The sequence below is a fragment of the Delphinapterus leucas genome, chromosome 8 (assembly GCF_059928025.1).
Source record: "Delphinapterus leucas isolate spDelLeu-1000000601 "Yukka" chromosome 8, BTC_Dleu_Yukka2, whole genome shotgun sequence".
Taxonomy (NCBI): domain Eukaryota; kingdom Metazoa; phylum Chordata; class Mammalia; order Artiodactyla; family Monodontidae; genus Delphinapterus; species Delphinapterus leucas.
In genome coordinates this window covers 97,690,632-97,762,720 of record NC_143136.1, presented here as the reverse complement: position 1 = coordinate 97,762,720, position 72,089 = coordinate 97,690,632, and the positions used below count along the sequence as shown (strand labels likewise).

The 72,089-nt window shown below is 39.5% G+C and overlaps 1 pseudogene; it reads right to left on the bottom strand.

The window, feature by feature from the left end:
• Window positions 1-52,560: 52,560 nt before the first annotated feature.
• LOC111183381 (HAUS augmin-like complex subunit 6 pseudogene) lies at window positions 52,561-55,925 on the bottom strand (annotated as a pseudogene).
• Between the last annotated feature and the right edge of the window lie 16,164 nt (window positions 55,926-72,089).

Here is a 72,089-nt window from a genome sequence, read left to right as displayed (position 1 = left end):
CTGCAGAAATACAAAGGATCATGAGAGATTACTACAAGCAACTATATGCCAATAAAATGGACAACATGGAAGAAATGGACAATACTTAGAAAAGCAGAACCTTCTGAGACTGAACCAGGAAGAAATAGAAAATATGAACAGACCAATCACAAGCACTGAAATTGAAACTGTGATTAAAAATCTTCCAACAAACAAAAGCTCAGGACCAGATGGATTCACAGGAGATTTCTATCAAACATTTAGAGAAGAGCTAACACCTATCCTTCTCAAACTCTTTCAAAATATAGCAGAGGGAGGAACACTCCCAAACTCATCCTATGAGGCCACCATCACCCTGATGCCAAAACCAGACAAAGATGTCACAAAGAAAGAAAACTACAGGCCAATATCACTGATGAACATAGATGCAAAAATCCTTAACAAAATACTAGCAAACAGAATCCAACAGCACATTAAAATGATCATACACCGTGATCAGGTGTTTGTTTTTTTTAACATCTTTATTGGAGTATAACTGCTTTACAATGGTGTGTTAGTTTCTGCTTTATAACAAAGTGAATCAGCTATACATATACATATACCCCCATATCTCTTCCTTCTTGTGTCTCCCTCCTACCCTCCCTATCCCACGGCACTAGATGGTCACAAAGCACCGAGTTTCTCTCCCTGTGCTATGCGGCTGCTTCCCACAAACTATCTATTTTTCAGTTGGTAGTGTATATATGTCCATGCCACTCTCTCAATTCGTCCCAGCTTACCCTTCCCCCTCCCCGTGTCCTCAAGTCCATTCTCTATGTCTGCATCTTTATTCCTGTCCTGCCCCTACGTTCTTCAGAATCATTATTTTTTAGATTCCATATATATGTGTTAGCATATGGTATTTGTTTTTCTCTTTCTGACTTACTTCACTCTGTATGACAGACTCTAGGACCATTCACCTCACTACAAATAACTCGATTTCGTTTCTTTTTATGGCTGAGTAATATTCCATTGTATATATGTGCCACATCTTCTCTATCCATTCTTCTGTCGATGGAAACTTAGGTTGCTTCCATGTCCTGGCTATTGTAAATTGAGCTGCAGTGAACATTTTCGTACATGACTCTTTTTGAATTATGGTTTTCTCAGGGTATATGCCCAGTAGTGGGATTGCTGAGTTATGTGGTAGTTCTATTTTTAGCTTTTTAAGGAACCTCCATACTGTTCTCCATAGTGGCTGTATCAATTTACATTCCCACCAACAGTGCAAGAGGGTTCCATTTTCTCTACACCATCCCCAGCATTTACTGTTTGTAGATTTTTTTGATGATGGCCATTCTGACTGGTGTGCGGTGATACCTCATTGTAGTTTTGACTTGCATTTCTCTAATGATTAGTGATGTGGAGAACTCTTTCATGTGTTTGTTGGCAATCTGTACATCTTCTTTGGAGAAATGTCTATTTAGGTCTTCTGCCCATTTTTGGAGTGGGTTGTTTGCTTTTTGTTATTGAGCTTCATGAGCTCCTTGGTTTTGTCATATATGGCCTTTATTATGCTGAGGTAAGTTCCCTCTATGCCTACCTTCTGGAGGTTTTTATCATAAATGGGTGTTGAATTTTGTTGAAAGCTTTTACTGCATCTACTGAGATGATCATATGGTTTTTCTCCTTCCATTTGTTAATATGGTATATCACGTTGATTGATTTGTGTATATTGATGAATCCTTGAATTCCTGTGATAAACCCCACTTAATCATGGTGTATGATCCTTTTAAAGTGCTGTTGGATTCTCTTTGCTAGCATTTTCTTGAGGATTTTTGCATCTATGTTCATCAGCAATATTGGCCTGTAGTTTTCTTTCTTTGTGACATCTTTTTTGTTTTTTTTGCGGTATGCAGGCCTCTCACTGTTGTGGCCTCTCCTGTTGTGGAGCACAGGCTCCGGACGCGCAGGCTCAATGGCCATGGCTCACGGGCCTAGCCGCTCCATGGCATGTGGGATCTTCCCAGACCAGGGCACAAACCCGTGTCCCCTGCATCGGCAGGCGGACTCTCAACCACTGGGCCACCAGGGAAGCCCAGTCTATGTCTTTTGGTTGGAGCATTTAATCCATTTACATTTAAAGTAGTTTTTGATATATATGTTACTATTACCATTTTCTTTATTGTTTTGGGTTTGTTATTTTAGATCTTTTCCTTCTCTTGTGTTTCCTGCCTAGAGAAGTTCCTTTAGCATTTGTTGTAAAGCTGGTTTGGTGGTGCTGAATTTTCTTAGCTTTTGCTTGTCTGTAAAGGTTTTAATTTCTCCATCAAATCTGAATGAGATTCTTGCTGGGTAGAGTAATCTTGGTTGTAGGTTTTTCCCTTTCGTCACTTTAAATATGTCCTGCCACTCCCTTCTGGCTTGCAGAGTTTCTGCTGAAAGATCAGCTGTTAACCTTATGGGGATTCACTTGCATGTTATTTGGTTTTTTTCCCTGCTGCATTTAATATTTTTCCTTTGTATTTAATTTTTGATAGTTTGATTAATATGTGTCTTGGCATGTTTCTTCTTGGATTTATCCTGTATGCGATTAAGTAGTGTATTGTTTCGCCGCCATGTGTTTGTATTTTTTACAGATTTTTTCCTGTAATTGATATTTTTGTAATTGATATTCAGTGGCTTGTGTAGGCTTCCTGGTGGAGGGGACTGGTTCCTCCACCAGTGTTCTGGTGGGTGAGACTCGATCTTGTCTTTCCGGTGGGCAGGACCGTGCCTGGTGGTGTGTTTTGGGGTGTCTGTGAACTTATTATGATTTTAGGCAACCTCTCTGCTAATGGGTGGGTTTGTGTTCCTGTCTTGCTAGTTGTTTGGGATAGGGTGTCCAGCACTGCAGCTTGTTGTTCATTGAGTGGAGCTGGGTCTTAGCGTTGAGATGGAGATCTCTTGGAGAGCTTTTTTGTTTGATATTACATGGAGCGGTGAGGTCTCTGGTGGACCAATGTCCTGAATTCAGCTCTCCCACCTCAGAGGCACAGGCCTGACAAGTGGCCGGAGCACCAAGACCCTGTCAGCCACACGGCTCAGAAGAAAAGTGAGAATAAAACTAAGAAAGAGGGGTTTCCCTGGTGGCACAGTGGTTGGGAGTCCGCCTGCCAATGCAGGGGACACGGGTTCATGCCCCAGTTCAGGAGGATCCCACATGCTGTGGAGCAGCTAGGCCCGTGAGCCATGGCCGCTGAACCTGCGCGTCTGGAGCCTGTGCTCTGCAACAGGAGAGGCCACAACAGTGAGAAGCCTGTGTCCCGCAAAAAAAAACAAAAGAAAGAAAGAAAGAGAAAAATAAAATAAAGTTATTAAAATAAAAAAAAAATTATTAAGAATAAAAAATTAATAAGTCATTGAAAAAAGAAAGAAGGGAGCAACCAAACCAATAAACAAATCCACCAATGGTGACAAGCGCTAAAAACTATCCAAAGATAAACACGACAGAGAGAACCCTAGGACAAATCGTAAAAGCAAAACTATACAGACCAAATCACATAAAGAAGCATACACATACACACTCACAAAAAGAGAAAAAAGAAAAAATATATATATATACTTTTAAAAAAGGAAGAGAGCAACCAAATCAATAAACGAATCTACCAATGATAATAAACTCTAAATATTAAACTAAGATAAGCATAAAACCACAAACAAATTAGGTGCAGAAAGCAAACCCCAAGTCTACAGTTGCTCCAAAAGTCCACTGCCTCAATTTTGGGATGATTCGTTGTCTATTCAGGTATTCCACAGATGCAGGTACATCAAGTTGATTGTGGAGATTTAATCCGCTGCTCCTGAGGCTGCTGGGAGAGATTTCCCTTTCTCTTCTTTGTTCGCACAGCTCCCAGAGCTCAGCTTTGGATTTCGACCCGCCTCTGCGTGTACATCGTCTGAGGGCATCTGTTCTTCGCTGAGACAGGACAGGGTTAAAGGAGCAGCTGATTCGGGGGCTCTGGCTCACTCAGGCCAGGGGAAGGGAGGAGCACAATGTGGAGCGAGCCTGTGGCGGCAGAGGCCAGCGTGACGTTGCACCAGCCTGAGGCACGCAGTGCGTTCTCCCGGGGAAGTTGTCCCTGGATCCCGGGCCCCTGGCAGTGGCGGGCTGCACAGGCTCCCAGGAGGGGCGGTGTGGATAGTGACCTGTGCTTGCACACAGGCTTATTGGTGGCGGCGGCAGCAACCTTAGCGTCTCATGCCTGTCTCTGGTGTCTGCGCTGTTAGCCGGGGCTCGCGCCCGTCTGGAGCTCCTTTAAGCAGCACTCTTAATCCCCTCTCCTCGCACACCAGGAAACAAAGAGGGAAGAAAAAATCTCTTGCCTCTTCAGCAGGTTCAGACTCTTCCGGACTCCCTCCCGGCTAGCCGTGGTGCACTAACCCCTGCAGGCTGTGTTTACGCCGCCAACCGAAGCCCGAGCCTCAGCTCCCAGCCCCCGCCCGCTCCGGCGGGTGAGCAGACAAGCCTCTCGGGCTGGTGAGCGCTGGTCAGCACCGATCCTCTGTGCGAGAATCTCCCCGCTTTGCCCTCCGCATCCCTGTTGCTGCGCTCTCCTCCGCGACTCCGAAGCTCCCCCCCCCCCCCGCTGCCACCCGCAGTCTCCGCCCGCGAAGGGGCTTCCTAGTGTGTGGAAACCTTTCCTCCTTCACAGCTCCCTCCCACTGGTGCAGGTCCCGTTCCTATTCTTTTGTTTCTGTTTATTCTTTTTTCTTTTGCCCTACCCAGGTACGTGGGGAGTTTCTTGCCTTTTGGGAGGTCTGAGGTCTTCTGCCAGTGTTCAGTAGGTGTTCTGTAGGAGTTGTTCCACGTGTAGATGTATTTCTGGTGTATCTGTGGGGAGGAAGGTGATCTCTGCGTCTTGCTCCTCCGCCATATTGAAGGTCTCTCCCGCTCTTTTTCACAGTTGTTGTTTTTAATGTATTCCAAAAGTTGGGCCTCTGTGCGCCTCACATTCATAGATTTTAAATGATAAGTGAACTACGTTTGGAAGAAGCTTGCTTTTATCCAGCCATCGCACACTTCAAATAAGAAAGGAGTTTTAAAAATCTTCACTCCCTCTACTCTGTATACTGACAGAGAATAAAAAATTTAAATGAGAGAAAATCAATTACTGATCTGCATTCTTTTTTCATGGACATTTTTGTGCAATTATACCATGCTAGCATTTACTTGGATTTCAACAGTATGCATCAGACTAATTGATTTTGCTTTACTGAAATAAAATTGTAATGTTACCAGATCTACTTTAACCCTTTACCTTCCAGGAAATATTATTTATGCCAAGAAAAGAGCCAAGCTGCATCACAATATAACTCTCTTTTGAAATGTTCTATACTTTTATGTTTGGAGAAAACATAAGCCTTTACAAGAAAGCCTCTAAGATGTCTCTAGCAAGGAGGGGCTTTGGCAGATTTTTAAGTAGCTACACGACAAATTTAATAAACTTGTCTTGAGGACCACCTGTCTCTTGGAAGCATCCATCTACTGATTTTTTTTTCACTGGTTTGTTCACCAAATATTTATTATCACACCTCCTGTGTATTTTAAGGGAAGAGAGAAGCGGAAAGCAGAGGAGGATGAATGCATTGCAGTTTTCGATTCAAGCCCAGGAGTTCCCCTCTTGCTTCATTTTACATTTCACTGGCTGTAGAGAAAGGAGTTAGACTAAAGAACAATGTGAGGCTTAAAGTATTAATGGGACATTATGATATGCAATTGAGATTCCCCTTTAATTCACTGGAAGAATTCATTAGAGCCCAGAGCAGGAGGCAAATCAATGACATATAAGCAAAGACCTAAAGGAGACTGTGGTGTAATGAAGCCATGAAATAATGCAGTGATAAGAAAAAGCCAGGGAAAAAACTTACAAAAAGCTGCTCTGCACTTAAGATTTGAGACTTCATATATTATATATAAATGCATCTATAATTGTACATATGTATATATGCATACATTATATATTGCCAAAACACTTCAAAGTAATTTACATGTATCACTATACTTCATCTCTAAGTAGATCAACATCTTTCTCCAAAAACTAGTAATTCCCTATCTGTAATAATATTCTCACACCTAACAGAATTAACAACAATTACCTGTCATCAGATATCTTTTTCTCCAACTGTCAAGATATGAGAACTTTTAATGGCAGAGGTCCTATCTATAAGTGATAAAGAAGATATTTCCTTTATAACAAAGTGAATATAAAGCAGAAACTAACACACCATTGTAAAGCAATTATACTCCAATAAAGATGTTTAGAAAACAAACAAGAAGATATTTCCTTAAAGTTTATTTAATAAATTTAGTTGATAAATTTTGGTTGATAAGACTTGGGTATAATGAAAAATGCTCTGGTCTATCCTGTGACATTTTTAACTCAATACTCCATGTCTATATTGTATTTTAAAATAAATTTATAAAAAATAAAAGTGGTCACTGGATTTTCTGGCCAATCATTTAGGTTGTTTTTTCATAAAGTGTTATATTTTTACAAATGTAAAGAGCTATATTTTTATATTTTGTTGATGGAGATAATTGGTATTACCAAGCCTTTATGGGAACAGTACAGTGTGAGTTCCCAAGAGACCTACGATCAACAATCTTGGAAATACTCCCTTTTCCTGGAAGAACATACCTACAAGCCCATAACTGGGCACAAAAACGAAGTTGATAGAAAAAAGGTAGAAAGGCAGAAAGATAGATAAAGAAAAAATAGGAAACATATGTAATGACAAAAGGAGAATATAAAGAAATCAATCTCGCTGCCACTAAAAATTTTGAGGATGTAGGGAAATAATTAAAAATTCAGGAGGCAGTCAATTAAAAAAGAAATATACAAATAATATTTCTGGGTTATTATTTAAAATAATTTAGCAGGACAATCAGGCATAAGGAAAATCTGATAATTTGTAACGTACAACCTACTAAAAAGTTTTATGTTCTTTTCTCTATTCTCCACACAAAACATCGTTGTCAATTACTTTTCAATGTGTTCATGTTTTTTTTGTTTGTTTTTTGTTTCTTTTTGCGGTACCGGGCCTCTCACTGCTGTGTCCTTTCCCGTTGCTGAGCACAGGCTCCAGACGCGCAGGCCCAGCGGCCATGGCTCACGGGCCCAGCCGCTCCGCGGCATGTGGGATCTTCCTGGACCAGGGCACGAGCCCACGTTCCCTGCATCGGCAGGCGGACTCTCAACCACTGCACCACCAGGGAAGCCCCTGTGTTCATGTTTTCTATAGACAATTCAAGATTTGAGACCATCTTAAATATCATTGTACCTCTTACACAACCTAGCAGTACAGTGTCTTTCACATAGCAGAGACTCAATAAATATATGCCTTTCCCATCAATGAGGATAGAAAACCTAATTTCTTTTAATTCTTGATACCAAAGCTTGGCTACTAATAAACTATCCCAGGAGTCCTTGGAAGCGTTAACTTTTCTTTTTAAGAATTTCTGAGTTGTAAAAGCAAATGAGCTCCTTATTCTTTAAGGAATAGAGAACAGATAGTAAATGCATGCTCACAGTAGCCCAAGATTGGACTGGCGTGTCCCCAGCTCTAAACAATGACAAAAAGTACATTAACCACAAGATCAAGATGCCTAATCAATTTGCAAGCACATGGAAGATCTCAGAATGATGGGTAGTAAATAGCATGACTTTGTGACCAACAAATCATGTTAGACCAATTCAGTTGCCTCATCTGACAGAGTGGCAGACCTTGCATGCAGGGAGGAAGGGACAGACATAATATATTTTGACTTCGGGAGGCTTCTGACTCTGTTCCACATGACATGCTCATCAACAAGGTAGGAAAATATGGCTTGCTGTCAGAGATGGATTAAACTGATTGGAGCTGTGGCTAATTGGGATGAGAAGAAAAATCACAGACTGCATGAAAACATAAGTGCAAAGCCACATATGTTGCTGTTTGGGGTCTGGATAAATTCAAAGGCAAATGAGTATAGCAGGCAGAGCAGAATACAGTTAGATGGCTGACCCTTGCCCATAAATACAATAGCTCATGTCTTTTAACAGCATTTCTTCTAATTCTCTGGACATTAGCGAGTGTACGAATAAATGGACACTATGTTACTGTGCTCATAGGAAAGTCATTATTTTAGATTAAAGCTTTGTGTCTTTAAAATATACTTTTAAAATGAAAAAAAAAACTAGATATAATCATTTTCTATTACGCTATTAAGAGTAGGGCTTCCCTGGTGGTGCAGTGGTTGAGAGTCCGCCTGCCGATGCGGGGGACACGGGTTCGTGCCCCGGTCCGGAAGGATCCCACATGCCGCAGAGCAGCTGGGCCCATGAGCCATGGCCGCTGAGCCTGCGCGTCCGGAGCTTGTGCTACGCAATGGGAGATGTCACAACAGTGAGAGGCCCTCGTACCGCAAAAAAAAAAAAAGAGTAAATCTCCATCAAGGATAAATTGGACAGATCTCCCCAAATATGACAAATTGAATGAGAACAGGAAAATAAGATGACTGAGTTTCAAAGGAAGAAATAGGAGAGAAATCTTGGGGGACAGTAAATGGCTAAAGGCAAAGCAATAGGGGCTTCCAATCATCCTGACTATAGTCAGATTTGACCTGAAATTAATTTCTTTTAGTTAGCATATTGGTTAAGATCTGACCCTAAATTCAGTATTTAGGTCAGGTCAATCAATGTTTTGAACTTACCAGATCAACTGGAAGAACTACCACTACCATAGAAATTTGATCAGGAACTGGGGAATCATTTATGACAACATATCAGCCAACAAGTAAGTCCTTACTAAACACCAAGTATGTGGCCACCTCTGCTAGACACAGCCACGGCCCTCAAAGATCTGGGGCACTAAAGGGAAAGATAACATCTATGAAAGATAAAACATACGTATTCTGATCTCTCCTCTCTCCAACATCTATGATTTCTTTCTCTCAACTTGACCCTTTCTTCCTTTAAATGTATTCTACTCCATTTCCTCTAAAAACTTTCACATGATTTTGGCACATGTAATGATTTTAAAAGGTGTGTAAAAATTCTTTGAGATTCCTCCTTTGAAAAGGTGAAGACTAATTCCTCTCCCCTTAACTGTGGGTTATACTTAGCGACTGCTTCTATCAATATGGGGAAAATGCTGGTGTGTTACTTTGGAGAAAAAGTCATAAAAGTCCCCAAAAGGAAAAATATCAATATACTTGACAATTCTAAAATTTAAAACATCTATTTATTAAAACATATCATAAATAAAGTGAAAAATACAAGCCACAGAATGTGAAATGTTCTTAACTGTATTACGATGAAAGGATGTATCCAGATTACACAAAGAACTACAAATTGATAAGAAAAAGTTAGACAAATCAATAAAAACAGTAGGCTGAAGTCTTAACTGGGTATTTTACAAAAGAGAAAGTCCAAATGGTTGATAAAGCTTTAATCTAAATGGGTGATAAAATAAAATCTACTTCAGTAACCAGGGAAATACCAATGAAAACTACAGAGAACTACAAATATATAAGTTATCAAATTGGCTAAAATAAAAATCTGAGAAAGCCTAGTATTTGGTGACAATGTAAGGTATTGTCTGCTAAAACTAAAAACAGGCATACACTGTGATTCAGCAATTCCACTCCTAGGTGGTAAATATACCATAGAAACCATGGATACATAGGCACCAAGACACATGTACGATAACTTTAATAGCAGCATAGATTTTATAGCCAAAACCTAGGAAAATTTATTTCAGTAGAAGAATATGCTATATTTATAAAATATAAAGATGAAAATAAACTAAAATAATGTGCATCAACTTGGATAAATCATGTACACATATGAATGAAAACTACAGGACATTATGATATATTGTTTATTTATATTAAGTTTACAAAATACTAACTAAACAGCACTGTTAACGGATGCATATACTGGTGCTAAAATGATAAAGCAAAGCAAGAAAATGATTATCATAAAAATCAGCATAGCAGTTACCTCTAGCAGGTAGAGACAGTTTAAGATATTTCAGAGTTAACATTTGGGAAGCTTCTGGAATGCTGGCAGTGTTTTATTTCTTGACCTGTGTGGTGGTTCACAGATTTCACTTTATAATTCATCCCATTACATTGTTTATTTATGCTTTATACATTTTTCTTGTGTGTTATGTTTAAAAATAAAAGATTTACAGAACGACAGCAAATTTATACCACAGCCCTATAAACTAGCCTCAATTCGCACAACTCTATGGTAATTGCTCCCTGGGTTTTTCTCAACAATCCCATGACATAGTTGTAAAGACATTCATACTGTGTTTTGTCTGCTTCATTCCGTTCAAATATTCATTGAACAATATTAGTTGACTTCCTACTATGCGACGGGCACTATTCTAGGCATTTAGAATTATAACAGAGAAACAAAATAAAAATAAAAACCCCTGCCCTCACTCATGGAACTTATATTCTACTTTAAGTTTAAAATAAAGAATTATATTAGCAAATAGGATTGTAAGAATAAAGAGAAGCTAACCTCAGAAAAGACTGCATCCAGGTTTTCAAAAAGCATAATAATTCTGAGTCTTGGGCTTCCCTGGTGGCGCAGTGGTTAAGAGTCCACCTGCCGATGCAGGGGACGTGGGTTCGTGGCCCGGTCCGGGAGGATCCCACATGCCGCGGAGCGGCTAGGCCCGTGAGCCATGGCCGCTGAGCCTGCGCATCCGGAGCCTGTGCTCCGCAACCGGAGAGGCCACAACAGTGAGAGGCCCGCGTACCACAAAAAAAAAAAAAAAAAAAAATTCTGAGTCTCATTTTTCTATCTCTCACTTGGCTTAAAGTTGTACTCAGGTTTTATTTCCCTTAGACCCTTCCATAAGTTAGGGGACATAACCTAACCTAATTAGCTTTGCAGTCAAATTCCTACAGTTTACACTCCAAGGGGAAAGAAAGACTATCTCCGAGTATCTATATACAAAAAAATTTCAGGGGCTTCCCTGGTGGCGCAGTGGTTGAGAGTCCGCTTGCTGATGCAGGGGACATGGGTTCGTGCCCCAGTCCGGGAAGATCCTACATGCCGCGGAGCGGCTGGGCCCGTGAGCCATGGCTGCTGAGCCTGCGCGTCCGGAGCCTGTGCTCCGCGGCGGGGGAGGCCACAGCAGTGAGAGGCCCGCGTACCGCAAAAAAAAAAAAAAAAAATTTCAGGGAAGAGCTCTGATTGGCCACTCTAAGATTGTTATTTCATCTGTGAGCCAATCACCGTGACCAAGATAATGGTGTAGTCTGACTGGTCAAGCCTGGACCTTATACCCAATCCTGTGATGGAGGAAATCTGGCATTGTAATTGGTAGCCCTACTGAAATGGCATGGAGTAGGGGAGGGGAATTTCCAAAAGAAACAGTGCTGAAATTAGAATTGAGTAAGTAGCGCTGGGTTGGTGAAGACAGCTGATGTACTCTCCAACAAGTACACATAATACATATCAGCCCGTGATAAGGGCAATCACAGAAAACAAAACAAATAAAGCACTGCCTCTAATTGAAGAATCAAGGAAATCATCACAGATCTGCACCCACCCTTCTTCACCCCACAGAGCCAGATCTCAAATCCACCCCTGAAGGAATCAAGCTGATGATCTTATTCAGAATGAAAGAAACACAGATCTGAGAGGGGCATGAAGGTTACGCTGGATTTCCTAACACACTCTGAACACAACGAGTGTCAGCAGAATCCATAACATTAGTATGATGTTCAGTAAGGTGGCCCCCATAATCTGTCTCAGAGAGCAGGCCCAGGGTTTAATAGTCCTTATCTGTTCTGCCAGGATTAAAGACTGCTGTCCTTAACCAAGCTGAGATAATGTGAGTTTATAAAACATTCAATAAAGAACAATCATGCAACAAGAGAGAAGAAATTGGAGAGCCTGGAAGTGTTCTGAGTGTAAGCTCTGTGTCCCTAACTCAAGATTTCTGAAAGCCCTTCCTTGCTCTTCAAAAATGGTTAAATGAGTGTGTAACAGTGAAGTCCTGTTCTTCCCTCTGATGTGCTGCCCGGAAATGTCAGAGCTTTTTCCTGGAAACTTGGACTATGGTTTTAAGAAACTATTACAAAATATGATTACCTACTTCAGACTCTGCATTTGAACTCTCATTCATTCACCATATTCTAGAATCAATTTTCTAATTACGATAATAAATTTAAAATAGGCCCCTATATTACCCTTGCTTCTACTCACACTCCAATAAAATTCTCTACAATCAATTGCACTTCTGTGACATAACTTTAAAACGTGCACAGCCTGACACGAGCCCCCTCTTCGGGCAGTCCTAAAGGTGACTAATTCCACACCCACCCCGCCACCTGTCATGACTCAGCTGTGTGTGTACACATATCTCTCTCCTCAACCCTACTGCTGGATTAACTTCCCTTTGGAATAAGAGACTGTGTTTCCCTTATCTTTGATTGCTTAAACTCATAACATAATCTTGGACCTATAACATAATGCATTATGCAAAACAGACATTTGATAAATGGTTAACTGATAACTTTCAAACTTTACATTAAAGAATAAGCAATTCTGCCATCACTTATCTCTCCAATAGCCGTATGACTCACAGAAAACACTTACCAACCTAGTGATAACTACATTGTGGGATCAGGTGATCAGAACTGGGTATAAATGAAAGTGAAGCTGGTTAAAAAGAGACAGGTACATAGTAATTAAAGAATATGAAATACAGTATCAGACATCTCTGAGTTCAAAACTTAGCAGCCTCTTTAAGTTCTTTGACTCTCAGTTTCCTATTTATGAGATGAGTATAATACACTTCTATCTGGATTATTGTGGGGATTAAGTGAAATTATGCATGTAAAATTAAACTTTCATGTAAATGTCTTTTTTTTAACATCTTTATTGGAGTATAATTGCTTTACAATGTTGTGCTAGTTTCTGCTGTATAACAAAGTGAATCAGCTATACATATACATACATCCCCATATCACCTCCCTCTTGGGTCTCCCTCCCACCCTCCCTATCCCACCCCTCTAGGTGGTCACAAAGCACCGAGCTGATCTCCCTGTGCTATGCAGCTGCTTCCCACTAGCTATCGATTTTACATTTGGTAGTGTATATATGTCCATGCCACTGTCTCACTTCGTGTCAGCTTACCCCTCCCCTTCTCCGTGTCCTCAAGTCCATTTTCTATGTCTGCGTCTTCATTCCTGTCCTGCCCTTACTGGGGTAGTGTTGTCTAAAGACAAACAGAACCGCTCCAACGGGTGGGTTTTTTCCCCCTCTAAGTTCCTGTCAGAAGAACAATCTGCAAAGGCCTCTCTCTGGGACCCACCAAACTCTGCTCTCAGTATCTCTCCTGCTCCTACCCTCTCCCGAGTCTGAGAAATCTTCTCTCTATGTGGGAAGAGTCTTACTCTTCTCAAAGCCCCTTTCTCCCAAATACTTTGCCTTTACCTCAAGTCCTCTCAGATTTCCTAAAGCCAGGAATATTCCCTTTTTCTTTTTCTGCTTTGCCCTTCCCTCCTGGGGTTGGCAGAACTGAAGGAGGGATGCCAGGACACAAGTAGAATGAAAGCACAGGGAAAACAATGGGAGGAAAATCCATCCAACAAGTGACATTATTATTCAAATGCGGATGAACAAGGCGCATTAGATACTTTAATCCTCTAGCTATTTTCTGGATACTATCCCCATACTCTTTGAAGAAGGGTGTTCCAAATTGGAAAACCTATTTTAGCAAGATCATTGCCAAATAAAAGTCACAACTGTTACACAGGTGAAGAACACGGAGTTTTCCAGAAAGAAGAAAGTTGGGTAGACTATAAGCAGAGTTTGCCCTCCAAGCACTCCTATCTCTCCCCCTATTTTATATTCTTCTTTTTCGTATCCTGGAAACTCCCTTTCTTCTTTCATTCAGGCATTTGTTTTCTCCGTCCTCCACAGAGATCCATACAGGTCTTCCCTCCTGAGAGTACCACATGAAATAGGTTCCACCTGCTACTTGCTTGACCATGAACCCCATTCCCTCGGTAATTTAGCTCATTCTCATACCCAAACCAAAGGTTTCAGTGACTCAATACTCCAAAGGATACTTGAATTTTAAAGGATACTAAAGAAAGGAATCTATAGTAGTCACTAGCAGATAGATAGATAGGCTCTTTGATGGTTCTTAGAGACTCTCAAGTATGGAGCACCTAACAACTACAGAATACAGTTTCTTTTTAAGCACATCATTTACAAAAATGACCAATATTGGGACATAAAGCAAGTCTCAACAAAGTTTACAGGAATGAAATCATACAGATTTACAACCATGTTGTAATTAAATTAGAGATCAATAACAAAAAATAACTGGCAAAAACACTATATACTTTGGAAATTAAATACCTCATATACCAATATGTCAAAGAAGAAATCATAATGAAAAAGAATTTAAATGTGCTTTCACTGAATAGTAACAAAAAAGACAATGCATTGCAAAATTTGCGGGATACAGATAATGCAGAAATTGGAAGGAAATGTACCAGCTTAATGCATGTATTAGAATATAATAATGTGTGAAAATTAACATGCAACCATCTGACTCAGATCCTTCTTCAGAAAAGGACTTGCTGCCTGGCTGTGGGTAATACAGTTAGCAGACAAACTTTATCTGTCAGCTCCTGCAGGGTCTGCCTCAGCTGCAGAGAGCCACCTACCTACCCTAAGGCCATGCCCACATCTAATAACTGGGTGAAGAAGGGGTTTAACAGCCCAACCCAATGTTGAAAACCCAACCCAATGCTATACTCAAAGACTCTACTCTGATGGTCAATATTTGCTCCAGAGCTCCCCATCAAGTTGGCTCAGGCTTATAGAGTCTGCATCACAGTTTGGCTTCACTTTCCGCTTTAATTCTGCTTCTTCCCATCTCACACTACAAACTTCATCTCAGTGTATGAATCAAGAGAATCCAATCTGTGATACCATCACAAAAAAATGAGAAAAAGTACAGCACACTAAACCGATGAAAGTTATAGAAGAAAATAATAAAAATATGACTAGAAATTATTGATGAAAGCAAGCATTCTATAGAGATGATCAACAGTCTTTCTAAAAGATTGATAAAAAATTTAAAAACACCAGTAAAACTTAGAGGAAAAATTAGAGAAAAAGCACAATTGGCCAATACAAAGAATGGAGAAGAAACATCACCCAAGATGCTAGAGACATTAAATGGATAATAAGAGGATATTAAATCACCTTTATGCAAATATTTTTTTAAATTACAACTGTACACAGTTCAAGAAAAAGATAACTTATCCAAACAAAATCAAGAAGGATTTGAAAATTTCAACAGCCCTATAGCCATTAAAGCGAATAAATCAGTAATTTAAAAAATTTCCCACAAAAAATCAAAGCCCAAATAAATAATTCACCATGAAAATCTACCAATTTTTAAAAAATAATTTAAATGTTACATAGTAAATATATAAGAGGAATGAAGAAATATAGAAAACGAGGGAACACTTCTCATTTTATGGGGCCACCATAGACTGGAAATGAAAGCACAAGAACAGTGTAAGTAGGAAGAAGAGTTGCAGATAACTTTTACTAATTAACATTTATGCAAATATCTTAAATAAAATGTTAATAAAGAAAACTCATCAATCTATCAAAAAACCCTCATGTATAATGCAAATTTTTGTTTTTAACACCAGAAAATTAATTTTCTCACCATAGTAACAGATTACCAAATATACAATTATTTCAGTGGTTTATGAAAGAAGGCTCAGTAAAATTTAACACACATTCACTTAAAAAAAGGAAAGATTTTGGAAATCCATTTGGAAAAGAACTTCCTAAATCCAAATAAAAATATATAATTAAAAAAAAAGCTTTAAAAAACTTTAGCAAAACATCAGATTTAAAACCTTTCCCTTTAACACCCGAAATAAAACAAGGATTCCCACTATCACCCTTTAATTTGTCATCATATTGGAGATCTAATCCAATGAGTAAGATAAAAAAAGAAATAAAATGTTTAAGGATTGATGGTTTCCAGACCAAGATAGCGACACAGGAAGCTCCTGAATTGCCTCCTTCCAGGGACATACTGAATATACAGCTAATATGGGGCAATTCCTCCTGAGAGGAATCCAGAAACTCGATGAATGGATCCTACTCATGGATTAGATGATGGAGAAATACCCACAGCAAAATGAGAAGGAAAGACTGACACACTCTCACCATAATTCCTGTCCCCAGCATAGTGCCTGAGTCAGGAGGGGACCCCAAACTCCCAGCTTTTCCCTGAGAAACCAAGGGTTTGCACCACACATCTAGTGCCCCAACTTTTAAAGCTACTACCCAGTGGAGGCTCCCAAATTACCTAGCTCTGAAAGCCAACGGGGCCTGCATTTACAAGTCACACAGGACCACAGCAAACAAAGAAGCAGCTGTTAAAGAGAATGAGAGCACTCCTAGCTGCTCTACCCCAGTTCTCAGCACAGAGGGAACCAGACAAAAATGCCCATCATCCAGTCTTTCCCTGGAAGAGGTTTGACTACATACTTGACCAGCTGCTGCCTGAAGGTCCAGCTTCTAATTAGTACTGTGATAGCCTGGGAGCCCGAAAAACCCAGTGGGCCCTCCCGCCACCTTCTCCTTCCTATTAGCTCCAATAATAAAACCAAGTGGCCAGCATCTCCTTGGGAGAAGCTTGTCTACACATCTAGCACCCCAACTTTTATGGCTGCCACCAGCCCGAAAGGCCCCCAAATCACCTAGTTCTGATAATCAACGAGGTTTAAACATTCACAAGTCCCACAAGAATAGAGCAAAGAAGCAGACTGTACTGATGCAGAAGCACTCCCAACCCCTGTAGTTATATCCTCAGGCTTAGTACAGAGGGAGGGAGCAAAAGTGCCCGGCTCTCACTTTCTCCCTGAAAGGGGTTTGATGGCATACTTTCCCAGCTATTGCCTCAGGGCTCAGCTTCTAATTAGCCTGCATCTAGGTGCTGACTGCAATCCTCCCCTTTGGGACACTGAAGGGTTTTAGCACATCCTCAACTATGCTGGCAAGGATGTGGAGGAAAGGGAACCCTCATATATTGTTGGTGGGAATGTAAGCCGGTATAGCACTACGGAAAACACTATGGAGGTTCCTCAAGAAATGTAAAATAGAGCTACAATATGATCCAGCAATCCTACTTCTGTATATATCCAAAGGAAACTAAATCATTATTATCAAAGAGGTATCTGTACTCCACTATTTACAGCAGTATTATACAGAATAGCCAAGGTATAGAAACACTCTAAATGTCCATTGATGGATGAATAGATTTTAAAATGTGGCATATACAATGGAATATTATTCAGCTTTAAAAAGGAAGGAAGTCTTACCACATTCAATATTATGAATGAATGTGGAGGTCATTATGCTAAGTGAGATAATCCAGACAGAGAAAAACAAATACTGCATGATACTACTTTTATGTGAGTCTAAAAAATAATGAACCTATAGAAACAGAGATTAGAATGATGGTTGCCAGGGGTTGGGAATGGGGTTGAGGAAACCAGGGAGAGGATGATAAGAGGGTACTAACTTTCAGTTATTAGATAAATAAGGTCTGAGGACCTACTGTATAATGTAGTGACTATAGTTGATAATACTGTATTGTATAACCGTAATTTTCTAAAAGTGGAACTTCAGTACTCTCACCAAAAAAAAAAGGTGGGGGTAAATATGTAAGGTGGCAGGTGTTAATTAACTCGATGGTGGGAATCCTTTCACAATGTATATGTATACCAAACCATCACATTGTATACTTTAAATATCTTACAAGTTTTTCAATTATACTTCAATTTTTTAAGTGTATAAGAATTTGAAAAGAAAGATAAAAGCGGTGTCTACACACAAATGATATGATTGCATATGTATAATATCAAAAATAATCTACAGATGAATTATTTAAAACAATATGTGATTATAACAACGTTGCTGAATACAAAATCAGTTTATGAAAACGATATTCAGAATATCAGAACAAACCACCAGAAAATAAAATTTTAAAGATGCCATTAACAATAGTATAAAATCTAAAAAGGCTAAAATATATGTGTAGCACCTTTAATATATATATATATACATTATAGGTATATAATGTATAACATATATATATAAATATTTGGTATCTGTAAACTTTATTAAATATTATATATAAGTATTTGGCATATATATATAAACTTTGCTAAGATGTACTGAATAAATGGAGAGAGATATTATTTTAATGGGTTGAAACACCATTACAAAGTCAATTATATTCAAACTGATTTATAGATTGAATGCAGTGCCGTACAATATCCTAGTCAGATTGCTTTTACAAAGTGTGAAAAGCATATTCTAAAATATATTGACGTGCAAAGGGGCCAAGGATAACCAAGACACTTTTAAAGAAGAAAAATAAGTTAGACGGGCTTCCTCTACTGTATATTAGAATTATTTTTAAATTATAGTAACAATAGATAATGTAATAAAAGGCAGAGAAATAGACTTATTCATAATATATACTTGATATATGACAGAGGTGGTATTGTAAATAAGTGGGAAAATGACAGACATTACAAGGAATAGTTCTTAGACAACTGGATATTCATACAGAAGGAAATTAAATTGGACCCTTTTCTCACTTCATACATAACCATCAGGTTCAGGTAGATTAAAGATTTATATGTAAAAAGCAAAACCATAAAGATTCTTTTAAAGGTAATTCTTCAGAAGTTTTGGTTAAAAATAGTTTCTTAAGACACAAATAATACTATCCATAAACAAAAACACTGATACTTTCAACTGCATTAAAATTAAAAACGTAAGTTCACAAAGATAATAAGAATACAAGTTCAGATTGGTAAAAGGTATTTGTAGCAAAAAATGACTTAAAAAAAAGAATTTCTATAAATTAATAAGAAATAGACCATCCTATTTTTTAATGGGCAAATGGGTTGAATAGTCACTTATATAAAAGAAGTCCAAATAGCCAACATACATGAAAAGCATAGTTTCATGCATACTCAGGAAAATAAAAATTAAAACTATAATGAAATAGTATTACACACGCAGTAACTTGGCAAAGGGTAAAAAGCCTGACACTATCAAGTGTTGGTGAGGATATTGAGAACAGAACACACCAAATGTAGCTGATGGAATGGAAAACATTTGGCATTATTTAGTAAATTAAAAACATGTGACCTATGACCCAGTAAATCCATTCACATGAATATATCCTACAGAAACTCTTCATGTGTGTTCCAGGATACTTGTACAGACATGTTAATAGAAACATTATGTATAATAGCTCTAAACTGGAAACAGGTCAAATGTCAATTTAGAGAAGAATGGATAAGTGAATTGCAGTATATTCAAAAAATAGAACACTATACAGTAGTGAAAATGAACTGCAGTTGCACCCAACATTATGAATGAATCTTATAAACATAATATTGAGTAAAAGAATTAAGACATATATGTGCATGTGTATATATATATATATATATACACACACACACACATATATATACACACGTATATATACACATGATTCTATTATTCTAAAACTGAAAAACAGGAAAAATTAAACTATATTAGTCATTCATAAAGACTATTATGTAATTTTTCTACATTTATGGTCTATATAACAGCTTTAAAAATCAGTGACCATAAAATAAATGTAAGATAAAGAAATAAAAGTAATGGTTGCAACAACTTTTTAGGAAGGGAATCTTTAAAAAGAAGAAATACATCGAATCATTATTACATCATACACCTTAAATTTACACAATGTTATGTGGCAATTATAGCTCAATAAAGCTGGGAAAAAACATAAATAAAACAAATAAATAACATTAAGAAGATAAAAATATTCCTATGCCCACTTCAAAATAATAAAAGCATTTAATTTTTTAAAAAGGAGAAAGAGAGCCAAAGAGTGCAGAAGATGGAGTCAAAGGAACTATTTTAAGATAAATATAGATTTAAATGTTAATTAAAAGGGGACAGTTTTTCAAGAGGAATTAAAGATACAGGAGACTAGGGGAAGAATAATAGCATGTGATCCTTAAGAAAGCAAAAAGTCATGAAATCAGAACAGAAAAGAAGAATGGATGCAGATGAAAGCAATTTTGTAAATGACAGGCGAGCCATCTGATGGCTTCATTTTCTCTGTGAGGTAGAAAGTGAGATTGTGCTTCAAAAGCTAGCCTTCTTGGCAAAAGGAAGCTGACAGTAGTTTTCCTCTCTCCTGCTCTAACTTGCTGGGTTGAAGCTTCTTGCTGCTGCAAAGCCAAGAGCAGCAGCTATGCAGATGATGCCCAGCACAGATGCCAGCATGTCCACCAATGCCAATATTATGGGTATCCTAGCACTGCCAAGAGCTCGGGAGCTGCGGGAGACTGCTGAACTCAAAGCTCACACTGATTTTAGCTTCCCCCAGTTAAAACGATCAGGCTCATCAAATCCAACCCATAAGAACAGAGCCAGAGGGTGTCCAGAGTTTGGGAAACAATCTGTGCATACTTCAGTTCTTTCTTTGGGGTGTATCTGTTTGTAGAAAATGCCAAGAACAGCATTTGTCAAAACATAATGTGTAGTTTCTGATCCAGTAGAACATGAGGGGACCTGTGATTCTACACTGTTAACATGCTCCCAGGTGACCCAGGTGACCTCGATATTGCTTGTCCCCAAACCACACTGTGAGTAGCAAGGTCCTATGAACTTCACAGTAAAAGGCCCAGGAGGCTCAATGTATCTATCCATATAGCATTTCCATATAGAATTATAGGTAAATGCAGCTTAGGTTCAAGCTGGGACACTCTTCATGACTACCTATCCAAGTGAATGATTAGCACATCTGTCAGTCAAAATTAATTGAGCACCCTCAATGTTTCCCACTATGTGGGCTGCAGACAATTAGTGGGTATTGTCTCTGCCTTCGTTGAATTTATTTTTGACTCACTGAGATGCAGAAAGATACTCCATAAGTACCAAGGCTACCAGGGACACTCAGACTAAAAAGAGAGTATTCAACTAGGCACAGTTCTGTGAAACTGTACACGAGGCTTTTTTTCTTTTTCACTTACTGACATGTTATCACATTCCTTGGCATACCTTGAATACATTTCATGGACTAGAAATCACAGCCATTCCGTATATACTGGCTTCTCCTATGGATAGTTAACTAAAGGAAAAGTTGTCCTGTTGAGAAGCCACGGTAATATAATATAGATATGTTGTTTATATCCTTCATTGACATGATGATTCTTTACAACCCTTAGTACATTCGAAAGCCACTTTCACTTACTCAAAAATACTCTTTCTCTTAAGAGGAAAAACAAGGCACTTCCAAACTGAGCAGATGAACAGCTGGTGATAGCAATCTGGGATTTGTTCTACCTCATTTTGGCAAATCAAAAGGTGGTCACAAAGAATCTGGAAAATTTAATGAAAACAGCCTTCCTGATAAAAGTTTTAAATTTCATATCTAGAGAAAGAATCCTACATATATTCCAAGAATCAACAGGTAAACCACACAAAAAAACATATCCTAGCTGAACACAGACTGCCTTTACACAACATGAAAATAAAAGATAGTGTAGAGTTTTAGGTTAAACGTTGCTAACCAAAAATATTCAAATTGCCATTTGTATGGAAAGGCCACAGTTTTTTTTAAATTTTTAGATATATAAGGGTATAAAAAATCTAATAGTCAAGTATCCTTTCTGAGACAATTATTGAAAGATAAACACCCAAGAATGAAGGAGTTCTTTTTTTTATTATTGTTTTAAAAGAATATGTTCATTAAAATGAGTTAATCGCTGTTTACAAGATATAAATAAAACAGAATAATAAAAATACAAATAGTGTAATAGGGAAGAACATTTTATATTCTATTACAAGTTAATCACTAAAGGGATGTTGCCTATAAGCTTAAATTATACATAATGGCCCATCTCTGGGAACCCTGCTTCCCAGCTAATGAACATTAAGCTAAAATATAGGAAACATCCAGACCAGGCCCACCTGTGAATCAATGACTGCAGGCAAGAAGAAATTAACACATCCCCTCCAGAGGCTGATGGGAACCAGGAAGTGTTTGACTTTACTCCTCCCCTTTTAGTATAAAATGAGCCTGAATTCTAACTCAAGATGGTTCTTTGGGGGCATGACCTCACTATCTTCTTGGTTTGCTAGCTTTTCAAATAAAGTCGCTATTCCTTGCCCCAAAAACTCATCTCTTGATTACTGACCTCCTGTGTGGTGAGCAGTACCAGCTTAGACTTGGTAACAATGGTAATCCAGATCTAAAATTCTGAATTATTTAAACAAAAACTAAGAAATATGCGAATGAGAGCGGAAAAGTTTTGAACTTTTTAAATAACTAGCTAACAACTTCATTCATTCAACAAATGCTCTCTGAGCATCTATTATATGCCAGTTATTTTGTTAGATGCTCCTCTTACAAAGAATGATTTAGCTTCAAGCTTTAAAAATTAGAGAAATAGAAGTGGAAGTATGTTTTCTTCTGGCATCCTTTTGTTTATAAATTTGTTTTGCAGATTAAATAGTTTTTGTCCAAAATATGCATTTTTTAAAAAAATTCAAAGTCAGAAGGACTTTTTTTAAGTAATACAGTTATATTACCTTCAAATATATAAGCAACAAACTGATGGGAACAGCTCTTTTAATGCCATAATATGTACTTGTAATTGCTGGCATCAATAATACATACTTTTTTTCTTTTATTGAAGTATAGTTGACTTAGGATATTATAATAGTTTCAGGTTACAACAAAAGGGTTTTTAATCAAAATTAACATCTCATCACCCCAACTCACCCAGATCTCAAAACCTAAGAGCAATAATTTTTAATTATTTCAGTTTTGTTTTTCTCATTTTTAGCCTACCTATTTTCAATGTAAATGCTTATTCTTTTATTGCTTGATTCTTCAATATTTGATATTATTTGTTAAACTCCACTCTGTGAAAGAAAAGAATTTAGCTGATTTATAGGATCTTCAAAAGTCCTGTCCCCCTTTTCCCTTCAGGCTTTAAGTTTTCTTCAATTGTCTTCCATCTGTGATTTGTGCTCACAAATGAGGAAACAGGTAGACTAGCATTCAGCACACACCATGGGTCAACAGAAATAGCTTCATAGTGAGAGGGAAGGATGCAGGTCATTTGACCACTGGAGAAGGATTTCCAGAAAATGGGAAATGCCAGAGTTACTTCAACTCTGAACACCAGGCATGAATGAGGGATGCCAATTTCAACATTCTATGTATTGACCTTCAAGTCCACTGTTGTCAAGCCACGTCTCACTTCTCTTTACCTTCCAGATCTCAAACCCTAGTAACTTTCTTGGAACTCTCCCAGGAAGAAAGACACTTTCCTCTAAGGCAACTCCTACATGTATTTAGTCTGCAACACCCATTGATGATAAAAAAAAAAAAAAAAAGAAATAGAGAACCTCCTCAGCTACAGAGGAATCTACAGAAAACCTGTAACTAACATTGTGCACAATGGTGAAAGACTGAATTACTTCCCCTTAGAACAGGAACAAGGCAGGGATATCTGTTCTCATCACTCTTATTCAACATAGTACTGCAAGTCCTAGCCGGGGCAATAAAGCCAGGAAAGAAATAAAACGCATACAGATTGGAAATGAAGAAGTAAAACGGTGTCTATTTGAAGATGACATTGCTTACCTAGAAAACCCCAATGAATCTTTCCCAAAAATCCTCCTGGAATGAATAAGTAAGTTCAGCAAGGTCACAGGATACAAGATCAACACACAAGAATCAACAGCATTTCTATACAGTAATAATTAACATGTGGAAAACAAAACTTAAAGGAAAATACCATTTACAATCATTCAAAATATAATGATTTAGATGTAAATCTATCAAAACATGTATGACCTGCAGATTAAAAACTATATACTGCTAATGAAAAAAAGTTTTAAATACATAAGTAGAGAATCATGGTTATGGATTAGAAGATTTAACAAAGACATCAATTCTCCCCAAACTGGCATATAGGTTTACTGTAATTCCAATCAAAATATTAACAAGATTTTTACAGATATGGACAAGATTATTTTACAATTTACATGGAATGGTAAAGGAACAAGAATAGCTAAAACAAATATGACAAATAGGAATAAACTGGTAATAATCAGTCTACTTGATTTCAATACTTATACAGTTCTAGTAAACAAGACTACATGGTATTGGTGGAGCAATAGACACATAGATCAATGAAACAGAATAGAGGACTCAGAAAGTGACTCACAGAAATATGCCCAACTGATTCTTGACAAACATACAAAAGTAATTTAATGAAGGATAGCCTTTTCAACAAATGGTGCTGGAACAATTGGACATCGAAGCAAAAAAATAGACCTCACCTTAAGTATCACATCTTAAATAAAAACTAATTCAAGGGCTTCCCTGGTGGTGCAGTGGTTGAGAATCTGCCTGCCAATGCAGGGCACACGGGTTCGAGCCCTGGTCCGGGAAGATCCCACATGCCGCGGAGCAACTAGGCCTGTGAGCCACAACTACTGAGCCTGTGCTTCTGGAGCCTGTGCTCCGCAACAAGAGAGGCCGCGATAGTAAGAGGCCCGCACACCGTGTTGAAGAGTGGCCCTGCTTGCCACAACTACAGAAAGCCCTCACACAGAAACTAAGACCCAACACAGCAAAGATAAATAAATTTATTAATAAACTCCTACCCCCAACATCTTCTTTAAAAAAAAAAAAAAAACTAATTCAAAGTGTATCATAGACCAATATAAAATGCAAAACTAAAAAAAAAAAACTTAAGAAAACATAAGAGAACTTCTCAGGAGCTTCAAGATCTAGAGCTAGTTCTTAGATTTGATACCAAAATCACAATTGATAAAAGGAAGAACTGATAAATTGGGACTTCATCAAAATTTTTTTAAAAGACACTTTTGCTCTGGGAAAGACCCTGTTAAGAGGATAAAAAAAACAAGTTACAGAATGGGAGAAAATATCTGTAAACCACATATCTGATAAAGGACTAGAATATGTAAAATGAACTCTCAAAACTCAACCAAGAAAGCAAACAATCCAATTAGATAATGGGCAAAAGACCAAAAGACATGAAGATACATCTCACCATAGAGGATATACAGATGGAAAATAAGCACATCAGAAGATGTTCAACATCATTAGCCATCCACCAAATGCAAATTAAAACCAGTGAGATCTCACTATAAACCTATCAGAACGGCTAAAATAAAAAATAGTGACAACACTAAATGCTAGTGAGGATATGTAGAAATGAAATCACTCATACATTGTTGGTAAAAATGAAAAATGATACAATCACTATGAAAATGAGTTTGGCAGTTTCTTAAAACAACAACAAAACCAAACAACTACCATACGATCCAGCAATTGCACTCTTGGGTATGTATCCCAGAGACATGAAGACATATGTCCATGCAAAAACCTGTACACAAATATTCATAGCAGCTGTACCTGTAATAGCCAAAACTGGAAACAATTCAAATGTCCTTCAATAGGCGAAAAGTTAACCAGACTGTTACATTCCTACCATGGAATACCTAACTCAGCAGTAAAAATGAATGAACTATTGAAACATGCAACAATCTGGAAGAATCTCTAGAGAATTACGCTGAGTGAAAAAAATCTAATCCCAAAAGTTACACACTAAATAATTCCATTTAAATAACATTCTTAAAACCACAAAATTATAGAAATACAGGTTATTGATTACCAGGAGTCAAGGAGGGAACTGGCGTGAGAAGGAAGTGAATGTAGCCTGTAAAGCAGTAACAGGAGATCCTCGTGGTGACAGAAGCGTTGTGTATTTCAACTGTATCAATGTCCACATCCTGGTTGGGATATTGTACTGTCAGTCTACAAACACCAAAGCTAGCATGAAATCCAGATACATTTGCTTTTAGAGACCAGGCTATTTCTAATTTATTTTGCCTCCTTAGCGATGAAAATATTTGATACGGATTTAAAGTTTGGGTATTTCTTGGCTCAGAAGAGAAAAGTGGTGAAAGCAGCCCAAAAAGAGAAAACAGCATCAATATTACAGGCCTATTTGGGGAATAAGTAGACTAATTTCACTAGAGAAGAGAATTTAGAGAAAGATGGACTTGAAGTACCGTGGGTACAGGTGACATCAGAGTGAGGAGTCCACAGACAGGGCTAATGAGCAAGCCTTCTCCTATTAGGAATGAGGAACTTAAAAAAGTTTTTGAGATGAAAACGACTCATGGTACAGTCGTCCCTCGGTATCCAATGGGGATTGGTTCCAGGACCCCCATCCACCTCCCATACCCAAATCTGCGGATGCTCAAGTCCCTCACATAAAATGGCATAGTACAGTCACCCCCACTCCCCTCCCATATCTGCAGGTTCCACATCCCCGGATTCAACCAACCAATTCAACCTGGGATGCGGAAGCTTCAGATATGGTGGGCCGACTTGAAATGATGCTTCACAAAACATAGCCTGGCATGTCGTTCTTCGGTGTACTTTTGACCTTTAGAAGGCCCTTCTTGGAGAAACAGTGGACAGAGCTAGAATGCTTACCACTTCAGGGTGGCATGAAATACCAGGAATCAGAGGGCTCATCACAAAGTATTTGGAGGCAGAATTAAGGCAACTGTCCTCTCCAGTCAACGCTCCATAACGCTGCCAAAGGAATATTTCTAAAACGAAAATCTGATCCCACTGTTCACCTATGTAAAACCCTGCAATGGTGCCATGTACTATGAAACAAAATCCAAACTCTTTATCAGTGCTTGCAAGGCCTTGGGTAACCCAGCCCCCCTGGGCCCTGTCTCCAGTGCTCCAGAACACAAACTCTTGTCATTTGCTCTCCCTCTGGAAGGACTGTCCCCACCCGCAATGTGCCACTGTAGCAGTGGGGCATGAGAAAAGCCACAAGGCAGAAAGAAGACTGATGGGGAAAGGGAAGGAAAAGTCCCTTTGACTTCTCTTTACCTCCTGTTCTCTGAAGAGGAAACTTTATTCTTGACTTTATTATTTATAACTTTATTCTCCCCCTTTTCTTTAGCAAATACCTTATTTCCCTTTGCCCACCAGTAAATATTCAGTAAATATTCTCCATGTTATGCCCTTTTCTCCCCAGCTCTCCACATTCTGAAAGTTTATGAAACCACCCAGTACTGCCCCTGCTGAGATACTATAAAACAAAAAATGAACAAAACTACCAATCCAATTTCCTGAAAATGCAGGTTCATGGAAAACCATTAACTGACATTTTCTATTCTTTATTCTTTTGCTCAAGATGATTTTGGATCTGCAGTGATGGAGAAGATTTGCCACCCTCTTTTTTTTTTTATTTGCTACTATGGAACACATGGTCATGAAACTTTATATTACAATTTCTTGGCAGTTATTTCAAATTAGATACTTTTCCTACCTAAACGTTTACATGAATATTCAGGCTTCCTCTTGGGGGAGATTTTATGAATTTCTACTCAAGTATTCACCCATAACTTTAGTGATAGTTTGTCAAACCTGCCCTCCACTGGGTTGACTACCAATGTTTACTGATATACAAACCACATAAAATTTTTGTACTATTGGTTTCAGCAAGAAAAATACTACTTCATGAAGCACTGGGTTTTTTTTGTTATTGTTGCTGTTTTTATGAAGCGCTGTTTTGAGGCACATGGAACAATGCCTATTAAACTACACGTCACTAGCATGTGCTGGGGGGATGCTGAGAAACTTGCCTATTTTTGAAAATGTTGGCAATGACAAAATGTTGGCAATAATAGCATCAGTGGCCCTTCTCGGGAATCATGAGTTGTAGGTCACTGGGATCTCAGAACCAAAAATAGCAGGCATTTCCTGCATTTGCTTAAGTTTTCATTTTATGGGCATCATAGTGTTTGCAACAGATTGTGTTTCCTTTTTGTTTTGGTTGCTGGTAAATTTACAACCAAATTTGAGGCTCATCTCCAGCAGTGGAATACTGTCTTATGATATTCATTATGTATTATCAAACTTTCTATTTATCTTATTTTTCTGATTCATTTTCCCTTTGCTGTCATTTCCTCACCTTTTAAAAAAAAATCATCCTCTTGTAGGCATGAAGATAGAAAGATAGAGATAAGGGTTTCTCAGATCACTTTCTAAAATGATTTGGAAGCATAAATAAGTCAATAATGCTTTTCATAACAACATCGATAATACTACAATAATATGCTTTTTCTCATGCTTTGCTTTAGAGTTTGTAAGCAAATCTGGGAAAAACTGCTCAAGACTTAATCCATCCCATTCTCAGGTTGTTCCAGATAAGATATAGCCTCTGCCCTCAAAGCCATTACACCCCAATTTAGAGAGGGAAAAAAAAAGGCTTGCAGTGTTTAAAGACCTAAAGACCTAGAAATCCACCTATAGCTATGTAATAATTTAAACCACATGTCTCATATAGTACAGTGGTAGGATCTGTGGATATCAGAGAAGAAAGTGTCAGTGTGGGAAGCTAGAGCAGCAGGTGGTTTCATGGAGATGAGACAAAATGAACCTTGTAGGGTGGCTGGAATGTGCATTCCAATGATCCCTTTTCTGTTGTCAGTTTTATTTTGTTTTTTTCTTTACAAACTTCTAATCTAAAATACTTCAAGTCTGGGGTGAGTTACAAGTGATAAGAACTTCCGTACCAGGCAGCAGTGCCTCGGGAACCGCCACACAAATCATCAGAGAAAGAAATAGTAAAAGTGACGATGCCTTGACCTACTTCCCTCAGGGAAAAAGCCTTATTTCAGAGTCACCTCTGAATTAAGTGCGGAGATCTGCTTTCTACATAGAAATCTCCTCTTACTGGCTCCCCACTGTTGTTTTTCAGTCCTTGCTGGGTAAGATGAAGAGGGCCTTGGCTAGGGAGAGAATGTTATCCAGAAGGTAATGCAGTGCCAGAGGAAATGACAGAGCCTGTGGGCGTTAAGTCTGTGGGGAAGAGGAATCAAAGAGAGCATCAAGACTGCAAGTCTGAACTGTCACCTGGAGAAGAGCTTGGGTAGCCCGCGACAGAATCAGGAAAGTCAGGAGAAGCAAAGGTCCATGGCCATGTTCCATTGACACTAATAGCAAGTGACACCAGATCTGGAAAAACAAAAGGGCGTGGCTTCTAAGGTGAGCCCTTTGCTCACTCCCTCCTCCAGTGACAGTAGCTCTCAGCGCACTTGACAGCAGACTCAGCCAGGAACTCCCCAATAATGCAATCCATCACTAGTACACTGAGACTACCCCACCTGGAGATTCCCTGCCCTGGTGAGCAGAGAAGTCTGACCCCGTGGGGCAGCAATGAGTCAGCAAAGGAGACAGCTTGCCTGGAGCTGCTGCCACCTTCCCCTCTCGGCCATGCATTCATTCTGACAGCAGTCAGTGGCCCTGAATTAGAAGGCCTCCGAAAGCACAGTGGCAGTGACTGCAGACACAGAACATCTGGGAGGAGAATCTGGGCTCCAGGCAGAAGCAAGCCTTTAGCAAACTCAAGGACTCCCAGTGTTAACAAAGGTCAGCAGCTACCAAAAAGCAAAACAAAACTATGGAAATAACCATGGCCAGGCCATTAAACATGTTCTTTAGATTAATGCTGCCAAACCAAATCAGAAAGACATCCCATGGCTCTACAGGGAGGTGACATGCTGGGAGGAAATCAAACTAAAAAGTAGAACAGCCTGGCAAAGGAGCAACCTCTGCTCAGTCCAGGGCTCTATATACCCTTGTGACTGTAGGAGGGCGGCAGTTGTCATCCTGGCAGAGATTTCTCTTCCACCCAAGGCTCTTGTTGACCCAGGGAGAGGCTCAGCCAGTAGTTCGGGGCAACCAGGGTTAAATTCCCTTATACCAGAAACTGGGCCAATTCCTAAACACAATTTTTAGAGATAATGTGGGGTTAGAACTAGCTCTGAGTACCAGATGCAAACCACAGCCTGCCTGAAAGATACAGGCACCCAGGGCCGAGTTATCATTCAATAGTCTTTCAAACCAATATTCTTAAAAATTTATTCAACGTTTATTTAGTAAAGGAGGAAAAAGTGGTTTTCTATTATACAAACTGTATTGCCAACTTAAATTCAGAATATAAATTAGATTCTAGCCAGGAAATTTTTCAGAACATGAGAAACAGGAAAAAAAAAAAACCTTTATTTCATTCTACCTTAAAATATTTGGCAAAACCTTTCCTGCTTCTCTGTAGTTCTTGTTATATGTTCATTAATAAATCCTCAAATAATGAAACTACTGATGGTTTAAAATTATAACATAAAGCAAATCACCTAGTCCTACTAAATGACAAAATGAGGTTTCAGAATTTCAATTACCTTTGGCTGACTACAGAAGACTGTCAGTTGGGAGACTACAGATTATTGGCACTGTCTGAACTTGAGAATTTGAACAAAAGCACTTGAAGACTGAAGACAGTTGATGGTGTGTGATTAAACCAAATATTCCTGGAGAGTCAGGGCTGCAGTAAGGACCATGCAAACCAAGATACTTACAAGTAAATTAATTTGGAAGCAGAAAAGGGGAGCTTGAGAGAAAGTTGTTCTACAGAGAAAAACTAAGAAAATGAAGCAAATATATGGAAAAAGTCTGAGATGGGAGTTCCCAGGAGTCCATGAAAGATGGAAGGAGCAGTCTCAATTACTGACTTGCCACTTCCTCAACCTCTGTATAGCCTCTTCTGTTCTTAAAACAATCACCTCCTTCATCTTGGACCAGTTTGAGTAGGCTTCGGTCACTTATAACCAGTTAACAGTGTCAAGATCAGTTTAGGGTGAGTATGTATGTGTGCATGTGTGTCTGGTGGGATCTTGCAGGAGGGAGCTAGACAGTCAGTTCAAGGAAAAGGGTTGTCAGGTGGGTCTCCTAAGCCTATGGAACAGATCAGTCGAAGTGTTAAGCAACACAGACACAACATGTATTGAATAGCTGCTAAGCATCGTATGCTGGTTAGCACTCAGAGAAGTATGCCCCTTCAGGTCAATGATGCCAAGCCCTGGCATTGTACCTAATGATAATCAGTAATTATCAGAAAAGGAAGAGTTTGTTCCATGTGGTTCTCAGGCTGACAGGAAGACCCTAGAGAGTAGGGTTGAAGACCCTAGAGAGTAGAGTACGTCCTGACCAAAGTGGAAGTCCCGCTGGATGGTGTGTCAGGCTGAACATAATTTATGAGGTTCCAGAACCCTACCCTCAGGAGGTGAATGGGGAAGGCAGCTCAGCTTTGGTGGTTGCTCAGTCTTTCTCGACTGGCTGTTACATTCAGGTAGTAAGGGAAAGATGGAGAAATTACTCAAAAACTATTAAGCCCCAAGCTACTGTCCAGTATCAAAACCCTCTAAATGTCAGATCTAAATGCCATTTCTTCTGAAGCACTAATTACACTGTTCTCCAGGGCATTAATGTCAATGTCTATACGGAAATAGACAAATATAGTCATTGGCAAATACGTATGTAGATTAAATGCATTCAGTGTGCTCAAGAGAAAAGGTGTTCTCAGTGGGGTGGAAATGAAGGCATATCAAAGTCGTAACCACCAGTCTTCGGAGGATTCAGAGATTCTTCCTGCCAGAGGGAAGACGGCTATGCATTCCCTTCTGAGTTCAGCAGGCCTTATAGTTGTATTAACTCAAAGGAAAAAAATATATAACCTCACTTAGGCTCTAGACATGGGATCACTGATATTTTGTCACGTCCAGCCTCTTACCCAAAACACAAATAAAACTTTGGTACCTGTTCAATGTGTGAAAAATACTTGCAGCATGTTATCAAATCCTGTGAGAGACCAAAGCTTCAGATTAATCAATAATCCAAGCTGACTTCTGTTTTAGTGAATGAGGCCCAAGAGCTAGAAATCTTTCCGAAATTCAAGAGAGTGATTCCACTGACCAAAGCATAGGGTGTTTGCACTGAATCGGGCCCTGTTAAGAAAACAGCATTGTTGATGAAAAACAGGTGGTTTTTGTGTGCTGTTTCACTGTGTTCCTCTTGATTCAACTATATATAACTCTAGAAGCAGGAAAAGGGGCAGGGAATGAGATTTCTAACCTTTGCACGTAAAAGTTATACCTTCAGGAACATAAAACCTCATTTTCAATACAGCACTTTGTAAACAAAATAGCCCCTCAACCTCAACCTTTAACAAGCCATCTGCCTTTAATATTTGGAAACCAAAATTACTTTCTATCTTAATCGATGAAAAGCAAGCTTTAACTTATAAATGGATTTTTTCCAGAACTCTTTATAAACCACTGAAAATGGATGTTTATAATGGAAGTCCACTTGGTTTTCCATAAAGCTAATTCTGGCTGGATAATTCCCTTCAGGCAGCAGCAAGCATCGTTCTCCTCAGCTTTTGTATAATTACTACCAAGATACAAATATACTCCTATCTATTTCAGGGGGAGCAGAGTGAGAAAAAGAGAAGGGGAGATGATACGAGTGTCGAATGAATTCTCTAATACATTTCCCCACTAGAGGGAAAGATATAAATTAAATGTGCAATAAAAATTTAATAGCGAACAGCGATTGTACTATAGGAACCCTGATAGAAATAAGCATAATGGCACAATAAATTTTCCTGTGTGAGGAATGATTATTTGGAGCTTTAAGCTTTGACAATTCGTGTAAATCCTAACCATTTGTTAGCAATTAATAATATTAAATTGCTTCACATCTCCTTAATAAACTCAGCCATCTTTCAAATCACTGTTGAAGAAATGCATAATCTAGTGCACATTACTGCAAAATTTTCTAAAATTTCTAAGAGGCATTTAATAGCACTGTTCCAAGGAGAAATAAAAGCTATTAATCTTTATTGCTGATATAAATACATCAACAAATATTTGTTAAACCCACTTTGTGCTTAGCAGAGACAGCTAGTTGCCCATCAAAATCCCTTTTTGCCTTCTAGAGTACAGACTTGTGTCTGGAAAGTGGCTGCTCAGGAAAGGGCTATATCCCCCAGTCACCTATGCCTCTGATATGGCCATATGCCTCAAATCTCCAATAACACTGACTGGAAATTATGTCTGTATTTGTGAGCCATGTTTTAAGAATGGGAAGTGGCTCAGCTAAGCTCTTTGAGCTTCTGCAAACTTGAAGGTGGCAGCAAAGTTCTGGGGAGGGAGGAAATAGATAGTGAAAGTTACTAGCCCTGAATTCACATGTTTATAAACAAGAACACCCAGCTCGCTTAAATGAATAAGATATAAGTTACATTGCATTTAAGCCATTGTATGTCTGTGGATCTATTTGTTACAGCATTTTGGTCCAGCCTGACTAATACAACAATGTCTTGTAGACTTTGTGAGACCCAGAAAGAAGTGAAAAACACTGCACTGCTTTCAAAAAGTAACTTCACTCTGGTTAAAGAGACAAAGAATACATGCAAAAGAAAAAAAGTAAAATAACACCAAGCACGTAACAGTATAGTATTTTAAGAGATGCCAGAGTACAAGAGTAAGTTAAATAACGGTCATTAGCACTAAATGGTAGGAGTTCAAAGGAAAAGACAGAAATATTTATTTAAAATACATTCCTGCAGAAGTGGTGAGTTCTGCTGGTGAGAGCTACAGTTCAAGATACACGCTGATAATAATAAAATCCTTAATAATGGGGTTTGCTCTTCTGGGAAATTCTTTACCTGGACAAATAAACTTAAAGTTCCAAATATCCACAACCCTTTTCTGATGTGCTGTGGTCCTCATTTTCACTAGTTCTAGCATCTCTGGCTGTAAGCTTATTCTTTATTTCGATGCCTACCTTTGACATGAATAGTCCACTTATACTTTTATTTTGTGTAGTTTCCTTAAAACAACACCTTGTGATCAATCTTATCCCATACTGTAAAAGGATTTCTATCATTATTCAGGGAGTAAATTTATAAATTCTAGCTGAAAGAGATTCAGTTCAAGTTCCAGCCCAAATTAGAAGAGTTCCAGAAATAAGCAAGATGCAGTCATATTATTTTCTTGACAACTACTTATTGAGTGTTAGTATTTGTTAGACATTGGGGTGTGATGAAGAGGAAAGGAATGTGGCCCATTTTCTTTTGGCCCTCATTTCTAATGAGGCTCTGCATAAAGGATGATGACATCATATCGTATACAGAAAGAACTGGATAGATTTAGCCTGTAAGCCTGGAGATGGCTCAATGATAAAAAGATAACTGACCTCAAATATTTAAAGGTTTTTCCTATGGAATAGGGATTAGACTTATTCCTCATGGTTTCTGTCCACTGATGTATACCAAGCAATTACAACTGTGCCTGCCACCTAGTAGGAACACAAAAGGTATATTTTGAATGAATGAATGTCAGTCTAAGCCTGGGAACTTGATTCAGTTCCAAACCCTTCTCATTTGCCGCCTGAGGAATGGTGGTGAACTCTGTCACCTACTTGCTATGAGCCTTTGAAAAACATCAGTTAACTTCTTTGAGAACAGGGACTAGGGTGAAAGCTACAGGCAGCTCAATATATTTGGGCTCTAGATAAGGAAGCAATTTCCAAAGATGAGAGTGTTCAAACACAAATGGTCTTACTTTCCAAAGGGAATTCGTTCCTAGAGATTTTCATGCATGGTAGAAGGGATAACTGAGATTTTCTATGGGAAATTCAACTTTCAGATGTTAGAAGTTCTTGGTCAAGGGCTTAAGATATTATTAGCTCTTCAGTGGGAACTTGGGGGTACTTAGGAACAAGCAGAATGATGACCCTAGGACAGCTTGGAGAATAGATTGGGAAAGAGCCACACAGGGAACCAGGACTCCTTCAAGAGTCCATAAACTGTGACTAGAGTACTAGACGAGGTTAATGAACTTAACTCAAAGGGAGGGACCCCATTAGAAGCTTTGTCCTGTGGAGTGGGCCACTCAGGGAAGCCATGTGCTTGGGACACACAGATACCAAGGACTCATCCCTGAGCCCCGGGTACAAGGCCTGTTTGCCCAAAAAAGCCCAGTGTGCTTGTTTGGGAGGGGAAAGCCAAGGCCCTTGGCAGTCCTGTTTGAACCACTTGGCCCTGACTGAGCCTGGAAGTTTGACTTACTTCTATGCCCTGTTAGGCAGGGGTAGGAAGGAGCTAAGGGTCTTCTCACCTGCTTCTTCACTCTGTGACTTGGAGAAGGCTACTCTGACCTCCAGGCTCATCGGTAAAATGAGGATAATAACATAGAGCTGGCAAGGTGGTTGTGAGAACTAAATAGAATTGGTTCTGAGCACATAGCTTGTTTCCTGATTTATGAGAAACTTGAAAATATTTTTCATTTTCACCTTCCTGTTAGGAAGCTTTAATTCATCTTCTGAGGAAATCAAATGATATTTTCAGGTTCATAGGACTAGAATGTGTCACATTATAGAATAGCTCACATCAGAGTGCACTCCTTAAACTACAATAAAGGAGTGCACTCAATAAACTACACTCAATAAACTACAATAAAGGCAAAGCAACCTTCAGGGTCACAGTCATCCAGTTTGGCAGTTTGTTTTGTAAACCCATCTATTTTTTGCCCCTGCCTGCTGGTGTTACCCCACATTAAGATGTGATGCCTTCTTGAAGTCCACGGACATTTGGAGGGTCTTCTCTAAACTGCACCTGAACACCTAAAGTCAATGTAGCATCCTAGAAAGGCAAACACATATTTTTACATATATTTCCAATATGACAGAAAACCTGAGGCTACCATGTGTTCCTTCCTTCATCCAGGAAATCTTTCATTAAACAAGTACATTTCCCCTCTGACTAGGAATCACCAGGCTCGCACTGAATAAAAATATGTTGGCATTACAATAATCAAAGCAGAACCAACTCTGCCCTTCAGTCTTCAAGGTCCTTTCAAACCAAACAAAATATGGCCTCAGACACATCTCTCCCTAACAGTGCAGTCCTGTGGGAATGGGAGCAAATGGTCCTAATGCATTTTCAATTTACAAACCAACTTTTCCTATATTTAGATCAGTCAATTTATATCTGAGTCCAAAAATTCAAGAGGATGTGACATCTCTCCTCCCTAGCATAATTTGGTTTTTCAAAGAATCTTGTTCTCAAAAATTCTTACCCATCTCTCAGAAATAGGTTCTTTACTTGGTATATTTCCAACTACATAATTGTTTCTTTATTTTCATACTTGCAAACAGCCTGATCCACTTTGTCAGTACATGGCTTTGCTTTTTAAAGGGTCTATCTAGGATACATGCAACAAAATCAAGCAATCACACTGTTGCCCAATATTGGAAAAATGGTCATTAATGCTTCTAATAATCTTTTCAGGGCACTTAAAATCAAAATCATACATTATAATCCCTCCAAGACTATTAGATCTGAATTTGTTTTAGGTTTTCTATTTGGTTTGATTTGATTTGATAATAATCCCCTGATATCTGGGTAAGTCATCTGTCCTGATGACTGAATTAGATTTTTTTATTAGTTGTAGGTAGACAGTCACATAAGGACAGGGCAGAGTCAGGGCCAGGAAATATCAAAAGGTTTGGAAAATGTCCTAGAATAAGCACAGAGCATCAGAGGGAGATATGGTACTTAAAAACAAGGTTGAGGAAAAGAAGATGATCCGCATTTTTTAAAAAATATATTTTATTTCTCCACATGGGTGGTCAGAAGTGGCCCAAGTACTAAGCACCAGAGACAGAGTTTTGAAAAGTATGTAACATGATATTTCAGAATTAGAGTTTTGGAGTGCGGTTCATGGTGAGTGGTTAGTTCAGGCAATTTTCACCTGGAAATCTGTCATTTCTGAAGCCCTACCAAAATTTTCATTCCCTAAGAAATAACTGATTTGCCTGGAAATCTAACATATAGGAATTGAAAAAGGCAGATTTTTTTGCATGAAATCTTGTCTAAGTCAATTCCATGAGCACCCGTAATTTTTTTTTCTAATTGCAACCGCACCTCAAAACTTCTCATGCTCTGCTGAAATCCTGGTTGAAAGGGAATTTGAGGATATCAGGGCATGTGGGAGCCCTACCTTGCTGAGCAACTGAGCATGATTAACCAAGGAAGCAGGGAAGAGAGACACTAGGTAGAACAAGGAAGTCCTATGAGCTACACCTCTGTGGACAGGCATTGGCAGAGGGGCATGCCATTCTTCGACTTGGCAGATGGTGAAAGGGAGACTCAGGGATTTGAGGAAGGAAGAGAGTTGGAGCGTAACTGGGGCAAGATTTAAAACCCAGTCAAGTCACATGCTTAGTTGCTTCACCCACATCACAGTAGCTTTATGTTTTGTGACTCAGTTTTGCCTGATACAAAGCATTATGAAGGTGACCAAACCCATTCAGGCCAAACTGAAGGGGGTAGGGCTTTCTAGAAAGTCTTAAAAGCCTAAACAATAGATGCCCATCAAATAGACTAACAAAACAAATGCTGATAAAGAAAGTGGGCATTAAGAAGACAGAGGACAAGGAAATGGAGATTAAACACATTTGCAGATTGAAGAACTGGCTTTAGAAAAGACGTCTGCAGGACACCAGCAGGCATCTTAAGACCTCACCTTAGATTTACAGACTTGCAGAAATAGGCAGAGGTGACATGTCCAAATGACCATCATTATTACTATTAATTTTTCTTGTTACTCCCTTCCTTTTATTCCTGGTATGGCCTGAGAAATATGGGTGCATGGTTGTCACAACAGGACTGTGGGACATGATTGATGAGAAGACACCAACAGGCACAGTTAAAGATGCAAATAGTCTTTATAAACTAGCATAAGTAAACTGATGGAGATAGTTGACAGAGAACAACACAGCATGCTCCCAGATGAGAGGACAAGAGCCCCAGGGTTGCAAGTCTCCTGTAAGGTGCGGGTTCTGAACCACACGTGGTGTGAACATTTCACCAAGTACAAGGAGCTCACAACTACCGCTCACATGGTGTTGGTGGAGTGAGGGGGGAGGGGATTCTTTATACTCTCCTGTTCAGTCCCCATATTCATCTTCCCATTTTCTTCATCTGGAGATTCTTGTTCAGTCTGCCTATTCGCCGCATGCAAGGAATAGCTACAAACCCACCCTGGTGTGCATTTGACTGGGCAAATCCAAGACCTTCTTCAAATGCATAGCATCTCTTAAGAGGTCCAAGGATCAGGCTTGTTTCAGGTCCATTTCTGTAGAGGACGTGATGTACTTGTTCATTCTAAATAGCTAAAGTTGGGGTTTCCAAACCTGGCTAGTCTGCAAATGGTGACTTCTGGGAAATGTTCTGTTTGAAGATATCCTTAGAAGTTTCATCCAATTTCACTTTGATTGCTTTCAGGCCTTGGCTGATTTTTAATGTCCCCAGCTGATCTAAGCAAGCTGGCAAGTGGAAGCCTAATTATAGCATCTACTTTTGACCACTATAAAGGATGCAGCAGCAGCCAGAGCTGCTAAGCTCAGCCAGAGCAGAGCTAATAAGAGAGCCCTAGACCATGGCCCCCAGGATGCTCAGGTTGTGAGGACCCTTATTTAACACCTAAAAGAAACTCTGCAGAGTGATAATGGCAAAAACATATATAATAAAAACAGTACACTGAATTCAGCAGAGCTTTAAATTAATTTACTGGGCTAAAAAGCATTCATGTGCATATTGATAAATACTGCATATGTGAGACATGTCATTTATCTAATCTACAGTAATGCTTAGTGTATATATTCATATTTGGGGTCTGTGACTAAAGTTTTAAAATCATACTACTTGATTAAGAGTCCAACGACCCAAGTTCTAGTTCTGGCACCGATGCTACTAGCAAAGAAGCAAGTTTAGCAGCTTCACAGCTCTGGAGTGACTCCCCTTTCTACATCTATAAATAAAATAAGGCAGTTGGACATTTGTCCAAGTTTTTTCCTGAAGTTTCTCACCAGCATCACCTGGTGAAACTTATTGAAACGTGAACTTTTTTGGACTTATCCCAGACTTGGATTGGGAATCTCTAGGGAAGGAACCCAGAATACTTCACTTGTAGAAAGTTACCCCAGTGACAAAGAAATACACTAACATTTAGAACCATTTGTTCCAGTAGTTTCTGAGGCCCTCTGTTTTTGACATCACATGGAGACAAGGACAAAGCGACCATCTCTATCTACCTCGACTAGCTCTAAGAAAAAGGTAAATTTTTTAAAAATTTATTTATTTTTGGCTGTGTTGGGTCTTCGTTGCTGTGTGTGGGCTTCTCTTGTTGCAGAGCATAGGCTCTATGCATGCGGGCTTCTGTAGTTGTGGCTTGCAGGCTCAGTAGTTGTGGCGCACGGGCTTCGTTACTCCACGGCATATAGGATCTTCCAGACCAGGGCTCAAACCCGTGTCCCCTGCGTTGGCAGGAGGATTCTTAACCACTGAGCCACCAGGAAAGCCCCAAAAAGGTAAACTTTTTAAAAAATTTTTATTGGGGAACAGTTGCTTTACAACGTTGTGTTAGTTTCTGCTGTACAGCAAAGTGAATCAGCCATATGTATACATATATCCCCTCTTTTTTGGATTTCCTTCCCATTTAGGTCACCACAAACCATTGAATAGGGTTCCCTGTGCTACCCAGTAGGTTCTCATTAGTTATCTAATTAGTTTTATATATAATAGTGTATATAAGGAGGGGGGTGGGATGAATTGGGAGATTGTGTAAAAATTGTGTAAAAGGTAAATTTTTAAAAGGTAAATTCAATTTGGTCTGAATGGGTTAAATCACCTTCATAGTGCTTTACATTGGGCAACTGAGTCATAAAACATAGATAAAACGAGATCAGTGAAGAAGCTCAACATTTTGAGTCAAGAAGACACAGACTTAAATCCTGCCTTAGTTATGTTCTAACCCTCTTCCTTCCTCAAATCCCTGAGCTTCCATTTCTCTGTGTGTCAAGAGTGTATGGTGATAATAATGCCAACATGGAAGCAACCTAAGTGTCCATCAACAGATGAATGGATAAAGAAGATGTGGTACATATATACAATGGAATACTACTCAGCCATAAAAAGAGTGAAATAATGCCATTTGCAGCAACATGGATGGACCTAGAGATTATTATATTAAGTGAAGTCAGACTGAGAAAGACAAATATCCTTAACACTTATATGTGGAATCTAAAAACTGATGTAAATGAACTTATTTACAGAACAGAAGTAGACTCACAGACAAAGAAAAGAAACTTATCATTACCAAAGGGGAAAGGGGGGAAGGGATAAATTAGGATTTTGGAATTAACATATACACACTACTATATATGAAACAGATAAACAGCAAAGACCTATTGTATAGCACAGGGAGCTATGTTCAGTATTTTGTAATAGCCTATAATGGAAAAGAATCTGAAAAAGAAGATGTGTGTGTATGTGTGTATGTGTGTATAACTGAATCACTTTGCTGTACACCTGAAATTAACACAACACTGTAAATTAACTATACCTCAGTTTTAAAAAATAGTTTTAAAAAAGTGTATAATGATGACAATGCCTATATCGAGAGTATGATTGCAAAAGTTTCTATAAAAAAGAGTTTAGGAGGGGCAACCTGGTAGGAAGTGCAGGGTCGGAAGTGAGATAGGGGATTGGTCTTGAAAACTCATTAGCTTCTCAAGGTCTATTCGATGTGGCTTTGGTAGAAGTGGGAGTGGGGAGGAACTGATGAAGATCTACTAGCACTACTCATATGATTATTATGAGGATTAATAAGGAAATAAAGATTTTACACAGCAGAGTATCTGACACAGAAGAAAAATCAATGAATAACTGTTCTCATTACTGAGTCGGGTTCAGTGAAATTACTGGAATTTTATTCTTTTTGACTGTCAAAAATGGCAATTCCATATGGCTGCAATGTGATATAATTTAATACTGAAATCCCAATATGACATAATAAGTCCATGTCTACCAAGTTATTCAGATCCTTTTTAAGTAAGAAAAAGTGAGAGAGGTATTACTGACAATACAGTGATTTTTTCTTTTCATACTGATTTTTTTATTTTAATGAAAATTCAGAAGGCTTTACCTCAGGTCACACTATAGTCATTTTTCTGAATAATGGTAAAAGTGAGGAAGCAGGTGGAAGTTTTGATAGAAAACACCCAGGAAGTAGTCAGACGAGGGGTTTTGATGTCTTGTTCTATCATTATAACAGGCTGTCCGTCTTGTAGAGCATACCCTGTTTCAGTGACTTTAATTATGACCTGAAACTCTCCTGATCAGGTGTTAATGTGGCTCACAGACTCCATTTGGTGCTTAAAAAAGGCACAGAATCTCTGCCTGTTGGTAACGGATTGCTCCACACTTCCTTCCCTCAGAGGCCACCTTATAAACAAGATCTAGTCATATGGGGTGTAAAAATAATTAATGGGGGCTTCCCTGGTGGCACGGTGGTTAAGAATCTGCCTGCCAATGCAGGGGACACGGGTTCGAGCCCTGGTCCAGGAAGATCCCACATGCCGTGGAGCAACTAAGCCCATGAGCCACAACTACTGAAGCCCACATGCCACAACTACTGAAGCCCACGTGTCACAACTACTGAAGCCTGCACACCAGGAGCCCATGCTCTGCAACAATAGAAGCCACTGCAGTGAGAAGTCCGTGCACCACAACAAAGAGTAGCCCCCACTCGCCGCAACTAGAGAAAGCCAGTGCGCAGCAACGAAGACCCAACGCAGCCAAAAATAAATAAATAAATTCGTAACAAATAAATAAATGGACCTGACTGAGCTATTAATACTACGTTACTAACCAGACGAGATATCAATCTAATTTAACTTGCTAATTTCACATTCATGTTTTATCTAACAGCTAAGTGATGAATGAATCATCTTGACTTTCATATGTTTATACTTTATGTTTTTAAATTTCATGGGTGTGTATGCCTTGATTTCTTTTTTAATTTTCCTGTAAGTTCTCATAGAATACTTTGAGAACTTTCTAAATGGAAGAACATATAGGTAAGATTTCCCGAGCTATAACCACTCACTTCAAATATCTCACCCAGCAAACATAACATTTGCCACTTCCTGAGTCCAAATACTCAGGATATTACATAAGAATATAAGAACCAAGGCAGAGAAATACACGCCTAAATATTTCATCAGAATCCCAGAATCACGAAGAATCCAGGTTTGGCTAAATGCAACCATGATCATCACTCTTGGTCAATAATAAGCCATTAACTCAAGCATTGTAGCTCTCAGGTGACAGAGGAAAGCAGAGGAAAAAAGTATTATTTTAAAATTAGATTTGGTAAGGATTTTCTTGTGTATTTCATGTTTACTTTGTTGCTGTTTTTTGTTTAGTTGAAAGAGGGTGAAAGAAGAGAGAATTTTTCTATCTGAACTTTTCTCCACCTCCATCCCTGACTTGATCTCTGGGTCACCCTGGGGAACCCCTATGACACTATTTCTTTGTCTATCAGTGTGTGATGTAAGTGAAAAAAGAATGTTGAGAACTAAGAACAATGGACGTGGGACAGTGATTGCAGCTCTTAAATTTCCTTTGATTTGATTCAGCTTGACATAAGAAACAAACAAATAAATAACCAAACCAAACAAACAAAAAAACCCATGTCATTTCCAGTTCTGGTTCAGCTTCTGACATGAGACTGGGAAACTGACAGAGCAAAAACCCTGAAAGGGGTGGGAGAAGCATACTCTAGCCAAGCTAACACTGCCCAGAAAACATAAAGACAATGAAGTGAAAATCTTGGCACCTTTGGAGATTGAAAGGGAAATGCATTGAGGATGGTCTTATAGAGAACATGGGGCTTGGGTTCATCACAGCCACTAATCTAATTTGTATCTCTACAGATCTGCCAGTTCTGGGCCTTTCATATAAATGAAGCCATACAATATACTGTCTGTTTTGACTGGCTTCTTTCACAGTAGGATTCAGGATGCTGGAGAAGCAGTAGGTAAACTACAACCAGGGGGCCAAATCTGGCCACATACATTTGAGATTTTGGGGTTTTCTTTTAGCTCAACTGAGATCTAACTGACAAAACTGTAAAATATTTAAATATTTAAAGTGTGCAACATCATGATTTGATATACATATGCATTGTGAAAAGATGTCCACCATGAGTTAATTAACATGTCCATCACCGAACATATTTATACTCTTTTAAAAAAAAACACTTAAATTCGACTCTCTTATCAAATTTCAGTTATACAACACAATATTATTGACTATAGTCACCATGCTATATATTAGATTCTCAGACTTTATTCATCTTATAACTGAAAGCTTATACCCATTTACCAGTCTCTTCCTATTTTTCCCACCTCTCAGCGCCTGGAAACCACCATCTTCTCTCCGCTTCTCTGTGTTTGACTTCTTTTTGATTTTGGGGTTTTTCTTAGATTCCACATATAGGTGATACCATGCAGAATTTGTCTTTCTCTTTCCAATAGTTCATTGGTAGTATATAGAGATGCAACTGATTTTTATATAATGATTCTATAACCTGCAGCTTTACTGAAATTGTTTATTACTTCTAATACATTTTTATTGGAGTCTTCAGGGCTTCTAAATATATATAATATCATGTCATTTCTAAACAGAGATAATTTTACTTCTTCCTTTCTGATTTAGATGCATTTACTTCTTTTCCTTGCCTAATTGCTCTGGCTAGGACTTCCAGTACTATGTTGAATGAAAGTGGTGAGAATGAACATCTTTGTCTTGTTTCTGATCTTAGAGGAAAAGATTTCTCCTTTTCACTATTGAGTATGATATTAGCTATACGTTTGTTAAATATGGCCTTTATTATGTTGAGGCACATTCCTTTTATACTTAGTTTGTTTAGAGGTTTTATCACTAAAAGATGTCGACTTTTGTCAAATGCTTTTTCTGCATCTATTGAGATGATCACATGATTTTTACCCTTCATTTTGTTAATGTGGTATATCTCATATTGATCTGTGGATGCTGAACAATCCTTACGTCATATCCCTGGAATAAATCCCATTTGATCATAGTGTACTGTAACAGTCCTTTAATGTACTTTTAAATTTGTTTTGCTAATATTGTGTTGAGGACTTTCGCATCTATGTTTAGCATCTATGTCTGCTAATATTTTGTTGAGGACTTTTGCATCCGGGATACTGGCCTGTAGTATTCTTTTCTTGTGGTGTCCTTGCCTGATTTTGGTATCAGGGTAATGCTGGTCTCATAAAATGAATCTGGAAGTATTCCCTCCTCTTCTGTTTTTTTGGAAGACTTTCAGAAAAATTAGTATTAATTCTTTAAACGTTTGGTAGAATTCAGCATTAAATCCATCTTGTTCTGAAATTTTCTTTGTTGGGTAGTTTTTGATTATTGATTCAACCTCCCTAAAAGTAACTGGTTTGTTCAGGTTTTCTATTTCTTCATGCTTTGGTCTTGGTAGATTGTATGTTTCTAGGACTTTATCCATTTACTCTAGGCTATCTAATTTGTTGGTTTATAACTGTTCCTGGTAGTTTCTTATGATTCTTAATATTTCAGTGTTAGCAGTTCTAATGTCTCCTCATTCATTTCTGATTTTATTTATTTGAGTCCTTTCTCTTTTTTTCTTAGTCTAGCTAAAGGTTTGTCACTTTTGCTTACCTTTAAAAAAAAAACAGCTCTTAGTTTTATTGTCTTTTTAGTTTCTACTTCATCTTTTTCTGATCTGATCTTTAGCTATTTTTTTCTCCTGCTAAATTTGGGTTTAGTTTGTTCCTTTCTAGTTTCTTGAGGTGTAAAATTAGGTTGTTCAATTCAGGCTTGTTTTTCTTGGAAACTATGTATTCAGGCTCCTTTCAGGGAAAGAGTGGAAAATAGGCACTTTTGCCTTCTCTCTTTGCACTGAGCCCTGGGGGATAGCCACAAGGGCTGTTCAGGTCCCCATTAAGAACTACTTCTTTATATGCTATAGTCTTGTGGGTCTTGTGGATGCTGGCTCCACTGGCTTTCAGAGCAAGGGGTCCATCCCTCAGATGTCAGCCTTAAAGGTTATCAGCACTATATGTGTGGCCCAAACACTTCACTCTTCAGGGAGAAGCTGGGATTTAGCAGTTCCCTCTTGATTGTATGGTGTTGTGCTGGGGTGGGATTGTTCTCAGCCTTTCTTACCTGTCTTGATGTGGATATTTTCTTACTCTCCACATGTACAGGAGACATTCATCTCATTTCTGGATTTCCTTCAGAAGGAACTGCTTCATGGGTAGCTGTACATTCAATGCATCCATGAAAGGAGGGAAGTTCAGGAGCCTCCTGTATCACCTTCTTGGTCCTTCCCTCCACACCCATTTGTTTGCATGTTATCTATGGTTGCTTTCATTCAACAACAGCAGAATTGAATTGAATTAAGTAGTTGCAACAGAGAACATATGGCTCACAAAACTGAAAATATTTACTATCTGACCCTTTACAGAAAAAATTTGCTGATCTCTGGACTGTAGTAATTCAAAAGGAAGGGAAGAATATCACAACAAAAGCAGGAAATTATGAATAAGCATAATACATTAGCGGGCAGAAAGGACATCAATCTGCTCTAAGCAGGATACCCTGAAAGTAGTGAGTGCGGGAACGAAAGTATCAGGTTGGAAAGTCCACATTATAAGTATAAATAGTCTTGATTACCAGATCAAAGTGTTTTCACTTCTTTCTGTATGTAGAAAAACAAGCCATTTGAAGGGTCTTTCCTTAGTATTATGAGGTTGTTATTTTAATTTAGCAGTTATATAAGATAAACTAAATAGGAAATCCCCAGAAAAACTTACCTTCAGGATGCATCATACAGAAGACTGGAAATGGACCAACTCAGGTAAAAACTAGGATTCCCTGATACTCCATTCCCTTATACTCTAGTTCAAAGATTGCCTCTTCTCCATAAGAGTGAACCATTTATCGATATTTTTTTCCAAAGTGAACCACTCAGATTTTCTTACTCCAAGCATTTTTCCTCTCCTTCCTTGTTTTTTCTACTTTCCCCCCTTAACTTACTGCGTATATAGCTCTGCCAGCTTGGATCAATTCTTAAAGCCTCAGAAGAGACATCTCTTGCTGAAGCTGGATTTGCTGCTCAGCGGCAGCCTGAAAGTTAATAATGGGACCCTATCACCAAATAATAACCGTTACTTTCCTCCTAATGTCCCTGAAGCATTATTAAAATGTAGCACTATAGCCCCTTATAGGCAATTTACCTCTGTAAAAGGTCATCTGCAAGTACAGTACTTAAAAATATGCCACAAGGAGCTGTGAGATTACGTGCTAAACCATTCACCACCCAGCACAAGTCTTACATCAAATGGTCACATTTTAAATGTATCCGCTCTCTCTTACACATGGCAATGGAATGTTCTCTGGTACATGTTCATTCACAGCAGAACACATCCCATCTCCCTCAGTTTTCTAAATGTTTTGAGCATTCCTTGGGCTTAGGGATGCTAACAAATCAAACGCTTAGGCAAGTGAGCTTTACCTTGAATGAGTCTTACCACACTTTTCCGTGACCTGAAAGATACCAAGGGTCTTCATGCTTCCCATAGACTATCCATAACCCCCTACTTCAACCACATTTTAGCATTCTTTTCTCAACAGTATCTTATGCTCTAGACTTTACTCAATTTCTGCTTCTCCCAAAAGACTGACACATCGAGGAAGTTCCAGTTTACACTCTCCGTTGGTCAGCTTTAACAAAATATTATAGACTAGATGGTTTAAGAGCAGAAATTGATTTCTCACAGCTCTGGAGGCTGGGAAGTCCAAGGTCAAGGACACAATCAAGCAAAAAATATAAAGGAACTAACACAGGGAGAAGAAAGTTGTTGAGATAAGAAGATTAAAATGATTTTTTTAAACACCAGTGGACTAATAATAGAAAATATTCCATCCATGAAGCAAGAACAGGATATTCTAAGAAAGAAAATTCAGAGAACAAATTAAAACAACTCATAAATTAAAAGCACGCTATGAATCAAGAGTTTCAGAAAAAAGATAAAATATATGCTTGAAGAAATCTCCAGGAAGTAGAGCATAAACAAAAGAGATAAAAATGAGAAAGTAAAGATAAGAAAGCTGAAGGTCCAACCCAGAAAAACAAATTGAAATTAAAAGAGTTCTTGGAAGAGAAAAGAGAGGAAAAGGACAGGAAGAATCATGAATAAACTAGTTTAAGAAAACTTCTAAAAAACTGAAGGATAGTTTCCAGGTTGAAAAGTCCTACAAGAATCCAGCAAAATGCCTAATAATACAGAAGGCATAATACTGTAAAAATGCACCTCACTGGTGTGTTGGAGCACCAGTTGATGGTGTATTAAATTAAGAATATTCAGATTACGACCTGCTGAATGGGGAGGCACAACGCACCCACCCACCCATGGGCCAGCAGGTAGCTCCCCCTCAGCATCCCAGCTCCCACCTCGGAAAAGTGAAAACTCAGGGGTTGTTTTGATTAAAGACCCAGAACATTCACACAAAGGACATAAAGTCAAAGATTTATTACTTACAGATCCCACAAAGAGGAGAGGGGGGATGCAATGAGCTGGGGAAAGGGCAATCCTCCATCCCGGGTCACAAGCAAGTAGGAGATGGCAGGGTACCAAGCCCCTATTATTTATATGGTGGTTGGGACAGAGGTCACTAATTTTTCATCGGCTCAACTGTAAGTGGTTATTTTAAAAGATGCCCTGGGAAAAGCAATGGCAGAGCTTGTGATAGGAATCCTAAGCTCAGGTCCTTCCTAAATGTCTAGACTCTGGGCATGAGCAGGATAGCCATACATACATGTAAAACACCTAGGCAGCAACTCAAAAGAGCTGTTTTCTCATTACCATTTGGAGATAGTAGAAGATATTTAACTACCCCAGTTAGAAGAAAAAGAGTCTTCAGATTTCTGAAAAGCAACACTGAAACCTGTATCAATGCCTTCACAGTTCTGAAGAAAAACAATTTCCAACATAGAATTCAATACCCAGGCGGACTACCAATCAAGAATAAGAATACCCTGAAAATATTTTCAAATCAATCAGTTCTCAAGCTATTAACCTCCCACAAATTTCTTTCATAGAAAGCTATGAGGAGATTTTTTTTCCCCCAAAATGAAGAAGTAAACTAGGACAGAATACCTTATGGGACATAAGAAACAAGAGATAACAATACAAGAGAGAAGCAGAGAACCACCAGGATGATGGTGAAGAGGGTTCCCAGTATAACTACTATGCACCAAATGCAGAGTGTAATGAGTCCAGATTGAAGCAAGTTCCAAAAGTTGTGGCCAGGAACAGTGCAGCCCCATATTTACAGCCAGCTTTTCCTCCAGAGTGAAGTGTTAAGCATACTAAAATTAAGAGAACAATCACTTTTATTGGTGGCATCCATCACGGTGACAGTGTATGGCTAAGACTAAATGACAAGACAATAAAGAAATATGTTCCTATCAGAATGCTTACATCAAAGCCTGTTTTCTCTGTTTTAATCAATGTCCTGCCAAGAGCTATCTCCATCCTATAAACTACAATGCAGAATAAAGCACAAATCTGCTTAAACAAAAGGAATTCTCCTATGTACACAGTAGCTTATATATACATGGAATATTTCTGAAGGATTCTTTTTTTTTTTTGATACTGAATGTTTATTCAAGACTAGTATGCAGAACATTTACAAACAGTCCCATGGAGGACTCACAAATATCTTAAATTCAGGATGTGGATTTAACATTCACAGTGCATAAGGCGAAAGGTATATCAACTATGTATCTGCAACTTCATGTGAAAGAGAATTTTACTTTAGCAAATACTTCCTTTACATAGAGGAAAATGTCCTTAAACATATCTACTTTAATTTTAGTATACTCAGAGTAGGGAAAAAACAGTGTTTCCTTTTATACAGGTCTCAAGAATTAAATAAAATTGACTCCATAGATCATGGTTAAGAAACACATGGTAAAGAATGGTTTCAAAATACTTATATTTTTGTTTTCAATTAAACTCCCCCAAATTGATTTTCTTTAACAACAAAGAGTCTTTATTCCACTTGATAACATTTTTCATGTTAAGCGATATTATATGCTTGTCCTCTTTAAACATTTAAAACAATTAGGACATAGAGGCATTATCTAAAGTTTCAAACTGATAGAGAAGTCAGTTTACACATCTTCGTCTTATGAATAGTGAATAAAACAAGGTACATTCTGCTGTGAATGTAATGAGAAAAAGTACTCTTAGCAATAAAGTAGCCCTCCCTCTTTACCATTACTTTAATTCCATCACACAGAAGGCAAAGAAAACAATTCCAATACTTCAATATCTGCTAAGGATGATCTATGGCCCTTGGAGTATATGTATGCGTGGACACACCCCACATGCACATCTATGTAAGTATGTCTGTCTGTATGTATTTAATCAATACAACTGGAGGAATTACATCCAACCATGAAAAAATACAATAAAAGCAATAAATGAAAAATACTAAGTGAATAAAAGTTAACATAAGCCATAGGAGATTTCAGAGAAGGGACAGGCCCGTGGATAAGAGATTAAGACTTCAAGGTGAAAGTGACATTTGTTCTGAACCCTAAAGGACAACTATAACTGTGAAAAGCTGGGAGATGAAGGTAGGATATTCCAGCTTCAGAACTGTGAATTAAGATTTTTAAAGATGCATGCTCACCAAAGCATTTCCGGAAGAAAAAAATGGAAGAGCATAAGCGGAAGGGGGAAAAGAGGAATCTATGGAGGAGACCTTATATGCCTTAACTTTGAACTCTATTCTGGAATTACCAATGAACCATTAATGGAATTTTAAACCAAGAAGTGATATGATCAAAGCAGTCCCTTAAGGTCAAAAGGCAGGTATGCAGGCAATACTGGATAAGGAAGAGGCTGAAGGTAGTAAGTCATAATCAGAATGGTTTAGGAGAAAGTGACAGATTTAATATACTTTTGTTTATACTACTGGCATACAAAGGACAGGGAGGAATGCCAAAAACTCTCAGCCTATCACAGGTATGACTCACTTAACAACAATGTGGTTTTTGTAAATCCATTAATACCCAGAGATATTTTGATCTTTTGATTCTCAGTAATTCAGGGCCCACACTTATTGGTGAACTTCAGCTTCCTTACCAGAGGGCTAAGATCTCTAAAGCAGTATGTATGTAATAGTGTACCTAGCTTCTTTAAGATACCCCAGGGCTAAATGTGAATCTGTATCCCCTAGCAGTGGCTCTCAAGCTTTTTACTGAGCCTAAGAATTACCAGGGAAGCTATGTAAAATGCAGATTTCTAATCCTCATTTTAGACCTACAGAATATATGTTTTTTTAAGAGGTATCCCAGGTAATTCCTCAAGTCCACCTTAGACAAGTCATTTAAGCTCCCTAGCTTTGCTACCATTATCTGTAAAATAGGTACAATATCACTGTCTTACAGAGGTATGAGAATTAAATGATATAATATGTATTATTAAGTATCCAGGAATAGCCCTGGCACTTTGTAGATGCTAATATGATAGCTCTACCTTCTCCTTTACATGTTAATTTTGGATTTACTGATACTGGGTTTCTTAAGACCAGAGGATAGTTTCCCAGTAGACTTACAGAGTCCCTATTTGTTCTATTAACTAATAAAAGAATATGGCACCTTAGGAGAAGCTTTTCTCTTCCTCTTTCTTTTCTGCTGCAAATAAGGTAGTTATATGTGCTTTTCTTCTGTCTTTTCTTACAAAAAAAGACTGGCCTTCAAACTTGGATCAAACAAGCAACACAGAGAAAGTAAGCCAAAATGAGTGAAGAAAGAACTGTTAGGCCCATCCACTTCCAGAACTCCTCCCTTCAACTTTTCTCCTCTTCTTGCCAGTTTCCTGGCAAATTGAACAAGGTTGTGATGGTTAAGAGTTGGGGCTAGACACAGGGGTGCTGTAGGTGCTATCACCCTTCCAGCATGTGCTTAACCTCCTGGTTTGCAGAGGGCAATGGCATGTATTCACTTGGATGCTAAAGACAAGCCCTTTTCTTGGCCAGGGGGTCTGACTACATGAGGCAGGACACTGTACAAGAGGCCTCACATCTGACTCTCATTTAGAGTCCAGAAGGCCCACTCCTTCAGCCATATCCTACACCCTGGCCTTTTAGTTACTTCTAGGAGGTCTTGTTGGTATATTAAGAAAGGAAAATAGGGTCAAATCCTAGCTTCACCACTGACTTAGCTGTGTAACACTGAACAAGTTATTTAAGCCCAAATTCAATTTTCTCAAGTTAATTTGAAGCTGTTCTGTAGGCAGTGGGGAACTGATGGTTTTTGAGGAGGAAAGTAACAAACAAAATTAGCTCCCTTAACCTGCTGTATAGCACAGGGAGCTCAGCTCAGAGCTCCATGATGGCCCAGTTGGGTGGGATGGCGGGGGGGTGGGGGGGAGGAGGGAGAGAGGTCCAAGAGGGAGGGGATGTGTGTATGCGCATGGCTGATTCACTTCACCGTGCAGCAGAAACCAACACAACATTGCAAAGCAACTATACTCCAATAAAAAATTTAACCAAAAAAAATAGCTCTCTTCTCCCAAAACAGTGTCCCTCCAAAAAAAACTAAACACAGACTAATTTTTTAATTTACATTTTTTCTGTTAAAATAAAAAACTAGAGTTAAATTCTCAAAGTCTAAATTAGACTAAATATAAAACTGCTATACAACGCACTGAAAGGATTTATAGTTAGCATCCCTCAAAAGTATCTAGTCATCTTCCACCTTTTTCCTTTTTCCTAAATTCATTCTGCTCCAGTCTTCACTATCATCACATGCACTTTATTCCATCAAACATCATTTTTCAGGAACAACCTACCTGAATAATCATTAAGCCTCTTTAGAGCTTTCCCAAACTTAAACTTTGTCGTTTTGATTATATACCCCAAAGCATTACTTTCCTCACTTTTTTTGCTTAGTACCAGAATGTTCTAAAAAGAAACAATGAAAGTTGTTTATTTCCCTAAAAAGAAAGATCAGTATATCCAATGGCTATTAAGTTAACCACTTAATAAAACACATCAAAAACTACTCATCCTTATGTTAATTAACTGAAACTAGAACATAATGAATTAGTTAACCTAATACTTTGCCATTTATTTCATGCTTACAAGATTACGCACAACCTAAGTGTCCATCACCGGATGAATGGATAAAGAAGATGCGGCACATATATACAATGGAATATTACTCAGCCATAAAAAGAAACGAAATTGAGCTATTTGTAATGAGGTGGATAGACCTAGAGTCTGTCATACAGAGTGAAGTAAGTCAGAAAGAGAAAGACAAATACCGTATGCTAACACATATATATGGAATTTAAGAAAAACAAATGTCATGAAGAACCTAGGGGTAAGACAGGAATAAAGACACAGATCTACTAGAGAATGGACTTGAGGATATGGGGAGGGGGAAGGGTAAGCTGTGACAAAGCGAGAGAGTGGCACGGACATATATACACTACCAAACGTAAAACAGATAGCTAGTGGGAAGCAGCCGCATAGCACAGGGAGATCAGCTCAGTGCTCTGTGACCACCTATAAGGGAGGGATAGGGAGGGTGGGAGGGAGGGAGACGCAAGAGGGAAGAGATATGGGAACATATGTATATGTATAACTGATTCACTTTGTTATAAAGCAGAAACTAACAACAACAACAAAAAAAAAATCAAAATGGCTTCTCGTAACTTGTTTGCTTTCGAAATACTTCACATTTCAACCCCATATCCATACAAAGAGAGAAAATCCAAACATACTCTCCTTACCTAAAATCAGCAGAGAAGGCTAAAAAGCATTATTTAGGACTTTTTTAGACCTTGAAAAACAGTTACACTCCCAATGTGTATCTAAATTACAAATCAGTTTTTATCCTGTGACACTGCTTCAACTTAAGTTCATCATAGTTAAATTGACTGGGCTACTGCTTCATCTTTCAAGTCAGATGGAGATTCTTTTGCATCAAGGCTCTTATTCAAGATTTCTTCTTCAGCAAAATTGACTGTTAAATTAGGTAGAAGTTCTCCAAGACTACATGGTATTGTGGTTCTCAATCTTTGTTCCACTGGAGAAAACCTAATTAGTGGTGAAAGAGACCGTTTTCTTTCACCAAGGGACATGCGTGAAGATGGTTTTGTATAGTCAGCGTGCAAATCATGAGTGCCCAAACAGTTAAGCATATCATCAGTTTGCATGTATTGGGAAGTAAGGCTCAGTTCAGGTTTGTCTTTCAAGTGTTTCAGGATTAGAGAGGCAAATTTCTTCCCTTTGCTTGGACAGACATTTCTTCAGAGCTTCATATCCACTGCAAGTAGCCTGTGAATTAAAGTCTGATTCTGGAGTAGTTTGTCTTCCTTCCACAACACCTTCTGGGAAAATGCCACTGTGCATAGGACTATTTGCTTCCAGTTTAAAATTGGCCTCTGTACTACTGGAGCTATTAAGACTTAAGTGACCAACTTCTTCTGGAAGAATTTCATGTAATATGCCAAAATCACTATCTTTAAAACTAGAACTAATTCCACTTGATACCTGAAAAGAGTTCCATAACATACTTTTATGCATGGAAAGATCTCTGTAAAAAGCTTTCGAGTGGTCTGATATTTTAATATACTATTCTTCACTGCTACCTATCACATCTCTCCTACTGCCTACAGCAGGGGAGAATGTCTCTATTTGGCTAGTTTCTAAAAGCTTGTTCTGTAAAGCTGTACATTCCAAATCTTGCTTACAAATTATGTCCTTATTTAACAAATCTGACAGATTTTGTGTTGTTGGTTCACCTATGTAACTGGTCACCACAGGTTTCTGAAGCACACACTTAAGGCAATCTGAAACAACTTTCTCTTCAGGCAAATGAGAATGGCTAGAATCGGACACAGTGGTTACTGAGAAAAAACTGGCCCTGTTAAACTCTTTTTGATTATGCACCACAGGTAAGGATTCTGGCAACACTTCTCTATGTTCAGTATCCATCTGAATTGGTTCTGTACTTCTGTTTTCTTCTATTTTAACAGCTTTTCTCCATAAGCTCCTAATATCACTTATCAAGTTTTCTGGAGTTCAGGGAACTTGATTCCTTGTTAAGAACAGGTTAGAAACTAGAGAGTCAATTAGTTCCTCTAACATTACTTCTTTTCCTTTAGAAGGTTGTGGTGAATCAGATAAAACTGCCCTTGCAACCTCTTCTACCAGATGACCTTGCTATTTTTGGAATGGATCACTTTTTTAGCTGGCAGAGACCCTCCAAATGCACTACTCTTTGCAATATTTGATGATGAAGAGTCTCCCACTTCAAATTCTGGTGTTTTCTTAGAAACTGTTTCATTTTTCTCTCTAGAAGATGTCAGCTTCCTGTCCTTTTCAAGTAGTGTAACACTGTTTCTATCTGATGGTGAAATGAGCTGTAACAGGAAAGAAGCAGGGCTCTTGGCTAGATCACATTTAGTTTCCAGTATATCACTTGCCCTTCTTGCAACCATTTTCCTGGATATGTTGCTTAGGTGTATCTGGAAGTGAAGCAGGGTATTGCAGAAGAATACTCTTTGTGTATGCTTCTTCTGAGGCAGGATCAAACGAAAGGGGAGACATAGGTGGTAAAAGATCCACAGCTGGAGTCCAACCTTTAATTAGACTGAAAGGAGACAGGCCGAGAAATTCTTTCCAAATTTTATGCCATTCTTCTTGTTTTTCAACAATACAATGTCTTATAGTTGTGAGATCTTCTTTTATTTTATACCTCATATGTTTCAGATCTGACAGTCTTTCTCTCTGAAATTTGGTCTCTTTTTCAAGGAAGTGAAGGTCTATTGTCAGTCTTGCTTGGTCAGCCTGACAATGTTCACATTTCATTACTTTCAAGGCTTCATTTAATAACTGAATAACTGTTAAGAGATTCAATTTTCCAGCCTCATAAACATTTCTTATGTGCAACTGACACATTTGTTTCTCAATTTTGTCAGGTAAGAGCCTTGGAATATTGATAGCAACATTAGTTCCATCTAAAGTATATTGGTTAACAAGACTAAGGAATGAACTAACAACTTCTCTCTCTTTTTCCAAAAACATGAATGTTTCATTCACTGAAGCCCACAAAGACCGAACCTTTTGAATTTTCTCTTGTATATTACTTTGGTCATCATAGGGTTCCATTTTTTTAATTTGGTTTTGCTGTCCTATACATTCTGATCTCAAATTTCGTGCTTGTTTAACTGACAATTGTGCATTTTCCTGGCATTTTGAGGTAACACAATCTTCTCTCTGCAAAATTTGTAAAAATCTGTTACGTGCTACATGGCATCTGGCAATGCACTTGTGCAAATCTTGTGGCTTTACATTAAATGTCTCTGTAAAATGTACAGAATTTTTAGAATGGGTTTTTATATTTTTTATTGCAACAGATTTTGCAAAGTGATACATCAAATGAATAAACTTAGGACCACCAGGAGAAAGAAACAGTGAACCCACAACTGGAGAAAAGCTACTTCCACACTCAGCAGAAATCTTTTTTAACCATTCACAGCAATGTTTTCGGAATTCAGTATCACTTTTTTGGTCAAATGGAGGCCAACAAAGTTTGAACACTTCTTTACTAAGAGACTGGTCAAGCGTTTGAAACAAAAAATAAGAAACTATTTGAAAGGCCTCACAGTTCAACTTGTCAAACATGTTCACTCCGAGGTGCGTGTGCGACACCATCTTTCCACAGGCTACGGTCACCGAGCCCAGCTCGAAGCCGAGTGCCTGCAGATACATCCAGAGATGCTCCTTCTCCAAAGTGGTGACCCAGGCCGAACTCATCTTCGTGGTAGGCAGGGCCCGGCAAAGGAAGAAAGTGCAGGGTCCAGCGACCAAAAGGGCCCCTCAGGCTTTTTCCCTACGGGCAGCCTGACGTGACTGCGACCCCTCCATTGCCACTGCCTGATCCTCTCTCGCCTGGAACCATTTCGCCTCAAATGGCCTCAAATGCCTCAAGTGGCCTGAGACTCTAAAGTCTCAGGGAAATAGAGCCTCTAAGGGTAGTACGGAACAGCAGCCAAAGGGAAGTCCTGAAGGATCCTTTATAAGCTGGTAGCAGTATTAGCCCCCAGGAAAAGGAACTGGAGGGCTAGAGGGGAAAAGCTGATTAAAGACTTACTTTTTACAATTTACCCTTTTGATCTTTTTAAAGATTATAATATGTTCCTGTATTATACAATGACTAAATGATTAAAATAAAGTATATTTCCTACTAATTATTATAAATACATACACTTTTGATTCAGTGATTTTATTTGTGGGAATTTACCCAACAAAGAAACCTAAATATGTACAAGATGACATGGGTAGGTGATTGTTCATTAAAACATTGCTTGTAATACCAAAACCTGGCAACAATACCCATAACCATTAATAGGGCAACAGTGAAATAAATGAAAATATTATATGAATATAAGTAATCTCGATAAATATCAATGAATTAAATGAATTTAACCCTAATTTCCAACAAACATATGACCAGAAGCTCAATGACAGTATAATTGGGGAAATATAAAGCAAAATATCAATGAAAGAGACTTCAATATCCATTAGATTAACAAAGTATGACAATATCATGTGTTGGTTATGATGTAGGGAAACCGAAACTCTCAAGCAGTGATTTGCCAATCTTTTGTCAGAACCTAAATATCCCCACGTTTTCAACCCATGGGGTCTACTAGTCTTCAACATGGGCTGTCCAAAAGGCCCACTCATCCTCCCCTATACCCCCCCAAAAACATCTAACGTTCACTCTTTCAAGAAACCTCCCTGTGCTTCCCTGGTGGCGCAGTGGTTGAGAGTCCACCTGCCGATGCAGGGGACACGGGTTCGTGCCCCGGTCCGGGAAGATCCCACATGCCGCGGAGCAGCTAGTCCCGTGAGCCATGGCCACTGAGCCTGCGCTCCGCAACGGGAGAGGCCACGGCAGGGAGAGGCCCGCGTACCGCAAAAAAAAAAAAAAGAAAACTCCCTGGTGGGTACAAGGTGCCTTCCTCACTGTTTGCAGCCGACGTCCACATTTACAGCCCAGAATCCTGATCCCTGTTGCCCTGTCTGCTTTCTTGATCCTCTGGTGTGGGATCTTTTAGTTTCTCTCATCTTTTTCATTAGTGGAATCTACAGCATTATATCCACCAAAGTTTTTATCTGTCCACCTTCAAACACTTGTTGTCCTATGCCTTTGATTCTGCACTTCATGCTTATTGCTTACTGTTATCATTGCTATAGCAGCATGATAGTAGAGTGGGCAGACAACATGTTTTTTTGGGAGATGGAGTGAGAAAGAGAAAAAAAGCAAAGAGCTAACATTTATTGAGCATTAACTAAATGCCCACAACTCTATAAAATTTATTTTTTATTATTAAAAAAAATCTTTGAAAGGAAGGCAATATTATTTTCCCCATTTTACTCATGAGGAAGCCGGTCTCGTTTTTGCTTTTTCTTAAAATTGTGTGTGTGTGTTTGTTTTTTACTTGTGTGTGTGGAGACCAAGGAGGGTTCTGAGCAAAGACAACACTTCTCAGCATTACCAGTGAAGCACTTTTGCGGTTAGATATGATCTCCGTAACCTGACCCCCATCCCTACCCCTCTCACCTCCATGACCTTTCCTCTTACTGCCCTTCCCATCCTAGAGTCATCCAGCAGTCCTGGCCATCTTGGTTTCCTCACACACTCCAGACATGCAGACATTCTCAGGACCTTTGCCCTTGCTGCTTCCTCTGCTTGGAATACCTTTCCCCCCAGTGACTCACTCCCTCACCTCTTGCAGGTCTTTGCTCAAACCTCTCCTCAATAATAACTACTGAACTTAAAACTGTAACTCCCTGTCACAGTCCTCCCTACCGCTCTTGCCTTTTTGTTTTTCTTCATTGCACTTCACTTACCAACATCTGATCAGCTAAATATTTTATTTATTTGTGCACTCTCTGTCTTCCCCACCAGAACGTAAATTCCATAGGACAGGCAGGGACTTTTATCTGATTGGTCACTTCCTATGTCTAGACCATTTCCTGGCACATAGCAAATGTTCAATTAACATCTACCAAATGAAATGAAATAAATGAATAAAGTTTAGGAAATTTTGAGTTAGGCAAAGTTATTCCGATTTCTTAGCTGCAGGAGAAAGTGCCTCTAGTATTCTCATGAGCATTTTCAAGCACCAAGAATAGAATGCATGCATAATTTCCCAAACTTATGTGGACATATAGACCTCTTTTCATGGAGCAGGTCGTAGGGACTTGTGCTTAAATGGAGATAGGTTTGTAAGAGCAGGTTTTGATGAGAAGGGGAAGGGGGAGGACACTAGAATGCAATGTGTCTGAAGTGAAGTGGGAGAAAGCAATTCATTCATTCACTTGTTTGTTCAGAAAATATCTATCAAGTGCACCTGATGGGGCTTGAGCCCTTCCAGGCTAAGGGGACAAGGCAGAGATCAAAAGCCGCTGGGGTCCCAGCTTTCACAGAGCTCATGTTCTCTTCTGACCTCTCTGACTTTGCTGACTGCTTTTAATCCTATAAAACACAGGGGAAAATGTTCCAAGCCTATGTTACTCTCCTTCTAAGACTTTTCTTTCTGAAACAAATACAAATGCCATATGATATCACTTAAACGTGGAATCTAAAATATGACACAAATGAACCTATCTGCGAAACAGAAACAGAATCACGGACATAGAGAACAGACTTGTGCTTGCCAAGGGGGAGGGGGTTGGGGGGAGGGATGGACTGGGAGGTTGGGGTTAGCAGATATAAGCTTTTATATACAGAATGCATAGACAACAAGGTCCTACTGTGTAGCACAGAGAACCATATTCAGTATCCTGTGATAAACCACAATGCAAAAGAATATTAAAAAAGAATGTATATATATGTATAACAGAATCACTTTGCTGTACAGCAGATACTAACACAACATTGTAGATCAACTATGCTCAATAAAAAAAGTTTAAAAAGACTTTTCTTTCTGATTAGAATATATAGAAGTATAATTAATCCCTGGGTGAAGATGCCACACGCATATTTGTGAAGCAACACAAGCTATGGATTTCCTAGCTCCTCTGATTTTATCCCTTCAGGGTCTGCACCATAATCAATAGCCCACCATCTAGAAGGTATGACTGAGGAATCCCAGAGAACCACCATCAACAGAATTGTACTCTTTCATCCTATCTTCCTTCGCAGCAAGGGAGATGATCATAAAGCAGAAGAAAAGGGGCTGGCTAGAATACTAATTGGCAAGAGATTGCTTTATCATCTCCAGTAGCCAATAAATATAAATAAAGAAAGAATTTTATCCTTAAGGTCTTGTCTTCCTGATAGAACAGGGCAACAGCTTATTGTTCAGTGAGTTATTGTACCTAAAATTTCACTCTGAAAATTACTTGTCATGGCAACAGGCAAGCGTCATCCCTGAAGCCAGCTGCCTGAAGCAGATAGATTGTTTCAATTATCTAATTTGCACAGTGAATGAACCCTGCTTATAGGAAATCCATAGGTGGTTGGCAGTGGCAAATGGCAGCTGTGACATGTTGGGAGGCGGTAGATTTATATTCTTTCTCAAAATACAGAGCAGGATTGTAATTTTCTGTAAACATTCACAGAAGTAAAAGGAGGAAGAGCAGGAAGAAGGGAAGAACTCATTATAACTTCCCCTTTTGTCTTGGCTCCTGGGATGTACCTTTTCTTTCCAAATTGCCCTTTCTCTGTGTGTGTGTCTAGTTCAGACAATGCTACATGTAGGCATGGACGCTTTTGCGGTCTATTATCTAACTGGCCCGCCCTCTTCCCACTGTGCCTTTTACAGTGCTTTGGAGGTGTTAGATATATGGCCAGAAAATGTCCCTAAGAACTCCTTGGCTTCAAGGGAAAGTGCTGTTAAACAAAGGAAATTTCCCACCCAGATAGTTGTCCTGGGTTTTGATTAAACCAGGAAGGAGGTTGCCTTGTGATGAGTGCATTCTCACCCTCCGACTCAGCCCTCAGGAGTGTGTTACTCACTAATATGGTCCTTCTTTGCTCCTTCCCACCCTTCCTATCCTAAACAGGGCTGATATAGCTCTACATTTACCTCCCTTTCTCATTTCCCCTATTCTCACCAACCTCTACATATTCTGTTTGTGGCTTTTTTAGGGAAGACAGTTTAAACCAAGATGACTACCAAGAAACTTGGCTTTCCCAAAGCAATGAATCTTCACGGTGGAATTTTAGGCACCAAGAGAATTTTTATGTTGCACTGATATTGGATTTTTTTAATTTCTTTGTTTCTTTTTGTAGCCAGTGAGGGTAAGGCACAAAGCCTTCAGTCACACTGTGTGCAGTCAACCTTTCCAATCAAACCCGGTTCTTAGGAGGACTCTCAGACCTGAAGAAACCTGCCACCCATTCATCCTATACTTTCACTTAGATTCTCAATACTTTCAGAGATTGATTACATTTTAAAACTTCCCATTCCCTGCACTGATTTCTCCCTCCGAATAATCACATTTCCTTTTTCCATGGAAATTTTTTTTTTGGCTGCCTTGGGTCTTCGTTGCTGCATGAGGGCTTCCTCTAGCTGTGGCGAGCCGGGGCTACTCTTCGTTGCAGTGCACGGGCTTCTCGTTGCAGTGGCTTCTCTTGTTGCAGAGCACAGGCTCTGGGCACGCAGGCTTCAGTAGTTGCAGCACACGAGCTCAGTAGCTGCGGCAGGCGGGCCCTAGAGCGCAGGCTCAGTAGTTGCAGCACGTGGGCTTAGTTGCTCCACAGCATGTGGGATCTTCTCAGACCAGGGATTGAACCCGTGTCCCTTGCATTGGCAGGTGGATTCCTAACCACTGCACCACCAGGGAAGTCCCTCCACGCAAATTTTTTAAAAAAGAAGAATTTAGTTTCATTGTAATATTTTTGGGGGTGGTGCTGACATTGACTGAGTTGGTTTGTTTTCAAAGGAATGCTTGCTAAATCCCCAAAATGAACAGGGACTTGGGCATTCAGTTACGCATCAGTTCAATATACTTGCTGGGCAAAGCTCAGTTTACAAGGCTAAATTCAGAAATTATTTTCTTTTTAATTCACTGGAAGAACACATAGGAAAAAGGTTTTCCAAAGTCCATAGGCTGGTGTACACTATACGCATCTCCAGAAAATCCAGAGCCATATTTTCACCCTAAAGGCTCTGGTGACAGATAAGAGAAGCTGTAATCATCAGTGTTTTAAGTTCTGGCCTTGTGAGAATTTCTGATCTGTCTCCTCTTTTCAATCTTTGTTCAAGGAACATCTGTCTTCAGTTCAATAGTTTAAACTCTAATGACCAAATCAGTAAATGTTTATTTTGTAAATTGGCAAAGGGAAAGACAGAAGCAGCCTCAACCTTTCAGTAGTATTTTGTTTATTGTGACAGAAAATGCCATCAGATAAATTAGAGCCAGGAAGCTTTCTTCTAACAGGCACATAACATTTATTAATGAGAGGTTGAGGATTGTTTTGTTTAAAAAAATGAAAAGGGTATTGAAGTAGCATACTTGAATGTTCTGTATCATTGCCCTTTACCTCATGATGAGTTAAGATAATGATGAATCTTTGCAACAAAATCGGTATATTTGGTGTCGGTATTAAACATACTGCGGTATTTGCAAGATACTTCAGGAATAAATGGAGTTAGGCTCTTGTAGAGGGTCAGAATCAAGTGAAAAGTGTGGAGAGTCAAGGGTAAGACAATTTAAATTTTCACAAAATTTGGAATGAGAACTCTATGAAAAAAGGATTTCTTTGACTCCTCGCAGGAGCAGGTGTAAGAGGGATGTTAGATGCACGCATAATTGGCATACGCATCACACTTCTATCTATACTTTTATTCCCAAAGTGTATCAGTTACATTCTTAAGTTTTATGACTAGGGAATCCCAAAAGCCTGACTCCCTATAAATTGCACCAACCATTATATTTTCAATGCAGATTAATTTATAAATATTTCTACTTGGACTTCCTCTTCATATAAGCCCAGACAAGAAGTTCAGTGAGGCCTGGGCTGACTTTCATGGTGCTATACAGGTACTAGTCTTCCTCAGAGGGGTCTATCAAGATGCTACAGCTTGGGCTTCCCTGGTGACACAGTGGTTGAGAATCCACCTGTCAATGCAGGGTACACGGGTTAGAGCCCTGGTCTGGGAAGATCTCACATGCCGTGGAGCAACTAGGCCCGTGTGCCACAACTGCTGAGCCTGCGCTCTAGAGCCCACGAGCCACAACTACTGAGCCTGCACTCTAGAGCCCACGAGCCACAACTACTGAGCCCACATGCCCTAGAACCCGTGCACCACCACACGAGAGGCCACCGCAATGAGAGAAGCCCCAGCACCACAACGAAGAGAAGCTCCCGCTCGCCGCAACTAAAGACCACGTGCAGCAGCAAAGACCAAACGCAGCCAAAAATAAATAAATAAATAAATAAATTTTTTAAAAGAAAAAAAGATGCTACAGCTTTAAAATATATAAGGATTTTGAAGGGTTCCATTTAAACAGGCTTTGAGCAAGGGCTCAAAACACTGCCAGAAGCGTTGGAACAACCAGGAATCAGATTCTGAGCAAGGGGTATGAGGTCACGTTCCAAGGATTTGGCTTGGATCTGCAGTTGGAGAAAGTGTTAAACACGCTGCTGAAAGAACTGAAGACCTCGGCTTCTACGAATAAAGAAACCAATCTCTCACGCTTCATGAAGAAGTTCCTGGATGAACAGACCAGGAACATAAGCTATCTGGAATACCAGCTTAACTATCAGAAGGACTTAGAAAAGGCGGCCAAGAGTGAAGGACGGCCTGAAAAGGCTGCTGAAGCATCTGACATATCAGGTAAAGAGAGAACATCTGAAGGCAACACAGCAAGTCTTCCCACCCCGCAGGTCCCAAAGTCAGCTACTTAAGAATCTTGATCTTCTCCATTTGACAGAAGTGTGCTTTCCTTTTCACCTCACAAATAAATCTGTTTTGCATTAGAAAAAACAGGGCTGGTACAGGCAGCGTGCCTATCAAGGCCAACATGGTGAAGCCAGTCAATTACAAGGACCAGACAAGGCTGTGCCCACTGATGTGAGGCCTGAAACCAGGCATCCTATACAGTGGTTTAGAAATGAGAGTAAGTCAACTTGGACAGACGGCACAAAAAGCCAGCTTTTTATTCATTCTCTAAATATTTAGAGTACCTCTTATGTGTCAGGTACTCTGTTAGGTGCTAAGGATATACTGGTGGACAAAACAGACTTGGTTCCTACTTAACTGAGTTTATAAATCAGTGGGAAGGAAGGCATATATTTTTTAAATTATGACATATATAAAATACACACTAACAAACAGCCTTAGTCTTAAGTGCTATGAAAGGAAAATACAAGAAAAACTTCTTTTTTTCATTGATATATAGTCGACACACAATATTATGGGAGTTTCAGGTGTACTAAATAGTGATCTGACATTTACATACATTATGAAATGACCAGCACGATAAGCCTAGTAAACATCTGTCTCCAAAGTTATTACTGCATTATTGACCATATGCCTCCTGCTGTATATTACATCCCCATGACTTATTTATTCTATTACTGAAGGTTTGTATCTTTTGATCCCTTCCACCTAGTTCACCCACCCCCATCCCCTGCCCTTCTGGCAACCACCTGTTTGTTCTATGAGTCTGTTTTCTTGGTTTTTGTTTGTTTTTTTCTTAGATTCCACATATATGTGGGATCTATAGCATTTGTCTTTCTCTCTCTGACTTATTTCATTTAGCTAATACCCTCCCGATCCACCCATGTTGTTGCAAATGGCAAGATTTCATTGTTTGTGGCTGAATAATATTCCATTGTATATATACACCACATCTACTTAATCCATTACTCTATCAATGGACACTTAGGCTGCTTCCATATCTTGGCTACTGTAACTAATGCTGCAATGAATATTGAGGTGCATATACCTTTTGGAATTAGTGCTGTTGTTTTTTTTCAGGCAAATACTCATAAGTGAAATTGCTGGACCACATGGTAGTTCTTTTCTGAATTTTCCGAGAAACCTTCATACTATGGGTGTGCTGGTAGGCACCACTGGTCCCTGGCCTGGTTGGCTGCCTGGCCCTGCCTCATGTGATGGCTGCAGGCCTGCTGTAAGGCAGGGTTAGGGGTTAGGCTTCCCACATGGTTGGCTGTATGTCCTGGGGAGGTTTGGTGGCTGCCGCCTGTCTACTGGCAGATAGGCCCAGATCCCCCCACAGCTGGGTGCATGGCGCCGGGGGCACATCGCTGGCGCTGACCCACTGGTGAGAAGGTAAGCTCCTGGCACTAACAGGCTAGAGGGTGGATTCCAAAATGGGGCTTGCCATCGTGGTAGAACGAGCTTCCGAAAATGGCTGCTGCTAATATCTCCATCCCCAGCTGCCACTTGCCTCTACAGGAGGCTTGCTAAGTTGAAAAAGTGGGTCTGATCTAGGCTTTTTTTTTATTGTTGTTGTTGTTGTTGTTTTGCGGTACGCGGGCCTCTCACTGCTGTGGCCTCTCCTGTTGCGCAGCACAAGCTCCGGACGCGCAGCCCCAGCGGCCATGGCTCATGGACCCAGCTGCTCCGCGGCATGTGGGATCTTCCCAGACCGGGGCACGAACGCGCGTCCCCTGCATCGGCAGGCGGACTCTCAACCACTGCGCCACCAGGGAAGCCCTGATCTAGGCTCCTTTGACACTACTGCCTCTTTGCTGGGATTTGGAGCACATGAGATTTTCACACACCCTTTAAGAGCGGAGTGTCTGTTCCCTCAACCCTGCTGGTTTTCGAAGCTAGACGTCCTGGGGCCTCGTCTTCCTTGTCAGGACCCAGGGGCTGGGGAGCCTGATGTGGGGCTTGGACCCCTCGCTTCTTGGGGAGGGCCTCTGTGGCTGTGATTAGCGTCCCATTTGTGGGTCACCTCCCCCAGGTGTGTGGGCCCTGACTGTACTGCGTCTTTGCCCCTCCGACTTATCTTCTTGTGCTTCCTTCTCATATCCTTAGTTGTGCAAATTATTTTCTACTAGTCTTCAGCTTATTCTCATAGGTAGTTGCTCTGTAAGTAGTTGTAATGTTGACATGCCTATGGGAGGGGAAGGGTTTGGGGCCTTCCTACTCAGCCACCTTGGCACCTTCCCTATGAGTGTCTAGCTTTATTTTAGAATCAGGGAAGACCTTCTGAGGAACCAACTTTAACATGAGACTTGATGGATTAGTAGAGGCGAGACAAAGAGAGGGAGGAAGAGAGGGCGGCGGTAAGAAGGGGTGGGCAGGGCTGTGAAGGGGTAAGGGGCTTGATGGAGGTTCAGCACAGCCAGGGCACAGTAAGGAGGGGAGAGCAATGAACATGAGACCAGGGACCTGCTGGACATGTTGGCTAGGGTAGGATTTTGGAATTATGTTAAATGGAATTGAAAACCAACGAAAGGTTTCAACCAGGGGAGTAAATTGTTTAGGTTGGCTTTTGTTTAAGAAACTCACCTTGGCTTCCTAAATTGGAGCAGGTTGAGAGTGGAAGCAAAAAGAATAGTTAGGAGGTTTCTGCAATGGTCAGACGAGAGCTGGCAGTGGCATGGACTGGGGAAGGGCAGTGGGGACAGAGAGAAATTAGAGGGAGTTCTTTTTTCACCTGCCCTCTGCTGTGGCAGATAGATGAAGCCCACCCAACTCCCACTTTCGGTCCCCACTTGTGTGCCTATTCCAACTGCTTTCGCCCAGTTCCACCTAATATGGGTCCATCAATATCAGAGAAAAGAACTCAAGACCACCCCAGCAGTTACCTGGATTGGTTAGTAATCCTCAGAAAGGAAAGGTTTTCATAACCAAGATTCACTTGAAAACTCTATTATGTTAGGTTAAAAGACTGCTTCTGGTGAGCAAAGCAAAAGCATCTCATGCTGCTAATTATTTCACATTCATTTTGGCAGAAGATGTCTGAAACGCTAGCACCAAACACATTGGAACTGACCTAACCACAGGAAAAGCAACATTGCTTAGTTGAAAATCTGCAAGAAACTCAAGATTTATTATTAATGTCACCATGGGCACTGAAGGCTTTGATGTGGATACTGGAGATACCTGCCTGCTTTCAACCAGGAACAACAATCTCACAGTCTGTTTTCCCCTGCCCAAGAGCATTTAATTCAAGGGGAAAGAAGCTTTTTCAGCAGTCTGCCCTCCAGACCAGTTTTGAGTACAGAAATCAAATCATTTCAAAGGGGATGTGGGATTTGCTCTCAGCACAATTCGGAAAACCACAAGGTTTAGTAGAAACAGGGCCTGAAAAGGAAATGAGGGCTTCTAAACAGGATGGCCAGGCACAACCTGTGCCATTTAACTATGAAACCCACGTTTACTGTCCAACTCTGAAGTTCCCAATTCTTTAACTTCCCTTACCTCCAGGTGCCCCAAAAGGCAGAAAACATTTAGGACCTTGACTCCTGTCCCCAGTTCTTGGCCAGATACAGAATTATGTATAATTACATCACCTTACGTATCTCAGTGAGAGCCTCCCAAAGGCTCATTGGTAAAAAGCAGGGTAGGGGTGGGAAGGAAGGTAGGCAGAGCCGTGTAGTCCCAATTTTGTAGATGAGACTACAGAGCCCACAACTGGGACAACAGGGACACAGCCCCCTTCTCTTCCTGCCAGCATTTCATGCCAAAAACTTCATTTAGTAAGCTCCCATGTCATTTGCTAAGTCTTCCTTCTGCCACAGGGAATATTTATTCCTATAAAATAGAGATAAGAGGCGCTCCCTTTATCAATTGCCTGCATTGGCGGCATAACATTCATTCATTCATTATTGAATCAGCAAATATTTAAATGCCAGCCACTGGGCTCCTTAGACAAGTCACTTAAACTCTCAGAGCACCAGAGGTCGCATATTTATAACGGGGTTCATAACCTGATGGCGAGGTAATTTTGACAATTAAATGAGATACTTTTTTTTTTTTTTTTTTTTTGCGGTACGCGGGCCTCTCACTGCTGTGGCCTCTCCCGTTGCGGAGCACAGGCTCCGGGCGTGCAGGCTCAGCGGCCATGGCTCACGGGCCTAGCCGCTCTGCGGCATGTGGGATCTTCCCGGACCTGGGCACGAACCCGCGTCCCCTGCATTGTCAGGCGGACTCTCAACCACTGCGCCACCAGGGAAGCCCTAAATGAGATACTTTTAAAACACCAAGCAGTGTCTGGCAATGAGCAGCTGCTCCATTTCTGTTTTTTCCTTTCTTCTGCATGGCACCTGCTCCAGTCGCTCTTCTGATGGGCTCTTTCTTGCTGCTGAACTTATGCCCACCTCAGAAAAACACTCAACTACACAGCCCTTGAAGTTGCCAGAGGAGGGTTTTGTTTGTTTTTTGTTTTATCTTGGTCTGTGTTGGGTCTTCGTTTCTGCACGAAGCCTTCCTCTCGTTGCGGCGAGCGGGGGCCACTCTTCATCGCGGTCCGCAGGCCTCTCACTATTGCGGCCTCTCTTGTTGCGGAGCACAGGCTCCATATGCGCAGGCTCAGTAGTTGTGGCTCACGGGCCCAGTTGCTCCGCGGCATGTGGGATCTTCCCGGACCAGGGCTCAAACCCGTGTCCCCTGCATCGGCAGGCGGACTCTCAACCACTGCACCACCAGGGAAGCCCCCTTGAGGAGGTTTTATAGTGAATATTCTAGAGCCAACTCTGTGCTCATAGCAAAATAAATAGGAAGCCCTTGCAGTTCTGAGTAGTCAAGGTCATGGAACTGGATTGGTTTAGTAACACATCTCCATGATGGGATGCATTTATTTCCCTTCTCTCTGCTGATGCCATGATGATTTCTAACATACGGACATTGGGAGGTCAGGTTAATCTTGTTCTCACCCTGTGGGCCCCACTATTAGGCATTTTCTGTGCTCTTAGAGGGAAGAGCTCCTTTGGCTGATCTCTGGATTTCCTATTAAGGCTGCAGCAGAGGCTCTGAAAAGTCTCAGGAGCATCTTCTTATTTGAAAAGGTACCGCAAAATATCAAGCAAGGCAGACCACACAGCAATTGAGCAAAATAAAATATTCATTAGAGGACATTACTGAGAAGGAAACAGCATAATTAATTTCATGAAAACTCCACTGTAACAGAGGAACAAAACTGATCATGCAATAGTCTTACAGCTCTGGAGCCTCAAAGCCAACATAAAATAACTGAGGAAAAAAATGAAAATAAAACAAATCTCTGGCATACATGGAGAGAATGCATGACTGGAAGGTGATTGAAAAATAATAAACAACAAGGTTCAAGTAATGCAAACGCTGGCTGGAGTTCTCTCATTTACTTATGAAGACAAAACTTACATTTTGCTAATGTTAATAGTCATAACATGTTTGAATATATTTGAGGAGAACATTAGTGAAGTAGGAAGACAGGAAACATAAGAGCAAAAGGCTGGAAAAATAAGAATGGGGTAGTTTTGCTAGCTTCAGCTGCAAAATTTTGCAGACTCCATAGCCTTCATTTTCCCAAACAGAGTACATAGTAAGTCCATTCTAAAAAAATTCTGTCTTGCTGCAGGGATCATTAAGAAAAATCACATCCTATAAGGGCCTGCATTCCAAGGGGCGATGCCTGGAAAGGAGTGGCTCAAACTAAAGGAGTAGCCACCATTTACAGAGCACCTATTCTCCACTAAGCTCTACTCCAGGTACTTGATATATACCTCCTCCTTTGAGCCACCTGTGTGAATGAATTGGAGAAGCAGCAATGTAAGCAGGCAGGAGAAAATGCCAAATGCCAAAGTATCAGGAAACTCGGGCTCTAATCCTACCCCTGTGAAAAACTGCTGCCTGGCTTTAGGCAAGCCATGCAATCCATCTGTGCCTCAGTTACCCCCATCTACTAAATTGGGGTAATCATCCTTTCTGTGCCCACCTCAGCTGATTTGTAAGAAGATCAGACAGGATAGTAAAGAGTGCAAAGCAAATGTAACACAAATGCCAAGAGTTTTCTTTACTGTTTTGTTTTATTTTGCTTTCGGAACCCTTTGAATTGAGTATACTGATCAAAGAAGTAAAAGAATAATCTAAACCTACCATGTGATGCCTCAGCCTACTGCTACAGGTTTTTGCAGGGGCTGGGAGATTACATTTCTCCTGCTTTGATGATGGATGTGACCTTGCAGAGCTCCTTATTATTCATGCCTTGCTCTAATTATGATATTCCTGAAATGAAGGGGAAGTTAAGCAAGTGGCTTTGTTATTCCACCCCCCCCACCCCCAAGGAATCCTGGAGTCTCTCCAGATGTTTAAAGCGATGGGACTTGTGGGATAAACCTCTCATTTATTTCTCAAACTCCAGCAATATCCAAGTACTCTCACATCTTTAGATTTCTGAAATTGATAGTAGCACACTACCTTATTTCTGCATTTTTCCTCTTCAATAACACCCATGTCCACTTTCCCTTCTCATTTCAAGCATTCCGTAGAAGTAAATCCATGTGACTCCCCACACGTATTAGTCAATGAGAGGTGGAAGAGAAGGCCTTAAATAATCTGACATCACTGTTTGGGTAATTCAGAGTGGATGACAACAATGACATTGTTTCCACCTTTTCATAGAATCTGAGCATTTTGCATTCTGACATCCTGCATGTGTAGATAGAGGAAATTTGGTCCCAGGAGGCTCAAAACTTGGACCTGGAAAGTGTATCATTTGTCTCTGCTTTATTTTCTTTACACAGCCAGAAGTCCTCAGGACTTCTCTGGCGGTCCAGTGGTTAAGACTATGCACTTCCACTGCAGAGGGCGCAGGTTCGATCCCTGGTCGGAGAACTAAGATCCAGCATGCCGCTCAGTGTGGGGAAAAAAAAAAAATCAGGAGTCCTCCACCTGGGTGACAAAGAACATGGCAAGGGAAGGGCTTGACTATGGCTGTTGGGAGAAGTGGTGGAAGACCCAGAAAAACCTACTGTTAGAAATCCAGAGACAGGGACACACGCCAGGTATAAAGGATGCTTTTCATGCTCCCCAAACAGACTCTATGAGAAACAGAAATGAAATGTACATGACCTTAATAATAAATGTATATAATTAAGCTAATATAACCAAAGACATAAGATCTAAGGCATGTGATCTAGAACACAGGGAATCAGAAAGAATGAGGGAAATAAGGGACAGTGTATCAACAGGTGCCAAGAAATTCTGATGTTAAAATGCATAACCAGGATTTCCCTGATGGTCCAGTGGTTAAGACTTCGCCTTCCAATGCAGGGGCTGCAGGCGTGATGCCTGGTTGGGGAGCTAAGATCCCACAGGCCTTGCGGCCAAAAAACCAAAACATAAAACAGATGCAATATGGTAACAAATTCAATAAAGACTTTACAAATGATCCACATCAAAAAAAAATCTTTTAAAAAATGCATAACCAAATAGAGATCTGAGCATTATTCCATATTTAATCTCTACTATATACCTTAATTTAATATTTAAAACTAAAGTCTGTGATAAGAGAAGCATTTAGCAAAATGTAAAAAAAATACCTATTTTCACTAACATCTAATTTATTTTGAATCTTTACTTTTAATGAATGATTTTTATCTCATCCAAGTAATTCACTTACATGGTCACAAAAATCAAATAATACAGAAAAGCTTAAGATAAAAAACAAATCTCCTGCTTGACCTCTCCCCATTCCTCCTATCCTTATACCTGAGACAACCACTTTTATCTTTCTTAGCTGTTTGGTTTTTCTGTTGTTGTTAGCAATTTTCACATCACTAATAGACTTAGACCAATATTTCTTGATTTATTAATTAACTAATCACTTTCAAAACTGTTATTTTGTGTTTTTGCTGTATCAGGTGAACACTGAGATATTTGGTTAAACCAAATTAAACATTCTTCCCATCTACAGGGCTTTTTTATAGCTTATGGGGACTCTAAAATATTAAAAGTTATCCGATAAGCACTATTATTTCTAGGTAGTGGGTAATGGGTTAATTTATTTATTTATTTACTTATTTCTGTGGTTTAACATTTTTTCCAACTTTCTTATATAGATTTTTTTTAACTCCTAAAAGTTAGAAAACTGCATGTTTAATAAAACTTAAACAGGGAGACATCTGGTTAAAAATAGTGAAATAAAGATATGTCTACCATTAAGCAAAAACAACACAATGAGAGAGAGAGAGAAGGGGGAGTGGGGACTGAATCCCATCTTCACTGAAGTTATAAAATATTCACAACCCATAATATGTTATTTTTATCAAATTAATGAAATACACAGAGACATAACATGTACCTTCATGTTCTAACATGACAGAAAGTTTTCTGTATTATGCAGCAAGGTCTTAAAGACCCCAAAGTTTAGGACACAAGCTCAAGGGTTTGAGAGGCTATTGATACAACACTGAATTCTTGCTCCTCTGCGGGTCGGGAGTAGGGGACAATGAGGAAAGCTGTCCACATGCTATCTTCTCAAAGTCACCTTCTGGTGTGACAGGCTAGGTTTCCTGCTTTGCAGCTGCCACTAACAGTCAGCTGGAGAAAATTAAACACTTAGGACAATAAGGAGAGAGAGACTTGTGGCATACAGGACCAAGTTGCTTGGCACAGAGATTCCCTACTTCCTCAGAGGGGTGCCAGCGACACTCTGTGAGAGTGAAGAGCAGATACTCTTGCGGCAAAATAAGTAACAGAGTTGATGAGACAGCATTTGGAAAAACTACACGTGAATTTAACCTGCCCTCTCTGCTGATTCACTCTCCTAGCCCCTTGTCATATACACTGTAGAAAACAGCTAGTCCCAAAAGCCTACACAAGTATAATTTACAATCAATTAGGATCCAGTATAGACAAAAACATAAAAAGAAGGAATACAGGACAACAAACAACAAGCAGATAAAGACTACTCTTCAGGATTATACCAGGAGGAAGGAAGGAGAACACTTAAAAAACTATGGTAACAAATAAATTTTAGAAAGCATAACTTCTTTGAAATCAGACTGTATATAAAAGATAAACAAATTAAAAAATAAATATATGTGAATTATCATAATATAAAAAGAAATTAAAATATAAAATTAATACTAAACTGACATCTCAGAAATGGAAAA